Source organism: Ornithodoros turicata, chromosome 2 (assembly GCF_037126465.1).
Source record: "Ornithodoros turicata isolate Travis chromosome 2, ASM3712646v1, whole genome shotgun sequence".
NCBI lineage: Eukaryota > Metazoa > Arthropoda > Arachnida > Ixodida > Argasidae > Ornithodoros > Ornithodoros turicata.
In genome coordinates, this window is record NC_088202.1 from 66705169 (window position 1) to 66777257 (window position 72089).

Genomic DNA, 72089 nt, shown 5'->3' on the forward strand with positions numbered 1-72089 from the left:
CCATTTGATGACACGTGACGAAACGTAGCCCCGAAACACCGAAACAGAGGAGGAATAACCAGACAACCACAACAAACTGGTCGTCTGTGTGTTCCTCTGTCTCCGGGTTACTTTTCGCCGTGCTTCACCAGTTAGCCTGCACTTTAAGTCTTGTCCATTCGATGTAATTTTCTTGATGATGGCGATCAGAAACTAGGCAGACGCTCGTCCGTACTTTGTCGGCCCGTTTAGTATTCCGTACCCAATGTTCTCGTCGAAAATTGCCCTTAGGCAGACGGAAAAGTTAATGTCTATACGGCGCACGATCTGTATGCCCTCTTTTGTAGCCAAATACAAAGCACGTTTGACCTTGCGGTGTCCCTGTGGTCCTTGCGGTCTAGCTTGTAGAGGTTTACCCCACAACGCAGCAACCTGAAGTCACGCAAGAGACGCACGACACACCTCGAAGTACTTCTCATCTCCCAGATCTTCGCGGCGTCTGCTGACCCATGCACTTTCCGTCGTGAAGTGCAAGAGCGAACTGCACAGCACCTCAGATTTGGGTGTCCGCATGACTGACCTTGGCGTCGCCACAGCTTGTACGATGCCACGAAGTCGGTGTTCGGTACGTTTAAGGGCGACATCTGTCCCTTCACATTTCCCTTATTCACACGCACCTATATGACATCAGAAGCGTGGAACAGCCAAGATTTGTGCGGGAAAGGAGCAACCGGAAATCGGCAAACTCACGTGTGGCGTCGCTCCTACACCGCTCTACTTAAAAAATTGTATATTCCTAACAAGGAAAAACACCCTAGAGATATATTTTATTTTTGCTTTTTCGTCGCCTCTACTTGGGCATTTTTGCGAAAAAACTGAAATTGGGGTTTTTTCCTTAAAAAATGGCTACACCTAGGCGCTCGAAAATCTTTTGAGGTAACGCCCACATTGTGGGGATTAAACAAAAAAAATATCTCGATACATGATACGTAACGCGGCATAAAAAATCATCAATATTGCAGGTTTATTTCAACTTTGGCAGTCGTTCTTCTTTGCTGTTTTAGGTTCAAAATCGCTAGAAACCCACTCGCAAATAGACATACCCTTCTAGAAGCGGATCCCGTTAAAATTTTCCCAATCCGTTGAAGGGTTGGCACGCAAGAGCCGCGCAAAGGGAGCGATGTTTCGCGCATTGCGCCATGTAGCGGAGGAGCGGTTAGTTTTGAACCGAAATATTTTGCATATTTGCGTGTGCACGCGAAGTGGAATGCCACAAACAAATTTGGTCGAAATCCCTGATGGTCGAGCCACGGACCTCGGACGTTTGAGCTGGAATGAGCCAGTTCACCTTTTGCGTACGCATATGTCGCTTTCTTCTGTAAATAGATTTCAGTATATGCCGAGACTCGAGAACTGACTGCTGTCTTTTTCCTTTGTTCAAGTGAAAACACAGTGCAGTTTGAGTTCCTTCTTTTCCACCAAGTGGACAATTTTCGATTCCGCAACACGGCAGCAGTGCTCCCATGTATGCAAAGGCTTTGACCGCGAAATATCTTGTGATTAACGACGATTGGTCTCACCTTATCCAATCATCATTCATGTAGTAGTAGTTGTTGTTGTTGGTCTGCACCCGTATCTGCACTTTAACTTATCTAGATCGGTGTCCTAACTCTAAAAACAGAATTTCACCGCATAGCACGCTGTGCGCCAACCATTGCCACGGATGATAGGGTTATCGCTTCTCATTCGAAGAGAGAGGTGGACGTACGCCTTTTTGTGGCAATTTGGATACATGAAAATTGCAACAAAAAGGCGTACGCCCCCCTCTTTCTTCGGAAGCGATAACCCTATCATTCTCGGCAATGGTTGGCGCATACAGCGTGCTATGCAGTGAAGTTATGTTTTTAGAGTGCACTGTGTCGCAATGATACCAATTGGTTGTATTTCATTGGTGCAGCAGTTATTGTGGAATGTTCGAGATGAACGTAAAACAAAGCACATGGGGAATACCTGAAGGATCCAATGCGGATGACTGCTGTTCATTAAATGCATCGTTTCTTTCAGATTTCTTCTTTTTTTCTTCTTCCGAAGCAGAGCCTGACAAATGTGGGGATATGTTTAATAGAGTGAAAAAAAAGAAAACGGAAATGTGAGCCAGGCTATTGCCAGCTTGCTATTCCGAAAAAGAAACTGAAAAATAAACAAAAGGAAAGAACAAGAAAGGAACTGAAAAATAAACAAAAGAAATAAAGGAAAGGAAAAGATGAAAGAAAAACAGGCACGCAGTGCAGTGCAGTACAGGCACGAAGGAAAGTTCCAAGAATGTCCAGTCAGAGGGCAGACGCAAGGCCAGAGTCATTTAAGAAGCGGAGCAGGGCTGTGGTGATGGCCCAGTGAGTAGGCCGAGGGACGGGACCGAGGAGGGTGGCCATGGACAATGTGTTGCAGCCCAGCTGTACTAGACGGCGATGGAGGGCTTGCCGTTGGAGAATGTGCTGCTGGCAGTGCGGAAGACAATGAGGAATGTCGCCCACCTCGCCACAGCTGGAACACAAGGGGAGCTGGATTGGCCCATTTTGTACAGAAGCAATGGGGTGCGGGCAACGTTGAGACGGAGGCGGTGCAGCAATGATTCCTCCTGACGACTGCAGCGACACGCAATGAAAAAGGTAGCCGAGGGGTCGATGAACTGCACGTGACTGTTGTAGGCGACGGCCTGAGATCTAAATGCTTGGGCACGGGCTGGGCACGGGCTGCACACGGGCGGCGAATAGCTAAATGGCAAGCCGAAAGTGTAAGTGGTGGACGTGCAGTGGCAGGAGTAGCAGCTGCGGCGGCTCGTCTTGCAGCCGCGTCTGCGCGTGTGTTACCGGTCAGGCCCACACGACCGGGCGCCCACTGAAGGGACAAATCATGACCATTGGCACGGAGTCTGTTATACATCTGAATGATTATGCTGGGTATGTCCTGTATGAGGTTGGGGCGGGCCGACATCAAACGGAAGAGGGACGTCTTGCTGTCGGTGTGGATGACCCATTTCCCAGGTGGCAAGTCAGTAATGTATTCTAGGGCGGTAAGAATGGCGAACAGTTCAGCCTCGGTGGACGACATGGGTTAGGCAGTTTGTAGGCATGTTCATGGTCTGTATCGGCAACGTAAAAGGCCGCGCCCGATGCGTCAGACATTACTGAAGCATCGGTGAAGATTTGTCGGCAATGGGGACGGGTAGAGGCGAGATGGGCCAAAGCGAGTTGTTGGGCTACCACAGGGCTGATTGCCTGTTTTCGGGGAAAGTCTGGTATAGTGGCGTGAATGCGAAGCCGTTTTAAGGTCCACATTGCTGGCGCAAAGGTAGTGGCAGGTGTCAAGGACGGGAGACAGTCTCGTAAGCGGGCAACTGCTTTGGCAAAAGCGATTGCAGGGCAGCTCACAGCTATGCGGCGAAGGGGATGAGAGGGTTGCGTCAGACAGCGGGCGTAGACGCGAAGGGTGGCTGAGTCCCGCAGAATGGGTATAGGCTGCTCCCGAGCTTCGACGAGTCCGGAATATGTCTCCGTTGTTCGAGGGACACCAAGACAAACCCGGAGACTGCGGGCTTGGAGGTTCAGGACTCCTGCTCTCGGGTGCAGCTGAGGGCATGAAGGATCGGGAGGCTGTATCGCAGTGTGCCCAAAACAAGAGCCGTATGAACTCGGTGGAGGTCCTGGCAACACGGGCCCCAGGACGCACATGCGATACGCTTGATGACATTGACCTGGCTGGAGGCTTTCGTAGCAAGAGTCTTCACGTGAGATGACCATGTGAGGCCTTGGTCGATTGTAAAGCCCAGGTAACGGCAGGTTTTGACAAATTTTGTGGAAACCTAAGTTCCCACAACCTCGGGGCGTCAGCCCGTCCGTTCCGTGCGCGAAGGAACAAGCAGCACAACAGAGATTCAAACCAACATACCGGCTTTATTTGCAAACAAGAGCGACAGAGCTTGCGCTGCATCCAGCCAACCAACTCAAGAAAAAGGGAGACCTCACTTCCCAAGCACCTCGCTTATATATCTGATAAATGACCCACCCATCTGTTATCTTACGCCGGAAGTGCTGTGTAATGTGCCCTCTGACGGCGCTTCATACGTCAAAACAATGGCGTGGCCATACTCCCCCTCCCACCTAGAGTGCCATCAAGTCGTCCGTGAGGTCCAATATGGCATCCTCCGAGGTTGCTGGTGCTGGGGATTGGGTGGGTGCTGAGGCAGGGAGTGACTCTCTCAAGAGTTCAGGGCGGAGGCGACGCAGCGTGGCCAGGGCGGTGGTGACGTCCGAAGAGGTACGGGCCGCATCGAGGCGGGACTGGTGCAGGGATCCTTTACGGTGGGTGGCCCGGTGTATCTCTGGGACATGGCACACCGGGCACAGGATCCTGCGTTCTTCATTTGTCAAGGGTTGAAGGGGGTCTGCCGGGTGCCTGTCGCCTAGGGTAAGACCCTTGAAGGGGACTGGAGTACGGGACGGATCATCTCCGCGAAGAGGGCGCGGCTGACCGCTCCAGCGGGAACGAGAAGCCCACGCCACTGGCACACCGTTAGCAACCACCGTCCAGGTGGCCACCGAGTGTTGTGGACGGGGGGCAGCCCGACTTGAAGGGGTGAGGGTCCGAGGTTGGCCACCTCGAGAACGGGACCGGAAGTCCGTACGGCCGGAGGGACCACGGGGCTCACGACGCCTGGGGGTTGCGCTTGAGGGGCGCTGCATGATTCCTGCAATGATGGGAAAAAGGGAATACGGTAAGAAGGGAGCCTCAAACCGTGGGCGCCTGAGAAGGCGTCCCCCCAAAACAGATAGCGCAAAAATGTGGAACAGAAATCACACTAATAAAGCACTATATCACAAGCACTATGCTTAGCGATGGAGATAGTGGCAGCTACGTGCGCCGCCTGCGGGGACGCAAGTTGTAGCGGCTGGACGCAGGTCCGGGAACGGGATCCGGGTCCAGGTCCTGGAGGGAGGCAGGTTGCAAATCGGGCTCCTCTCCGTCAGGGTCTCGGAGGTGGTAAGACTTCAGGTCCGAGATATGAACTGGCCCAGTCTCTTCGCCGGTGTCGCAGCGACGAAGCCTGTAAGTGAGGCCGGGGGAGCACGCACTTACCTCGAAGGGGCCATCCCACCTATCTGCGAGTGAAGCTGCAAAGCCTCGAGACGCATCACTTAGCGGGTGAGTCCGTCGAAGGACGAGGTCACCGACGCTGTAGGTGAGGTTCCGACGTCCACGGTTGTACTGGCGAGCCTGGTCCAACCTTGCGACGTCCAGATTCTCCCGAGCCGTCCGGGCTGCATCGTCCTCTCGACTCTGGAGGTCCTCAGCAAACCTTGAATAAGGAGGCCGGGTAGCACCATCCCGAAGGCCCACAGCATTCTCCGCTGGAAAAGGGGCCTCTCGTCCCAAGTTCCGGAACGCCGGGGTGAATCCTGTAGATCTGTTGACCGTCGTCCGTGTAGCGAACGCCAGCTCAGCCAGGCGAAGATCCCAATCACGGTGGTGCTGGCTAGTAAAAGCAACCAACATCATTTTCAGGTTCCGATTAACACGTTCGGTAATGTTAGCCTGAGGGTGATACGGGGAAGTCTTCTTATGCTGAATGCCTAAGACAGCGCAAGAATCTGAGAACACCTTACTTGTAAAGTAGGTTGCGTTGTCGGTGATCAGCTGTGCGGGAAACCCGAACCGGCAAAAGGTGTCGAGTAACTTTTCCCTCACTCTCTGGCAAGTCAGTGTCCTGAGAGGAAACAGCTCAACCCATTTCGTGAAATGATCAGTAACCACGAACAAATACTGGTTACCTCTAGGACTACGGGGAAATGGTCCCATTACATCACAAGCAACTATCTGCCAGGGTCTACTGCTCTGAACAGGCTGTAAGCGCCCAGGAGGTAAACCACCACGAGGTTTTGCTCTCTGGCATACGGGACAAGTACGAACATACTTTGTTACATCCTGCCTCATTCCTGGCCATGTCGCAACACGACACAACTTTTCATAAGTTTTCCTGCCGCTGCTGTAACCTGCCAAGGCCGAGTCATGAAAGTAACGTATGAAAGACTTACGCAACTTCCGTGGCACCACGACTCTGAACGGGGATGAACCGTCGTCCTCATCCGCAAGGGGTATGTATCTGAACGGGATGCCATCCTCGCCCAGCAGATAGGAGTCGTGCCGTCCGTCAGTCGTTCTGGTGTCCGCCGAGGCTTGCTGAGCTATCCACTGCGACACCCGCTGACAAAGGCCGTTCGCTCTCTGAGCGTCTAGGAGCTGCTCTCTGCTCACGACCGTGCCCCAAGACGAAGATACGTCTCGTGCCACCTGTGCTGCTGCAAGAAGTTGAGAAGGCGCCTCGGTGCCTTCCGCTTCCCCCTCCGGTAGAGGCGCGCGGGACAGTGCGTCTGCTACCACGTTCGTTGAGCCCCGCCTGTACTCCACGTTGAAGGAGTAGCCTTGTAGCGTCAGGGCCCACCTGGCAAGTCGTCCAGACGGGTTATGGAGCCGCTGCAGCCAAGAAAGTGCCTGGTGGTCAGTCTGGACAGTGAAGGTACTGCCGTCCAGGTAAAGGTCTAACTTCCTGAAAGCGAAGATGATCGCCAAGCACTCCTTTTCCGTCACGGAGTAGTTCCGTTCTGCCGGATTCAGCGTGCGACTTGCAAAAGCCACTGGATAAAGAGTAGCGTCATGCTCCTGCAAGAGAACTGCGCCAACACCATAATCGCTTGCATCTGTTTGCACAACAAATGGTTTGTTGAGGTCGGGCAGATAAAGCCTAGCCGTATCAGCGATTGCTTGTGATAGAGCTCGAAATGATCGTTCCTGCTCTTCTCCCCAATTCCAGCGCGTTTCCTTGCGCAACAACTGGTTAAGCGGCTGCGCTAGCTCGGCACAATTAGGGATGAATTGTCTGTAAAAACCAACCATACCTAGGAAGCGCTGCAAGGCTTTGACGTTACCGGGAACCGGAAAGTCCGTGATCGCCTTTAGCTTGTCGTCGTTAGGACGGATGGTACCTCCGTCCACCACAAAGCCGAGGAGGCTGATCCTAGACGATGCCAGCTGCACCTTGCGGGGGTTGATTGTTATGCCCGCTTGATTCATCCTTGCAAGGACGATTGAGAGGTGTTCCAAGTGTTCCTGAAAATTTCTAGAAAACACTACGACATCACCCATGTATGCCATTGCGAAATTGTACTTCGCATCTTCCAACACAATGTATCCATCAACCGCTGGAAACTGGCGGGTGAATTAGACAGTCCGAAAGGCATTCGTACAAATTCGAACAAACCTCTATGACACGTAAAGGCTGTTTTTGGGACATCCTCCGGGGCAACTTGGATTTGCAAAAATCCTCTACTACAATCAAGCGTTGAAGACACAGTTGTGTTGCCCAGGGAATACAAGACTGACTCAACGGACGGAAAGGGATAAGAGTCCCTTACAGCTAGTGCGTTAAGCCGACGGTAGTCGACGCATAACCTAGCCGTACCATCACGTTTCGGAGCCAGAACAACAGGAAATGCCCAAGGACTCTGGGACCTTCGAACTGCACCGGTTTGGAGCATTTCGTTAAGAGCAGCGTCTAATAAAGTACGCTTATGCACACTCAATGGTCTGGGATTACAACGCGAGGGTCTAGCGTTACCGGTGTCTATGCTATGCTGTAACACAGACGACTTACCCGGTTTTTCGGTAAAGATTCCGTCAAACTGCCGCAGTACTTGTTCAAGCTGACGGCGTTGCTCCTCAGGACCATGGAATGACCCCAAGACAGTCGGCAGCCCAGACGTTTCAACGGACGCTGCCACAGCTTGCTGTGCTGTGCAGTGTTCCCGTGCTGCGACGAAGCGGAACGATCCCGACGAGCCGTTGTGGGAACGTAGGTTTCCACAACTGGCGCCCAACGTTTGGGGTTCGAGCTCGTCTGTTCCGTGGCGGGGAACACGCGGCACTGTTTGTAGTTTGTGCGTAGTTAGTAGTTGCTAGACTTTACTGCTGTTGTTTTTGTGCGTGTGTGTTTTTGTGTTTGTTTTTGAGTTTTTCAGCTCCCACCCGGTGGACGAACCCTCGGAGCTGATGGCTGACAAGGCGAAGGTGCCCACGCCGCAGTCAGACTCCATCGCAACGGCAGAACTCCTGTCACGCATGACGGAGTTGTGCTCGTTGGTGGTTCAACGCCTGGATGCCGGGTCGGTTTGGCCGCCGCAGGCACAGGCGCCTCTACGACTCAACTTACCGGTGCCTTCTCAGGTTACACCGATAAGACGTCTGTCGCCGATTTCCTGGATGACCTCACCGCCTATCAGACGGGTATGGGAATTTCGGATGAAGTCCTAATCCAACGCATCCTGCAGGTTGCTTTGGTCGGAGACGCCACCCGCTGGCTTCGGTTGCAATCGGAGTTTACGTCCTTGCAGGACTTCCAGGAGCGGTTCAAAAACGAATTTCTTCCCCCGGATTACGAATATCGCTTCCTAGAGGAATTGCATAAGCGTACTCAACATCCTGAGGAAAGCTTATCTGAATTCGTTCGGGCATTGCAGGATCTGTACAGCAGAGCGGATCCCACTGCTACGGAAGAGCAGCGCGTCGCACGGGCGATCCGTCAGTGCCACCCGCGCTTCCGGCCCTACTTAAGAGCGCATCGCTTTAAAACCCTTGAGGCGTTGGCCCAGGAGGCTCGTTCAATACAAGGCGACCTCCTGGCAGAGCTTGAATATCGGCCCCCTCCGCCCCCTGAGCTAGCGTTGGAACCGCGCTGCGCGTGGTCGGGAGGAGCCGCCTCGGTCGAACGCTTGCATGCAACAGGTTTGGGTGACAACCCCCGTAATTCATACAATACGGAGTCATCCCACCGAGCCCTAGATCCCTTCCTCTATGACAAGAGGACGATCCCCGCAGGAACGAGCCTTGACAGACCCGTCCCGCCCCGAAGTCGCGGTCAACCTGGCCTTTCAGCTAGCGAAACCCCACGGGAGCGGGAGCGGCATCATCTTGCGCCCCCGCAGCCACGAGCGCCCAACGGCTGTTGGAATTGCGGCAGCCCTGACCAATTTCGTCGGGAATGCCCGCGACAAAGACCGAACACCCGTAATGTGCCATCGGGAAACGGTCGCAGCCGGCGTCAATGAATGCTCGCTCAACGACGTCGGCAAGTTGCGAAAAAAGCGAGCAGACTGTTACTATCCATGGCCTCGATCACTCAAAAACTAGCTTTGCAAGCGGTAAGATAACGCAAAGAGATGCTTTGGCTCCTCTTGCTTTTTCTGTCCGAGATTACATCGAGGAGAAGGAACCAACCCAAGCAGCACAATGTACTGAAAGTCGAGTGCAATAGGGGTGGACGGTATGTGTCTTATCAATGTTCTTTAGCTTGACGAGTCTGTTCAAGGTCTCCCACCTACCCGTCCACCCCTATTGCACTCGACTTTCGGTACATTGTGCTGCTTGGGAAACATCGCCGTTCGAATTTTGGGTAAAGATTACATCGCCCTTATCGACACGGGAGCTACGCTTTCCCTTATCGGGGACTGTGTTTACGAACATTGCGTATCACGGCATGTGGAATTGCAATCCACAGATGTCACTCTACGTCTTGCTTCCAATGACGCCGTTCCAGCACAGGCTGCAGTTGTGCTCTGGGTACGTTTGGATGGGAGACGACGAAAGCAGCGCTTCGTGCACCTTCCTGGCCTGGCAGTTCCTGTTATCCTGTGCAGAGACTTCATCATCCGGCAGAAGTTGGTGCTGGACCTGCCAATGGAGGATACGTGTACCACGGCGTCGTCCATGGCTGAAGAGGGGGCAGGCGGCGGAGGAGGGGGAGGCCTGGTCTCCACCAGATTTCGTTGCGCGATTGTTTGCTGGATGCAAGCTGTTCTCTGTCAATAAACCTGGTATGTTTGCTTGAATCTGCTGTTGTGCTGCTTGTTGCTTCGCGCACGGAACGGACGGGCTGACGCCCCGAGGTTGTGGAGACTTAGGTTTCCACAAGGTTAAGGGCGAACCGTCGACGAAGAGTGGATATTTGTGGAATGATCTCCGCGAAAAGGCCATGGCGACAGTTTTGGCGGGTGAGATGGTGCTGGAGCGCCTTGTACGAGATCTGGTCTGCACCTGGGGAGGTATGTTGGGGCGAGGCACATAGGGCAGAGTCTAACTCCTCTAGCATAAAAGGTAAGTCCAGGACTGTGTTGCTGGTAGATGGCATCGGAGTAGTAGCAGTTTGAGTTGAAGCAGGCAAGGCGGTGAGGCGGGCACAAAAGTCCTCTGCAACGGGAATTTCGGTGCGCGATGTGGCCAGAGACAAAGAGCGGAGCGGCCTGACAAATGCGTTTGCTTATGTACGCCTTTAGCTAACACGATCTGTTTCTTCTTCCCTGTCGTCGTTGCATTATGTTTATCATGTAACGCATACATCAGAGTGAATGAATTGACTAAATTATGTCATAAGAGCAGCTGTCCAACATTTTTATCTCTTGCGGTATGTTTCTCTATTTACACGGCTCTTTTCACGACTTAGCCCGATATTCTCCCTCATTTTTTTTACAAAGTGGACTAAAGCGAGTTGAGAACTTTTTCAGTTTTGTAGAATAAACTGAGATAAGGTCTAGGGAAATTTCTAAGGACACAATTTCAGATGAGCGCGAAGATCACGAGGACATTTGCCAACCATTTCCTTCATCCTCGAGCATGGCAGACTTATCTACTCATTTAATTAGGCACGTTGTCCAGTGCCTCGGGGTCAGGTGATCGGACATGAAAACAAAATACTCCGCGGGTAGTATGTGCATCAACAGCTGCTGCTGTAATGAATGATGGATTGGGTGCTTGTTCAACTGTCAATATTCAGTCATTGTCTACGGCGCCCCAATAGAAATAACTGATGAATACACGGTTTTGATGTAATAATTAACTAAGAGCGCGTCAACGTACACAAAAAGCTCCTGAACTCTGCAGCAAAACTCTCTGAATGCACTAGAAAGACTCTCGACATACCATGCGTCTTCTGTGTTGCTGTCTGCGTGAAAGCAGCCAATGGGATCGACATTATAGAAATTCATAGTAACTAACGTAGGCAACGAAGAGACATGCGGTCAAGGCATTTTTTCTGCAAGGAACATTTGCCACATTGGTACCATTTTTCTTTCATTTCCATCGAAGGAAGTTTAGTTTATTGAATTGAACTCGGAGATTTCCCCAAGTCACCCTAACGTTTACTTTGCGGAAATGGGTTCCTCGTGGTCATTTTACTCAGTATAGCACCAGATAAGACACGTAATGCAACGACAACTGCTGAAATAAATTCGCCGAAACTCTGCGGAAATGAGTCCTTGGCTCCGCCTCTTTTTTGTCGGCTCTAGTTTGGTAGAAGGTGGAAGACGGTGAACGTTCCAGGCAAGGTCCAAACCCCGGCCACTGGTATGTCCGCCGAATGTCCCTAGGAGCTCTCTCCCATGGAGATCACAGTGTCCGTCAGCGGATGACCCATGGAAATCCCCAAGACATTTTGCTCTCTCTGGGTAAAAAGACTCCAATTCGGTTGTAGTACGCATCTTTATTTTCTTTCGGCTCCTTTATGGGTATGTGACACCCATCGACGCATACGACGATTCCAGGGGAACCTTTCCCTTCTTCAAACCGCGCAGCAGTTTATGCATTTTGCAAAAATATTTGCAGTCATAGTCAAGGCACCACTGTTAGTACTCAATTACCTTTCATATGTTAGTGTAGGCCAAATTATGAGTTCTGGAGCCATGTCTACGAGTCTTTGCACGTATTTCTCGTAGAAGTGGTGGGAGAGCCCCATACTCACGCCAAACCTATCGGCAACTGTGCGAAATGGTTCTTTTTCCCCAAGTGTCCATATAGCGAGCAAGAGGCAGTGCTCTGGCTTCACAGAGTAGCTTTGTGCCCTGCTCCCTTGACCTGCTGTAAGACATTCTGAAAATGATAATTAAAGTGGTATCCGACATGGTCAAAAACTGACGCCATCTTGTAAAGCAGTGTATGAAAGGCATTCCCATAGAATATTCTCGCCCAAAGTTTTTTAACTGCGACGCAATTTCATTTACAAAATCGCAGCCGCTTCGACAGGTTCGAGTGCCCGAACTGTAGACCACACCCGTCTAGTGTGACGTCTGTGATTGAGAGCCCTCTTATTCGTTGGCAGACAAAATCGTCTGCTACGAGGGGCTACGAGCTTGGCGAGCTGCTCCTTGTTGACTGCTATTCATTATGTCACGTTTTCTGGAAAAAAAAAAAGAACATATATGCGGTTTGAAAAAAATAGTATTACGATCGCGAGGTTAATTTTCGTGGCTTCTGTGCAATCCTTCGTTGCACACCTCCATTGGGGAGCGACGTGTACGCTTCAGTCGTCTGATGCAGCGTTCAAAGCGAGAGTACTTCCCGGCCGTTTGCTGTGGTGCGTCTTTCCGTCGTGTTCGCTAATTCCCAGTCGTGGCAAAATCTGTTTAATCTATCGCGTCCCCATATCAGCTGAGTGTGTGGCCGAACACCTCACCGGTGACGCAGGGCAGCGTTCGGGGCTCCGTGAATGGGAAAGGCAACGCCATTCTGCCGCTTGCACAAGGTTCGTCCGAATGGGCCAGGAAGAAGCAAGGCGTTCGCTTTATTCAACGTCAGGGTTGCCAAGTCTGATACAAACCTTCAAATATGCAGTGTGCACTTCAGCGAGAGTAATTATCAATCACCGCCGACTATTTTTATCGTACGTCATCGATGGTACAGCAGCAGATATTCTCCCCCTCAGTCACCATGGCGATACAGCTTCCGCACGTACACCTATCAAAGACATCCCCTTACAGTTAGACTCATATGTCGATGTCCACACCAGTTCTCACTTCCCGGTGGCGTTACCGAAGATCTTTCTGGTACGACAACTCCGGCTCCATAGAGCCACACACTGTCGGGAAGAACTGAACTGTGTCGCTATACAACGCACAGTCAGATTCGCGCTGCCCTACTCGTTCTTCCCATGGTGTCAGCGGTCCCAAAAAGTCGAGGTCGTTGGCGGCCTTCGAATCCTTCAATTCGGACATCAGGTAACCGAAGAACGTCTATTGTCCTGGAAGCGGTAGGAGTCGCTCCGTCCTGAGCGTCAGCAACCACCACCATCACCAGCAACCACCATTGGTCAGCAACACGTGTTGCTGACCGATGGTGGCCGACGTCACCTCGATTACGGTGGCCTAGAATAGTCGTAGCGACCGGACGGGTCTCCCTCCGCTTCCCCGTGAGCACGCCAATGTTGAATGTAGCGGTGGCGCTGCTGTAGACACCACCTGAAGTTGCTCTGTTTGTTGATACATGGTTAGCGCAACGTGCTCTGTTTCCCTGCATGTATGCCACCAAAACGATGACTGAATCAATGCTACGCCCCTGGGTGTAGAACAGGATACTCTAGAACACCGAACAACCACCGAAATGGCAAGATTTCGCTGTTCAAAGCCCCATAAGACGAGGGAAGACGGAAAGTGTGGCAGAGGAAATTGCGTCGGGATGATTGGACCCTGGACCCTGGTTTGCCAGCCCCATTTCAAACCACGGTTCATTGTTTAAGATTATGAGCACATAATCAATGGACAAGAGGTACACATACCACGCGGAGCCCCAAGTTTGACGCCAGATGCGTTGCCCACAATTTTGCCGAACCTGCCAGAGCGCTTTTCACGCCAGCACCCACCGCCAAGGCCGGCACGGAGAAGAAATTTGTGCGAACCACAGCAGCCGTAAAAGAGACGTCGCACTGCAGGAGGAGTCAACAGCGAGACGCCTGAAAACGTGTTAACGTTAGAAGCACCTGACGATTCGTGTTCGCCTAGCGTTGCATGCAGCAAGCCTTCCGTGACTGTTGCCGACCTCCACCAACAACAGCCTCCGTCGACAGAGTGGCCGCGACACGAATTTCCGAATCTCAACGGACTATAGCGTTCATATTCTGTGTTTAACGCCACGACTAAGGAAACAAACTTTGAGAGGGCAGTGTTCTTTATCTTCGAAGATGCTACGTCCTTGGAAGTGCACGTCATTTCAAAGCTTGTGTTTGACGTTGAGGTGAACACGCCGGAGTATGCGCAAAGGTTCCTTTCTGAGTCTTGTGGAAACCTAAGTTCCCAAAACCTCGGGGTGACAGCCCGTCCGTTCCGCGCGCAGAGACACAAGCAGTACAATAGCCAAATCAATGCAACATAAATCATTGTTTATTTTTACCTTAGACAGGTCAACTGTCCAACCAACAACCAGGCAAAAACATGACAGCTTTCCCTTCTGCACCGCATTTTACCCCCTGTCCACAAGGAAACGGCCCCCTAAACACAACCGGTTCCTACCGGTGCTGCCATCTAGGATTCTGCCTCAGAACCACGCCACAGGCTGACTGCTTGCCTGTCTGTTGTGTTGTGATGAACCTTGTGGAAACGAAGCAATATTCTCTTACAAAGGCCATACACGCGAGGATGACCACAAAAAGAGAAACCACATTTGCTGTGAACTTGTATGTAGTTGCATGTATATTGCATGGAACCATGTGCTATATGATTCCATGTACGTATACCGGTATTGTATGTGGTTCGACTTGTATATCCAATATACATGGATATACAAGTGGAACCATGGATATGCATGGAACCATATGGAATATACATGGATATACAAGTAATACGTCAATAATGTATTGCAATAATGCTTGCAATAACCATATGGTTACTGCATGGAGCCATATGGTTAGATGGTTCAATGTATATTGCAAGTAATACATTATTGACATTTTTTGTTTTTGTTTTTGCGTTTCTGCATAGTTTTTGTATTTATGTGTAGCAGCAATTTGCTCAATAAAGTGGGGTCGTTCCTTTCACTCCTTTCCGCGCCATGAATCTCGATGAGCCCCTCGTTCAGCCGCATCGATGCATAGCACAGCTCAGCTTTCCATGCTACCACTCTATATAACTCCATTCAGCGCGTCGCCGTAAACTGGCAATTCCTGCCGTACAACTGCAACGCGCGTCTTCAGTGGTGAGCTACGGCAGCGCCACCGCTGCCTTCAGCATTCTGTGAGCCACTCTGCTCTGCCGGTCGCTACACTAGGTTGTTCTAGGTCGCTATATACATCGATCTCAGAGGCCCATTAATTTATTATTAATTATTATTTAATTAATTAATTTATCATTAATCCCAGATTCAATTAGGAGCGTACCCTCCCTACACGTCACATTGCGGCGTGCGTTCCGTCTCTCATCACGTGTATATCGTGAAGGCAAATGAGTGTGTTTTACACACAGCAGATTCGGGGGGGGGGGGGGGCTGTTGTAAGCGTCGCAAGTTCGCCGCATTTGTACTAATTGTGGGAAAATTGTTTTCGGGCGCCTAACGCTCCATACCGACCAAAAACAGAAACAAATCTGTGTGCCTCTAGACTGCTCCTTTAAACTCCAGAGCGCTTTTCATATCCCCGCTTCGCCTAATCATATCCCCGCTCGCACGAAGGTATCCTATGATTCTGAACACATTCCTGTTCTTTGCGATACGTATACTTACTTCAAACGCTGTGCGGGTCATTCTGAAATCACCCTTGAACTGGCCGTCGATGAAGCGTTGATCCAGAACAAAGCTAGCTTGGACGTGATTTGCATACAGATCCTTAGGTGCGGCCCGCGTCATCTGACCTCAAAACGATCGCCTGCTATTATAAAAGCCGTCTCCCTTTACCATTTTAGTCACCCGTGAAGAAGAAGCCGAACGGGCTTCGAAACGTCGGTACCCTCCTTTTGGTGGACCTTGGTTGATGCAATTTCCAGTCTGAATTACTATGACCCAACCAGACACATTGGTGTCGAACATCTTTACGTTCAAAATCCTCAGCTTCTTGCTCATTGCCTGTTATACAGTGACTGCGGAAACCACACCATCAAGGCAAAGCTCTTCATATATTTTTATATTTTTGTTGCAGAATTGTGAATTCAATTTCTCCATATTTTTGAAATTTACTTGTCAACATATCAACTTACCTCTTCATCTTCATCGACAAATTCAGAAACTAAAAAGTTGAACAATCGTCTACGCGTCGTCTGTAGTCCAGCCGCCACCTTAACGAAGTCCGAAATCCGTCTACTAAACCAGCAGATGCTGCCGCTAACAGCGCCCTCTATACCTGGTATCAGCCCTCTTTTAGTAGACACAACCCCTGTCACCGGTGGAAGCATCCCTGCGGAAATCCTCCATTAAGGAAGACACAAGACACACGTTGGGCCGCACGCTGTAATTTATTTCACGAAAGTATGTATACCCAGTGATCTAACGTGTCTGTTACAGCTATAACGGCATCACAATTCCCTCTTTTGGTTCTGCAAACTGTTTATGTGCGACGGCAGGAGCAGACATCTTCGTAATCCAGCGCGATAAGTGGCTGGTCCAAAAATGTAATGACGCATGAATTCTGGAGGGCTATTGGCGTTCTGGCTGTTCTTGGTAGCCCGACATAAATCCTGAGACTTTCTCCCAGTAAGTTGTTAAGCTTTGTTTCTTATTCAGGAGTTATGCCTTGAAGTTGTGAGATGCTGAAGGCTAGTGTTTGTTTTATCACGGCCTGATGAACGTTTCGGATGGCCTTTCGGTTTCCTGGTTTCATGCCAGCCAGCATGCTCATGACATTTGAGAATGTCTCGGTATCCCTTTGTAGTTTATTTATTTCTGGGGTCCAAGAGGGGTTCTGATGTAGTACCATAGGTCTGATGGTGATTTAATTTCTTACGGGTGAAGGCAATGTAAACTGTCTTTTCTGGGCAGAGGTTCATTGCACGTTCTTCTAGAAACAAGCGATGGTTTCCAGAGCATATATATATACAGTATATATATATATATATATATATATATATATATATATATCATATAAAGCATATATGTGACATTATATATATGTCATTAGTACCCACGCCTAACCTGACCTTACATCCCATCACTACCACATAGATGTAATTACGTCCTTTTGTCCTGGCCAATCTCCCTTTGTGGCTCACGACCATCTTTTAATTGGAAGAGGAAGAAATATCATGAACGTAAAGTCAATAGACGAGGATGAAAAATAGGTCTCGTGCGTGGTGCCAACGTTTGCTAGGATTCCTTCGTGTAAATGCGCTGAAAAAAAATTTGCATAGGACAAGCCGAACAAGTAACAGGCGAAGACAACAATGCTCAAGCTCCTTCTAGCCCTTGCGGGCATTTTATACCTGTTTCTACTAATGGCGCTCGGTATCTGGGCAGCACGGAAGGTGCACGGTATTTATCGAAGAGGGGACAAACTCGGGTACGACAGTACTTATGCTAGAAAACTATTCCTGGCAGGTCCTAATATGAGCACTGAGTTCGTCGTCCTCTCCATGGCAGCAACCTGGATGAGCGCTGGATTCCTCAACGGTACGATCGAAGCTGTCTACAAGGACGGTATCTTGTGGTGCCAAACACATATGGGACACGCGATAAGCCTGGCTTTGGGCGGTGTATTTTTCGTCTCAAAAATTAAGGACACTGACGATTTGACGATGCTGGACCCGTTCCAGAGGCACTTCGGAAAATGGGTAGCGCTGTTTCTAGCTCTCCCATGCATCATTGGGGAGATTCTATGGTCAACCGTTATACTGCACGTCCTCGGATCATATGCTCAAATTATAATTGGGACAGACGGCAAACTCGGCGTCTCCGCCCTAGCAGCAACAACCGTGGTTATCTACACTGCTCTGGGAGGGATGTACTCCGTACTGTACACGGATGCCATCCAGTTCTTTACAACAGCTGTTGGAACCTGGTTCTGTGCTTCCTCCATTCTCAGCCAGGATGCCGTGGCAAAAATGAAAGTGAATTTGATCAGTGGTGCCGACTCGAATGATTTTTGGGAGTACGTGGACACTTTACTGATGGCAGCATTTGGAGGCATTCCTTGGCCAGTATACATACAGCGGGTGTTGAGCTGCGGAACCGTACCCCAAGCAAAGTTCATGTCGTACGCGTCAGCTTGTGGGTGCGTATTGCTGATCATTCCAACAGTCATTATCGGTGCCGCTGCAAGAACGACAAATTTCACTCTCGTGGGACACAAAACGGAAACGCTACAAGGTGAAGACGCCGAAAATGTCCTCGCGATTACCATCGAACTATTAACTCCCTATATTATTAAATTCATGGGTGTGATTGTTATCGTCGCAGTTGCAACCACCGCCGTTGATGCGTCGATGCTGAGTGCGTCTACGCTCCTCAGTCACAACCTCTACGTCATGCTTGCTCGTCCATCTGCAAGACCACAAGAAATAATCGCAGCCCTCCGAGTGTCCATCGTCATCTGTGCCGTCGCCTCCATCATTCTGTCTACGATTATATCATCTCCTCACTCGCTTTGGAGATTCTCCACGGATTTGACTTATGTGCTCTTCTTCCCACAGTTCGTTGGCATCTTTTACTTTCCCTCGCTGTCCAATTCATACGGCTCGTTTGCTTCATTCCTCATTGGTCTGTCAATACGCGTGCTGATTGGCGAAGAGGCCGTTGGAATTCCAGCATTCTTTTCTCACCTTTTCCGCAGTAAAGACGGCACGCAAAATTTTCCTCGCAGAACAATCTGCATGACGCTATGCTTCAGTTTTCTTCTGATCTGTTCTGCGCTAGCGAGGACGCTTTTCCACAACAAGATACTTCCCATACAGTGTGACTTTTGTCATTGCTTCTCCCAACCTAACAAGGTTGGAGAACGTTCCAAAACTGACGAAACCCAAGCGGAATCCAAGTCAAGTGTGAGCCCTGTCGATTCGAAGGGTCCTCAGTTAACCACAAGGACCACAGCCGCAATATTGATAAAGAAGTATTCCGCATCGACAAAGACAGCGTCTGACACTGCGCGCACGTCGTCTATAAGTTCATTACCTCCTGACAACATCGCCCAAAAAAATCGAAATAAATTGAAAAGTGATTCTGAGCACCACTCTCACGAATTAGTTCAGGATCAACCGGACCACACTACAGTATCTTCAACATACTGTGCCCCAGCAATTGTATCAACACCTGAGCCTCCAAACGAGGGTTATACTGCGCCATCTCTTAAAGTAGGGTTGCCTGCAAAATTGTCCAAAAACGAACCCTTTACGACATCCCCAATAGAGACGACACCTGTACCCACTCAGAAACTCGCACCTGCAGTAGCACCTAAAATGCCTTCATCTGTGACACCGAAAAGGGCGTCACCTGCAGCAACTCCGAAAGCGTCTCCAACAGCGAAAATGCCCCCAACGATGACCCCGATAAGAAAGTCGCCTGCAGAAAGTACAAAAGAGTCGCCAACTGAAACTCCGACAAAGACGTTACTTACAGCGACTCCGAACAAGGCATCACCCGCAGCGTCTCCGAAAAAGGCGTCTCCTACAGTGACTCCGAACAGGACAGCACCTGCGGCGACTCCGAAAAAGTCTTCACCTGCAGTAACTCCGAAGTCGTCGTCACGAATGGTGACACCGCAAATATTAGATAATCGTACTTTGGCGTCATCGGCGAAGTCGCCCACTCCCACAAGATCGTCGCCTTCTCCCTCACAGAAGGGACCGTCACAGCCAAAATCAGGAAAAGAATTGGACGGTGGGATGTATTATGCGACTGCCTCGCAGGAGCGTAGAAAGAAACAATTTACTCCCACACGGTACCCCGCTGAACTCGACACTAGCATACGAGAAAAGGGGACAAACGTACGCAACCAGCGTATCAGACGTCCCCCCAAGTAGCCACCTGTTGCTTTGATGGATATGGCTGTGCTATAAGCTCCGCACGACTAGTCGGTTGTTTGGTAAATGTTTTGAAGGTTATAAACTTCGTTATATGCTTATGCTGTGTTATTAAACGCTTCTGGTACAGCTGAGTCGCAGACTCTTTCCTAAAAACGCTTCATGTGCGTTGGTACCATAGCAAATCAGTTTGTGCCACAGTCCTACCATGGTTCATTCAGTCAGCCTTCCGTGCCAACGGGAAACATTCCGTGATGCGTAACGCATCTAGCCGATTCAACAAGTTATTGCTGTTTGGCACCTGATCAACTAGCCCATTACGCGCAGGAGTGGCCCTAGTGGGGCCAAGGCTTATAAGGTGGTGGTGAAGGATGTCATGAAGGCTGGTTTCACACTAACGGGTTTCTCGTCGGTGCTTTCCGCGGAACCAAAACTGATCCGTTGGGACACAGGCGCTCGATTGCCTTTAGGTTCTATTTTGGAAGCAAAAGAACGACAAAAACGTTAACGTGAAATGGGCCTAAGAAAAAGATTCCGTTTTGGGGAAACAAGCGTGGACCTCAAGCAGCTCAGCTATCATGGAATGGCATGCAGGAAATGCATACTAAGCTAGAAAATACGGCGCCAAAGAAGAGCTATTGTTTTAAGGCTATGTTGTATGCCCCACTCACGTGGATACACCTGGCAACAAATCTGTTGACCGAGCTACTGCTTCTGGCCTAAGAGCTACTGTCACTCAGTTAGACATTCTGTTTCACTTCCATCCACGAGTACAAAAGATACATCTCAATACGAAGTGGCTGTCATTCTGTGGAAAAGAGAGGCAGAGTAAACTGCATTTTGTCCAACCAATCACGGAAAGATGTGCATACACTCTCGAAAACTGGAGTAACCTTGAGAACGTACACAACTAATGGGCCCACAATGAATCCCTGCATGTTTGCTAAATTCTGATTGTCCACACTGCAGAAAGGTGGCTTTCTTTCACCATTTGAGCCTCACAGCCAGCAGCCATGTGCGTGCTAAGATGAACCACGGCATTGAGCTTGCCATGACAAAGAAATAGAGAAGCCTGACGACCACGGTGCAACCTGCCGACTGGCAGGAAACCTTAGGGTCTGCTTTATTGAAGAGTGACAAATTGTAGCGGGAAGTACATTCATTGGATGATAGATAACGTGTCTTCTCGCGGCCCGACGCCGTGAAAGTTCCGCCCACTCTTCGGCAGCGTTACTTGCCAGGCGTTATTATTCCACAGCGTTATTAGAACGCACAACAACTTATTGTGCATTCCTTCTGGTCGAGCACTTTCTTTGGGGCTATTGCACAAGTGTGCTTCAACACCGTATTCTGCATAGGAATCTTACGGAGAGAGGCTAGAAGGAAAGCTGAGAAGGAGGATCGGAGGAGAGCAAAGCACTTGAACGGGGCTCTTCCCTCTCTCAATGTATGCGCTCGGAGGCAGCCATATTGAATCAGCCGAGGAAACGTCGTGTATTTCCAACTCGTGAAAGCAGCCACAGTTCCAAAAACTGTTGCAACACTTGCTCGGTTGCGCCTCTGCTTCCGTCGGCTACATATTTTGTCAGTGTCCGCCCCTACCCAAGGCTTGTAGTCAAGTCTGGTTGCGGCAGCGGCGGAGACGGCGTCCCCATGTGGCGTCCGTGTCATGTCTGTTTCTTCGGGTATGTGTGTGTGTGTTTTCATATATCTTACGGTTTCATGGGTTCTGGCAGTGTGTTACTGTTCCAAAAGCATTTTTTGCGTTATGTTTGCTGTATGCTTACTGGATTCCTTTGTCTGCATGCGTCGCGGCAACAGTAGCTGATTCAATATAGCGCTCCCCTCGCCCGTACGTCCCAGTTTCGGAGGTTTCCTTCTAGCATACTCCTTAAGATTTCTATGGTATTCTGGAACAGCTGCCCAGCTGATGCGTTCGGGCCAAGGAAAGCTGATTGACGAGCTGTTGGTACGCATCCTGCACGATGCCGTGCCGCTGGCGCGCCCTGTTAGAGTGTATATAGCTCACTGCATGGTACTGTCAGCCTTTCGCCGGCTCTTGTCTCAAACCATGAAGGAAGGAAACCCAAGGAGCGGTCCCTCACATACTTGTCTCTCGGGAAATGGCGTGCAGGAAGGAGCGCAGGATTCTTCGATACTCGGGATATTCCTATGATCTCCGACTCGCGGGATGGTTCGTCCCGGGGGTTTTGTCCTCTGGGGGGTAACACCCATATCTGCAGCTCTTCTGGCTTTTTCTTTTGCCTTTCTGGCAGGCGATTGGGGCCGAAAAATATTTGGGGGTGTAGGGGTGCTGGGAAAACCCCTGGCAATACTCCTGTCTACCACGTGATTGCACACGTGACCCACGCAACAAGGCGATCACGTTCGGAAAAAGGAATCCACAAAAATGCGTGTCATCCATGATTCAATACGGAAGGTCCCGTGTTTATAATTTTCTATAAATTGTTGAACTGAATTCAGAGAAAGTATATCTCGCCTAATGGGCTCACAATTTCACTGGAAAGGAGGTTACGTGGTGGCCATGAAAGAATGGTAGTTTTGAGTCGGGGGCCCGCCAAAGGGTCCCCACGTAAGTCTGGGAGACGGACTCTACTTGGGCTTCCTTCCTGTATGGTGATGGTGGAGATGGAACTGCTTGCCGTAGTACGAGGGGTGTTCAAGTCAAGCCGGGACTTGTCATTTTTCGCAAAAGTAAAATGAACTTACAGGCGAGAAATTAGTTTTATTTTTCAACGTAATCTCCAGCTGCTATAATGCACTTGTCCCAGCGTTTCACGAGGGCTTGGATGCCAGCAGCGTAGAAATCCTAACCGGCGCGTAGCAGCCATGATCGGACCGCATTCTTGACCTCGTCGTCGCAGCTGAAGTAGCGGCCCCCAAGGAACGCCTTCAGTGGCCTGAAGAGATGGAAATCGCTGGAGGCGAGGTCCGGACTGTAAGGGGGATGTGGCAGCAACTCCCAGCCAAGTTCCTGTAAGGTGCGTGTCGTGAGATGCGCGGTATGCGGGCGTGCATTGTCCTGTAGGACGAGGACTGCTTTGGTGATAAGGCCCGGCCGCTTTTGCTTCAGCGCCTTATGCACATCCCTGAGAACCTGGCAGTACTATGCACTATCGATGGTGGTACCAATGGGCAGAAAATCTACATGGACAACGCTAGCCTTGTCCCAGAACCGCGGCCATGACCTTACCCGCAGACGGGGTGCTTCGGAACCTCTTGGGAGCTGGCGAGCCCCGATGCTTCCACTGTTTTGATGCGCGTTTAGACTTAGAAACGGCCCAAGGAACGGCTGTCCTTAAGTGTCGAAACGGTACCTTAGCTCTTGGAAGATTTCCAGTCTTCTCTGCCGGTCAAACACGGAGAGCTGCCTTGGGACCCAACGGGCACTAACTTTCCGAAACTGGAGGTGTTCATGAATGATGGTGTTCAAGGTTCCCACAAAAGGTCCGTCTTTCGGGCCAGTTCGAGACATGTTATCCGTCTGTCCTTGAGGATTAGGCGCTCCACAAGTTGGATGTTCTCAGAAACTCTGACACTGGGCTCTGAGCCGCCCCGGCCGGGATCGTCCTGCACTGATGTACGGCCGTCTCGGAACCGTTTGCATCACTCAAACGCGTTGCTGCGGCAAAGTGTATCGGGGCCATACTGAGCCTGAAGTCTTTCGTGAATTTCAGATGACTTTACGCCTTCATTCACGAGAAACTTCATGACAATTCGCTGTTCGATATGCGCGCTCACTTCGTTGTCGGCCATCTTGTCCAGCACGTATCTTCTGTTTTGCACAAACTTTGGACCACCACGTGGTGAAACGCGGAGGCCTGTCGCGTGTGAAAATGACGAAAAAGAAGTAGCGCGAGCCATTTGTACACTCAGGAGACAGAAAGTCCCGGTTTGACTTGAACACCCCTCGTAAAACCCACGGGAAACGGTTAAAATAGGTGGTGGTGGCGGTGGTGCTGGTGTTAGTGCTGGTGAAAGTGCTCGCCGTTGTCGGCCTCAGATAGGTGGGCAACGTCACGACTGACGCCCTGGGGGAATGTGCGTCCTGAGCCGACTTCCAAGGGAACTGTGCCGACATATGTCTGGAAGCAAATGGATAAAAGGGTGTAGTTTAGCTCTGGCCAATCATCTTGGTGAATGAAGGCCAGAGAAGGAGGAAAAAAGAAGAAGAGGAGGTAGTTGTTGCCGTGCGCGTCATTATGCAATTTAGTGTTTAGTGGTGGAAGAAGAAGATGATTATGCAGTTCCAGATTGATTGGACGGACTGACAAAACCATTCACGATGTACCTACAAAGAAGCGGAGACTCCATGCCCGTTGAGGATTCCTTTGTCAAGATTGAGTGAGTTAGCATCGTCGCTTCTGGTTTACACCGTTTCACTGGACAGACCGATGATAGGAGGCTGTCGTCTGTTAGGTCTAGGAAGACTATACGATTAGTACATACCGTCGTACTGCTGTAAGCAATACTTGGCAGAGCTATGAGACTGCTTCTGGGGACGATGAGGTCGCGGCGATATACATCAGGTTAGGTTATGGTAGGTTAGGTTAGGATAGAGGGTAGTACATTAGTTCAGGGTACGATTCCCTTGTACTCTGAAGGGGGTCCAGGAGGTCGACCCCCCCCCCCTTCCCTTGCGCACTCCAGGCGGTGCCGCCATTCGGCAGTGCCACCGTGTTTATATGAAACTGTGTATTTAAAAGACGTTGGTCTAGCTTGCGGAGGATGTTATTTTCGTAGTCAACTTAAAAACTGAAGGAAATATTGCTAATTTCCGCAGATTTGCCCCCATGATGTAGGTCCTGAGATCCTGACCTCTCAGACGTTCACTCTATTCACTGTACCTTTGAAGCTATAGTATTGTGACAATATATTTACCATATCCCAACAACTCGTCACCTACACTCTTAAAAATGAACTTGATGATTTTGAAATACAGGCTTTCAGTGGCTACAAGTGGCTGCCCAATGCGGCTTACGGTGTTTCATTTCCGTAGCTTTACGGCCGCTGAAAATACGGTAGTGATTGGCTGACTATTAATTGTTACGACAAGCGGTCTAGCCTTGACCATACACTCTTAAAAATTAACTTCACCGCATAGCACGCTCCTAGCCAACCATCATCTAGAATGATATCGTTGTCTGCTCTGATGTGTTGAAAGCGGGAGGCGTACGCCTTTTTTGTGACACTTATGCTGTTCATAATTGTCACAGAAAAGGCGTACGCGTCCTGTTTTCAACAAATCAGGGCAGATAACGATATAATTAAAGATGATGGTTGGCTGGGAGCGTGCTATGCGGTGAAGTTCAGTTTTAGGAGTGTAGGTGATGTTGTCAGTGCCCTCGAGAGTTGTGACGTCAATTAATAAGCTATATAAAGAGACCAGCCAGCTTTCCGGTGGAAATGACTGTGCAGAAGAGAGCAGTAAACTATAAAGTGATTCGATGTACTGTGCAACGAATGCTCGACACGCTTGCGACAGCCTACGTTGTTTATGCTAATTGTTCATTCCTACACTGTTAACAATGAACTTCACCGCATAGCACGCTCCTAGCCAACCATGATCTCGAATCATATCGTTATCTGCCCTGATTTGTTGAAAACTGGAGGCGTACGCCGTTTTTGACAATTATGAATAGCATAAGTGTCACAGAAAAGGCGTACGCCTCCCGTTTTCAACAAATCAGGGCAGATAACGATATCATTCGAGATCATGGTTGGCTAGGAGCGTGCTGTGCGGTGAAGTTCATTTTTAAGGGTGTAGGGAATTTGCTTTGATGGCACGTCAAGTTACAAAACTGATGCCGGTCGTATGGCGGCGATCTGTTTTGTGATATGCGCTTTCTATAGGAGGACAAAGTCGTAACTCTGTCCGTCTAATGGAAGAGACTGTCTTTTATTCACGAATATCAAATTTCTGTTCTTCATCAAGGCCCGAGTTTGAGCTGGTGTTTGGTGAAAATGAGCTCGAAGGCGGGAAGCGTATGAAAGTCGTTGACATAACCAACACGTCTTCTGGGCACGTTACGTTCAAGGTGCGAACAATGGCCACATATTTTCAGTTCCGTAATTCCGTAAGCTACATGTTCCTGTTCTTTCAGATCAAGACGAATAACATCGACGGGTACAAGGTGAAACCGTTTTTCGGTATAATTCATGCTGGCAACACAGTGCACGTCAATGTGGAACAAATTTATGGTGAGTCTGTGGTGTTTGCTGTAGTCGAATGGTCGAAGCTCTAAATATATAATAGAGAAATTGCGTTCCTTCACAGAGGTAGGAAAAGATAAACACGACTTGAACTGCTGACTCTCGCTGTAAATGTTCTTCTGTTATGGTGGAAAGCGTTGTTTAATGATATGCATACGATTGCGTTGACCAGCGGCATGGCCGAGCGGGTTAAGTCGTTCCGCTCGTTGGTGGTAACCAAGGTCGTGCTGAAGACTGGGAGGTGGTAGGTTCGAATCCTACCTCCGGCTGTGCTGTCTGAAGTTTTCCCTGGGTTTTCCAAGCACTTTCCAGACAAATGTCAGCACAGTTCCCCCTGAAGTCGGACCAGGACTCATACTAACCCCCCTGTCCCCCATTTCTTCCTGCTGTCCTATCTCCATCAGTCCACATCTGTACGCCGCTCATAGCCACAGTTGCTTCGCGGCGCTAACACGGAATTTAAAAAAAACGACTGCGTTGAAGCGGACAGTAGTTTGATTTGTTGATAACGGAAGGTGATGGAGCCTGTTATGTAGCCATTATATACTGCATAACTGATACAAAATAGGCCCCGTCTCCCGTTTTCAACAAATGAAGGACGAGAACGTTGTCATTTGGGATGATGGTTGGCTAGAAGTGTGCTATGTGGTGAAGTTCATTTTTAAGAGTGCGGAGCAGAATGTTATGTGTACCTCCGCGTTTGCGTCTGATTGGGTACTACAATTCTTCAAATGACGTAACAATGGATAGAGGTATCTGGATGGCGGTAATTCTACTTGCTCGTATCCGAAAAAAAGTGCGCTGAACACGTTATGAAGGAGAACTATTGAAGAATAAATTGTAAATAGAATTACGAAGCGTAGAAGAACAATATTACACCTATTACACCCGTAAATAAATGCCTGCCGATAGGAGTTCTAGCCTCCTTTAAGTACTCGTGTCAGTCAATGTGTTGTACTGTATCATCGTGGATACACCGTAGCTGCCAAGTTCAGGAGATATTCACAATTAAAATGGGCAATCACAACTGTTCCTTTCGAGCTCAAGCTTTGACTGCTGTGTATTTTCTATACTCTTAGAACAAAGTTTCACCGCATAGCACGCTGTACGCCAACCATTGCCGTGAGTGATAGGGTCATCGCTACCGATTCGGGGAGAGAGGGGCGTTTGTGGCAATTTGGATATATGGTAATTGCCACAAAAAGTCGTACGCCTCCTTCTTTCTTCGAATCAGATGCGATAATCTTCGCGGCAATGGTTGGCGCACAGCGTGCTATGCGATGATGCGTTCTTAGAGTAAACAGTTGTACATAGTGATAACTCTATCACTTTTGATTTGTGGAAAGCGCGGTGCGTACGCCTTTTGTGACAATTAACATTTCTGCATAAGTGTCACAAAAAGGCGTACGTCTCCCATTTTTAACAAATCACGTGAGAGAACGATGTCACTCGGGATGCTGGCTGGCTAGGAGTGCGCTATGCGGTGAAGTTCATTTTTAAGAGTGTAGGGTATTTAAACAAAACTCTTGGCGAATTCGCGTGGTCATTTCGTGACAACTGTTTTTCTGTTCTCTTTCTCTTTTTTTTCTTTTTTTGCCAGATCCCGAGCAGTCTTGTTCGCTTGGTGAAAGCGCATCAATCTTGCATGTTCGCGTGACGCTTTCCGAGCGCCATGAATTTGCCAGCTAGCACTTTTTTCTCGCCCGGCCCCGATACAACCAGGCAGCGGGTTGCCCAACTGTATCTGGTATTGCCAAACCCGCACTGCGAGGGTGGCAGGGCCCCACATTGGCCCGCACGTCGAGGTTAACGTGATTTAGCAGTCTACGAAACCCGAAGACAAGCGACCGCGATGCTCCTAGCCTGATCCAAGCGGCTAAGACCGCTAGATTCCTGGTGCTCTTGTTCGGGTGGCAAAGGTCACGTGATCTAGCGCGTGCGCAAACCTTGCAATTTCCGAGCGCTAGGCCGTGTTGCGATGAAATGACCACCCGAATTCACCATATGACTTTTCTAAACAGGGACAGTGCTGACTCCGTCGGACAAATTGCTCGTCATGACGGCATGTATAGACGCTATGGATATGAGCCCCAAGGAACTAGTCGAACACTGGAAGACAGTGACGAAAGACAACATGAAGGAACACAGGTAACTCACATGCGAGGGTTAAGTCAAGTAGTGAGCGCTGAAATTTCCTCCAGATCATTTAGGGCAGTGTTTCCCAAAGTGTGGTCCGCGGACCCCTGGGGGTCCGCGAGAGTGTTCGTGGGGGTCCGCGACCGTCTCTCACATTTCAGTGAGGATTTTCGTCCCCTCAAACACGCCTTCGTACATGCTGCCCGATTTCCAAACACCCAGAACTTCCAAAATTGGTACAAGCATGCTTCAACGGCTAGCTTCTAATTTCTGATAGAAAAGTCCTGCAATGCACGTTTGTCCGCACATACAAACAAGAAGAAGAAACCAGTTCGGAATCGTTTCTTAAGCTGTATCGAAAGCACTGAGCAGCTGACGAGGTTGCTGGTTATGCACTGGCTGTGACGGTTGTGTGTGTGTGGAGGGGGGGGGGGGGTCCGTGAATTGTTTCTCATCGCTCCCGGGGGTCCGTCACCGCCAAAAGTTTGGGAAACACCGATTTAGGGCTTCATATAGCACAAAGTTCATGCAGCATTTTTTAGCTTAGTAACACGTAACAGACGGCAGGATCGGTCAGCTCACTGAATATCGGCTTCTCTCCTTTCATTTGTGCTGAATTGAGTCCTACCACGTGTGCACTGAGGTGGCTCTTCCCTGCAGTCCACAATCCGTGTGCTAGGTCATAATATCCTCCCCGCAACAGAGAGTCGTGGAATGGATTTGACGGACTGTAGGAAGGTGGGTAGCTTGTTATAAATTGGCCACGGTGCTGGAGTGGGTGAACCTTGATGCAAGGTGTAAGGCAAGGGTTTGTGTGCTTCCATACCCACGGGGCACATCAAAGATCACTGAGCAGCCGGTCAGTGGGATCATTCTGTCTTTTATGGCTTCGCTTTCTGAATCCTAGGAGTTCAGGTACACCGCATTTCATCGCTTCTCTGCGTACGTAATGACGCAGGAAATGAGGAGCCCTGCCGTGGCACAGAAAAACATTACAACAGACAGCAGTGCTGTCGTTTTCCTGTGCCCAGACGTACATCCACTAGCTCACCTGCATGGGCAACATTTTGTGGTGCTTTCCGTGTATGCCATCAATGACCAACATTGAGAAATCGGGACACCAAAGGTCAGGAAATTTCCCAGTATCCCCTAACACCCCCCCCCCCTCTACGAAAGATTTTAACTGCCCCCAAATACTGCCAAAAAAGACCAAAAGCGTCGGAATACGCCCGAATAAAGCCAGCAGCATAACCATCTGTATATGCTGTAAGGAAAAAGAATTGATCGCTAAGAATTGCATAGGTTCATGTAATTCTGAACAGCATAAGAATTTCTACATTCCTAGACGCTTAGTTTATGGGCTCCAGGCGGATCATCTTGCGGGTTATGCGCACTGCAACTTCGAAATACGTGTTGAACGCATGGGAAGAGTTATGCTAACTATGCATTTCGCGAATCTCTTGGCTTTCTACGGAAGTTCAATGCGGTACACATACTCCGTGTGCGCACTATACATCCATGTGCATACTGTCTGAATGCTACTGTTCTTGCCCGTTCCTTGTTAGGCTGCGACTTACGAACCATACCGACTCCTTATCTAAGCACGAGGTGAACGAAAAAGAGCACATCAACTTCCGCTCTGTGGGATCGGTGCTTTCCAAGGGAAAGACAGCAAAGGACGAAGCAAAAGTGGAATCGTCCGTGTCATTTGCACCAATTAGGCAACAGCTGTCCATAAGCAAGTCGCAGCTGGACGAGATCGAAGAATCCCTTACGGAAATTCACAGTAAGGTAAGCCTTCACACGCTTACGTGTACATGAGTGCCTATACTGATATAGTCATGGGCCGGACACGAGGGCTGTCCACGAGAGTTTCTGACTGCAAGGCTAAGGTTTACTTGAAAAAGATAACCCTGCTCTGTTGAATTGCAGTCACAACTCTTGGTCATCTCACAACCTTCATTACAAAATTCTCCCATAAATAAAGGAGTATTGTCCCATTTATGTGTAAGTAAGTATGTATATGTATGTAAGTAAATACGGATAAGTGGTTAAATTCGCGAGCTTAATAATTTGCGAATTTGTGAGGAGCCGGGATCAGGAAATTGTTCGCGGTATAGGGGTGCGTCGACCTTGCACCAGGTCCTGGGTCAAATTTCGTTCGCGTATTTTTCTGTCATTGGTTCGAATGTTTCGCGGAACTTTAAATTTGCGAAGGGAAGAGCGCTCGCAGATTCCTTGGTATTTTTCTCATAATGAATTCACATGCATAACACTTTGGTGCTGCCTTCCCCGTCAGGACTGCTCGTCGTGGAGTTGACAACAGTGAGTTTTACTGCATCGTATGATATCGCTTCTTGCTTACGTAAGGGATAGCTTTGGTTGTCCTGCGCACGCGCAAAACATAAAGCGAGCTTCGCGTAGAACTACCACGCTATCGCTTACGTACGCAACAGCGATAGCGTACGATGCACTAACAGTTACTAATTACAGCACACTTACTGGGAGAAAGGGCGATGGCGCATCATTTCAGGCGACGGAAGTGCTTTCATGATATTTCTGTTCATATGATGTCGAACAACGCAACGCACAAGGTGAATACTCGTATGGGACACAAAAGCTTGACTTTTTCCTTCCGTATTTGCTTCCAAGTCATTTTCGGTACCGCGGTCTTCATTTTCTGATGCAGTATTTTGTTTCTGTTTTTGTTTCTGGGTTAGATCGGATACCGGTTTCCATTTTCGCGATGCGTCTGTTCTAGGCATCACATTATTTTTAATATCTCGCCCCGGATTTCACGTCAGCACGCAGGAAACTGAATGCAGAACACAGACACTAAAAATTTCGGTACGAAGTTCGTGTAGATTTTAGTACAATATCCCCAGATACCAACTTGAAACACGTGAAACAGTTGTTAAATCATTTAAAAATCACCTCCTTGCGCAAGAACATTATATCGTCCAACATTTTCGCTCCCATTTTCCTGCGCACTGGCCTGAGAACAAAAGAAAGCCAAGAAAAGAAAAAAAAATCGCTGGGCTGACACATATGTGACTGGCAGGAGCAACACCAAGAAAAACTGTGTCGATCTGCCGCTCTATTGAGAGTTACCTTCTATCGTTCCCGGCCTTCGACTTTGTCACTGACTGTCACTGCAGCTAGCACTTTCTCTTGCCCTGCGGTCATATTTTGACAAACCTGCAGCACGGTCCTTAATATTTTCCAGGGCGGAGGATAAAGCAAATTTCCAGCAGGCGAACCTGTCGAGCGGTCCGTGACTCCTTAGAATTTAAAAGGTTGCCTGCCGAGTCCCCCAAGTCTCTATTCAAGGCTCCTTTCTGTTGCGATGGGCCACAGTTCTTCCAAGAACTTGAGTTGGGTCGGCTATATGTTATTGTTACTTTTCGCACATCTCATATATATATACAGGGTGTTTCAAAAAACGTGTCATTCGGACTTTATAAAAAAACGGGGCGACGGAAAAATACGAGGTAAACGGCATTTGTGTGGCAACTGAATTTGCCATCTTTCAAAAATATTTTCATTTGATTTTAATTAAAAAAATTGAATTTCTTTAATTGAACTCCAAGATTTCCCAAGTCAACCTAGCGTTTTTTTTGTTTTTTTTTTACAGAGTTAGAGAGCCCGTAGCGAACTTAGTCAGATCAACTAAGAAATGCGCTCAATATTGCAAATAGAACTGCTCAAAAAAAGTCCCGAAATTGCGGCTTCAGAGTTTCGGGTATTCAACGGCGCACAAAATCTGTCGCAAAGACGCGCGGAGAGCCTGACATGCTCCTGCCCCCACGAAGCTAGTACAATTTATCGCCGAACCGGCGTGCAGTACAAGACGTGCCGATAACAAGGCGGTTGACATTGCACCATACGTTCATAAGCGGCAAACAAAAATGATTCCGCCTCTTTTTTCCCGCCCTAGCTCTTTCCTTTCGACCTTCTATCTTTAAGGGGGCAGGAGCAAAAAAAGTATTTTATTGCAAACATTTCTATGGGCCAGGAGCTCAAGTTATTTCTCGTTGGGTTGCTCGTCTCGTCCACCGTGCAGAACATAGAATTTGGGGAACTCCATGCATTTTACTCTCGGCTTAGTTTCACTCAGCCCTACGAAGGCGTGCTCGAGAAATGTGAGCATCTTGTGGGATCCCAGTGGGTACTCATATGGAACACCCAAAATGCTGCAAATATGCAGCACGCACCGCTGAGAAGTGAGGACGCTACAAATAGTTCCTGTTTGTCCACGAAGATCTTCACCTCCTCGACTTCCATAACGACGCAAGGCGTCAGTGATGGAACGTCCTGCACGAACCAGAAAGAACAAATAGACAGACATTAGTTTTCCTCATATCAGATTTGTCAATCATTATCATTGCAAGAGGGCAGACGGAGCAAACACTGCCAGAAGGTCTTAGCAGTAAGCTTGTGGGGAAAAGTAGTGGTTGCAAGGTTTGCTCCTTTCTTCCTATGCTATCGACAACAAGCAGGACCGGTAGACTTAAAAATCAAGTAGTTGGCAGTGGGTGTGCCTACCCTGGAAACGATGTTGCTCAGCTTTTCCTTGCACCTCTGGACAATGACATCAAGTGCCCCCAGTGCTGCATTACCTTGTAGCAAATTAAAGAACACACATCTCATTTGTAAAAAAAAAATGGAAATACGAGGAAAAAGCTGTGCATGTTATCTCATTCAATGTAATAGCGAGATTAAGACTACGTCTGAATACATGAACTGCATACCAGTAGAGCTTGCAGACAGTGTAACCACCTCACTTGCCTCTCCATGCTGCAAGATTATGTTTGTCAGGCTCAGGAACCCATTCTCGAATGCTGTTGCAAGGTGCACCTTCCACAGAAGGCTGAATTCCAGAGCAGCTGCGGACGAATGCAAGTATTAACAAAGCATGTCAGCCCTGGAGACATGAGAGCAACAATGAAGCCCTTATATAACCAAAAGTGCAGTCACAGTTTCAAATTGGCCTAATTGCAACAGTAAAGGTCAATACCCTGTTTGAAAATGTGAGCCACGGCCAATACAAATCATCTGCCTGACTGAAAGCAACCCAGGACACAGAGATTCCAAGTGAAATCAGATAAGTGTGCTCAAGTAGCAGGGCTCCAAATGTACTGACCCCCTCAGTCTTCACTTCACGAGTATAACATAGAATTCAACTGGGCATCTAGACTAAGCACATTTCACTTATCTACAGTGACCCCCCCCCCCCTAACCCCCAATTTGTGTACACCCTGCCATAGATCCCAATGATTCCGGAACACGCATCTAACCTATATCAAATGAGCACTGACACACATGGTCAAAATCTATAGCATACAGCTGATTCTGTCGCAAGGAATGGGAATTCTGACAACGCAGCTGCCAGGGTCACAGTCATCATTTTTTCATGCCGCTCCCTTTGCTGTAAGAAGAAACCTCTCCTTTGTGACTTGGCTTTCCTCTTCCTCTGAATGGCAAATCTGCCACTGCCTACGGTTCTCCAATGACTGCTCTCTCTCTCCAAGGACGATCAAATGCCCATGACCCTACACGTAGCAAAATGACACAACCATTCAGAAACGATCAATGCTTCCTTGCATGCACGAAAAAACTGTCCCAAAGAATGTGATGCATGACGTACTCAACAATGCAAAGAGCATGACTCACTTGAAGCAGTGTTGTGCCCGCTACTCAATTTAGGTAGCAAAATACCGCTACCCGCTACCCTATTTAAAAGTAGCGCGATACTAGCGGCGCTACAAATATACGAATGTAGCGCGATACCGCTACCGCTACCAAAAAAAAAATGTAGCACAATTACCCTTCCGCTACTTTCTCGCCGAAGGCCTATGAATATGTGATTCGATACATTCAAAGATATGTGCTCATGCTGATACTTTATTTCTTGCGATCAGTACATTCTGAAAAAATCATTACACTCTTGCATTCACCTTCAAGAGCAGTTGCCGCTCAAAGTTCCCGTCACTGAGCCTAACACGTTTCTTGGTGAACGTATCGGCGAAAAGTCGTTCGGCAGACGCACTTGACGGAACGGCGGTACTCAGCTTGAGGAACGCCTCGTGTACTCTTGGATAACCTTGCTTTAGCGATGTCAAATTAAAGTTATCTGGCACAAAGAGGTACTGAGCAAGCTCAGGATCAGCTGGATCTGCTGTAGAAGTTGACTCTCCAAAAGAAAAGAAATCATCTGCATGGAGCTCGCTCGTGGATTCCTCGGCGCGCTCACTTGAGGCGACCGAACACCTTAACATTTCGTTTACGGTCAAGCTGGTTACTTCCTTTCGTTGGTTTTCATCCGTGAGCCTTGAGAGCCTGAACCTCGGAATTAAGACAGCAGCGATTTGAAGGCTCTGGTCTGACATGAATCGGTCGAACCTAAAGTGAATACCATGTATCGTTACCTGTTTCGCAGTTAAATACGATACGGAAGATGTAGTAAAATCACCTTTAGACGCTAGAGTCTAGCGTCTAGTTTATTTTATGTTCTCCCTAAAAAGTAGCGGTAGCGGAGGCGGTTCCGCTACTCAAAATTGTAGCGTGAATTACTTACCCGCTACAAATAACAAATGTAGCGGAATTACACCTCCGCTACTGAAAAAAGTAGCGATTACAGTAGCGCCGCTACGCACAACACTGACATGAAGACGGGAGACCCGTTTCGTTGCATTGGGGCATGCTTCCTCGGGTGGTTTCACTCGCTTTTTGCCATGTTTCTCACGCATCGCCAGCACTGCAGGGTTGTCATCCAATTTCTTCCTCATGTTTTTAAATTTGCACTTCAGTGCCCCGACACCCAAGAGATAGGTCTTCTGTCGTGCCATCAAGAGCTGCCGTGTTTTCTAGACTCACGCTCAAGGCCGAAGTTTTAGACGACAGGTGCCCACGTGACCCGGGAGAAAAGAAAATACCATAAAAAATTGTCTTGCTTTTTTTTGGCGCGTACGCCGTGTAGAAGACACTTTTATCACGTGACCAGGAATCGGACGTCGTAACAGGGGCGCGAAGCTGTAGTAGAAATCTACTGTAGCTGAAAACTCACGTGACCTCCGGAGCTGGACCAATGACTGAGGACTAGCCACCCTATTTTTTTTCTGTTTTGATTATGTCGCGAATGACGTCAATGACGTGACATCCGTTTCTCTCTCACTACTTTCCTCCTCTCTGCTCTGCTTCCCGTCCTCTTTTGTTGTTCCTTTTTTTTTTTTTTTTCATACACTTTTTTTGGGGGGTTCGCGTGGGAGTTACAGGTATACGACGGTGCCTTGGTTGTTATTGTCACATGAAGTATTTTATTGTGCGACATACGGATATGCAAGCAAGACGTACACAGCATGACTGCGGTAATTTGCTTGAAGAAGCCTGATAATGTCGGACTGCCTCTGGAAAAGGACTGCTACTGGCCCAAGAACACACATGGTCCTCAGGATGTCCCCACAGTGTCACCGTGTCCTCGTCCTTCGAGGTCTATCCCCAGAACGTCCTGAGGATAACACTCGCGGACTGTCCGTAAAGAGTCATCCAGGTACATCCTGTGCCCGTCCCTGTGGGTAGCTAGGGGGGACGAGAAATATTATTTTGTTTAGTTTACCTGCTCAGACTCCCTAAACACATTTGTTTTGTTTTTGGGCCGATCCTGGGACCTGACTGACATTTTTCTTAAATAAACGGTGGCCCATCGTAAAATTCCCTGCCGCCAAAAGGAATGACTGTCTATGATACATGAAGGATTTCTCGTGGAAAGAACAGAAACGCGCGATTCTGTCGCACTGCTTTTGACTTTCAAAGGTCCTACCTGAATGTCTCAAACCAAAGGGAGTAAGAAACATACACTTTGGAATGAGACAGAGCTAATACTTCAATCAATTCCTCGCTTTGAGTATTTTTTCTTTGCGTAATCGAAAGAAACATGGACAGATCACCCTTCGTTTTGCGTAGCAGGCGAGCAGGACTCTCGAATTTACGGAGGATCGCGTTATAAGCAAATGGTATCTGTTTTGGCTTCGGAAGAGAATTCTAGTACCTTTCGGAGTGGGTTTCGGACCCTACAGTTGGCAATATGAGGATTTCTCAGACTTTATGTCCTTGACAAGATTCTGTTTCTCACTGGAACAATGAAAATGCTCCTATAACTTTGGTGTCATTGCAATTTGATGTAACTTCTGTAAGTACTTGGCGGATGTGCGTGCCAGAAGTAGCAAAATAAAACAAATCAAAGCAGGGAATTGAGGGAAAGCATTGTCCTCCATGTGTACTTAAACTGTCCTAAATTGGCCCCTAAGGATGGGCGAGGGACAGCCTCGGGGACGTCATCTCATATGCCAAAGTGGCAGTATTATGACATTCTGAGGATCAGATTTTGACATCCTAGGGATGCCATACCTGCCCCCATCTGACAACCTTAGGATAGCCCTGGGATGACAGTGTGTTCTTGGCTGGAGCTCAGTGGCTGCAAGATGAAAATTAGTATCAGATATACCGCTATGCATGTGAAAGTTGCAATGTAAATAGAAAGAATAAAGGTGCTATTGAACGCGAAAAATAAGAACGGTGGTAGGGTTGTGAGAAGCTTGCAGCCATGGGGTGTGATGAGCGACCTTTGTACAAAAAATACCTTTTATTGAGCTACTTCACAATGATATATTCAGACCGAATAGCCTGACAAACTTGGTTTTGGCGCTACGTACAGAACAGCTACTAAGTTAACGTCGGACGAAACTTGTCGAGCGAAATCACTGAGAATCAGATTTACAGTAGCGTCATACCTTTATACGGTACGACGTGAGCGGGTGTTTAATCATAACATTTAGATGATATTGTTCCGCGAACAGAAATATAGTCTACCATCGTATCTGCAAAGCTACGCTGTCTGTCTCGGTCACGGCGTATTCCGGTCCCGATTTATGGTAACTGTTAAGCAACTTGGTCACAATACACGAAGTGAATGCGGTGTTGTAAGGCAACAAGCAATGACAAATGACTTACCTGTCGGCTGTCGTTGACCGGGTATCGGGTACGAGGCGTTCGGACTCTCGAATCGTTTCTACACCAAGTATCAGAGCAGAAATGTTGCGCAGGAATCTTCCCTGGCAGCTGTGACTGTTCGAGGACACTCACATGATACAGCTTGCGTTTTTAAATAGGAAAGACCAGAACACATACTCCAACCCAACCGCTACACAACACAAGCCGTCCGAAACGGACGCAGGCGACTCCTTGGACGCCGGTCCCAACCGGCACAGCCGCCGCGCTGTCGCCTGTTTGAGCACTCGCGAACAAATTCGAAAACTGCCAATCATCGCTCAGAAAACGAATTCATACTCATGGGAACCAATCAGTAATCACTAGCCACCAGATGTCTCCATGACGTTCAATTTATGACGTTTTCTGACGTCCATTGACACTGAAACGCATGAAGCGCCTCACTTTATCCCGCAAAGGAACTGGCGAGTTTCGGGCCCTTGGTCGTAACGTCTATTTCGTATTGTCTAAATTTTTGCCGTGGTTTCTATGCGCTCGGAGTGATCACCTGACCGGCGTCGAGGACCGGAGTCACATGAACTATGCGACGGGGCCAGACATGCTGGTGACGCGGCACTGGTCACACCTCTTCTTCGAAGCCTTGCCGCCAGCGTTTCCTCGCTTTGCTGATTCTGGGATTCTTTGACAGGTAAGACACCTCCGTTTAATAAATTTTATTGTGATAACTATGCTAGCAGCACTGCTATTGTAGTGGCTACCTGCTTCTTCCCCACGCTTCTAACGAGCATTTGGAAGGTGCAGGTGCGAATGGAAGTGTCATGGCGGTCGTGACAGAGCGTCAACGAAAGTTATGTGGTGACGCTTGAGAAGTTGAGTAGTGAATGTATTCGAGAGACGCTAATGTGTTATCAGCTGTATCCGGTTTGTAGCTCTGTTAGAATTGCCTCTAAACGTGGACTTCACGAGCGCTAACGTTTGTGTATGGCGCAGGATGTTTTTGTCTTTCGGGGGCTGGTTTCGACGGTGATTCGAGTAACCATTCTCTGTCTCAGCTGGCCGCAGTGGGTATGGACTTCACCAACGAAGACTTCACTGGTGTTCAACGTGCCGCCTGGAGGAAATGTGCGTGCGATTCATACCGAAGACTGACAGATATTAGCCGGTACACGGCACAAGTGTTACCCGGAACATGCGTCCAATGCTGACACTCACCTGTCGAAGGTAATACATGTGCAAGGTAATACAAGTGGCCGCTTCGTTCGCCTTGCATGCGAGACGAGTTGGTTTTAGTTATTCGTTCGACGTGGATAGCTCGGCCTGTCTGGCGTGTTGATATCAGCCGCATTCAGTAAGAAACCTCTTTGATCTCTCCTCTTACATACTTGGTACTGCTGTGGTACCAATGTACCATTTTTCTCTCCTCGCTGCCTCACCTATCATCGTTTTAGTATAAGCTATAGTTCGTACCCTTTCACTGTTGTCGATAGTGACTTTTATAACACTTAATGTTGTTCCTATCCACTTTGTAATGCGTCTTTGTCGTCGTTTACTTTGTCACAGTTATGCCTTGAAGCAGAATTCCGATTCGAGGCCAGGATGGGAAGCATGGATTAAACGCTGCACAACGGGTGACAACTGCCATATCAACAGCCCCCACAAAGAGATGTAGAGCCGCTAAAATATGGTGATCATATGCCCTGAGCAACAAACAGGTCTGCATCCCAGCGAAACTTGTTTCGTAGCGAGTTTCAAGCTTGCAAATAGTTTCGCAGCAGCGGCGTCGAGCCGCGCCGTTTGGTGCAATCTGTGATATTTTGACTATGTGTGGTTCTTATTCATTTTTATTTTCTCTGAGTCATTTCTCTGTGAACAGGGTATTTTGCATAGTTTGCAAGTCTAGTGAATATTCACTGTATCACTGCCGCAATTTCACAAATTTGCCGAAATAAAGTCTTCAATCCCCTTTGAAACAAATTCTGTTGACTGCAAGCCTGCCCTCCACGCCTGCCTTCCAAGCATGCGCCGGGGGAGAGGGGAAGCAGGAGCACGCGGGGAGGTGGAAACGACCGGGAAAGGAGGAAACTGCGAAGCATAAAACCATGGAGGAAGGAAACACAGGAGCGGCCGTTTCGAGCAGATTTCCGTGGGACCCCTCTGGCGGTCGCTCCAGTCAAAACCGCCATTACTTCCTGTCCACCACGTGATCCTCTCTAAAGTTTCGGTTTGGCAACGCTTTGTTGCTCGCGCTGCTTTTCGTGCTTTTATGCTTTTCCAAAGTCACACTCGTAAAATGTGAACACCACTGCAAAAACAAGGTAGTGTTAAAGTGTTCTTACCGCGGTTGCGGCTGTGGTTCAACAGAAAACAGCTGCCACGGGAATACGTTTCATTCGTAAGCACGTACTTGACCGGTTGCTTCGTACTCCTGTCTGTGAGAGAGTCATCTTGAATCGTTCCTTTGCAAGCTGTGGCTGTGCTACAGCTGCAGATTCAATTGATTTGCTCCATCGTTGTACAAATTTGATTACTGGCATGCTTTACCACTTCAGCAACAAACACACAAAACGTGGCCACGTCGCCACCCAAACATCGCTGCCACGAATGATGTTTCTAGTCCTACGTTTTTGTCCTGCAGACCCTGACCGATCTTGTAGTAGAAGGGTAAACCAAGAGTAAACCTCCTAACACACACAAAGAAAGCTGGACGCGCGGCGTTCATCGCAATGCACATATCTGAACTGCAAGACAATCACGACTCCCGTCGTCTGCTGTGAGAGCGGGCCTGCGCATGCTCTTGGGGTCACGTGAGCGGTCACATGGTAGACAGGAGCATCCCAGAATGCATTGCGAAGCTGGCACGCTCGTCCCGATGGCAAAAAGTTGGAAGGGCCGCTCCGTTGTTTCCTTCCTCCATGCATAAAACAAACGCCACTTTTGTGGCTTCTACGAAGGAAACCACGTGATACGACGTCACCGCGCTTTCGCGTGGTCTCTACGTAGAAACCCCAAAATTACCGTTTTTCGGGTGTCTGTAGAAGACACGATAGAAGATCCATTTCTAAGAGTGATACTGTAAATGTGAAGAGGTTATCCATGTTGACCACAAACTATAAATTTAATCACGAAGCTCTTGCACTTGATCACTTCGGAAAAGATGGCTGCATGGGAAAGACGAGTAAGACAGATATCCCACATCGGACACGCTCCGATCTAACCCTGGGAACGAGGCTTAGACGGAAGTGAGCACAGTCTCGAACAACTGCGGGGGGGGGGGGATACCCCTCCGGACCCCCCCCCTCCCGCGTGTAATATGTACTGACCTAACCTAACCTCACTAGGGAATTTGCAAATTACAGCGCAATTTATTACTATCGTACGCGCGACTTCCGGTAAGCCTTGTTCCCAAGAGGGAGTTCCGATATGGGAATTTTGCAATTTCGTGGGAAAGACACCAAGGGAAAAAGTGTCCTGCCCTTAATTATATTCAAGAACAGATTTCCTCACATGTCCGCCCATCTTCCCATCCACGCTGAAGTTATCTCTCAAGTGCGGAAACTTAAGTACAAGCAGCTCTGCAGAACGCCGATATAGACGGTGTGAAGGGTACCTGGAACAGCATTTCTTTAGTTGGATTGACAGGAACCACAGTGACCAACAAAATGAAACGACAGTTTCCCTATAACGCCAATTTCATGCATTCTTGAAAGAGGATATCCACGATGGCACGGCGAACGTCGCCGCCAATGGGTGCCTTCCGATTGAGCACTGCTTCCCAAGGGCCAAAGGTCGGGAGTTTAAACTTCAAGTGGTCACACTTGTCGACAACAGGTACATCCTCTTTCGAAATTGATGGTTCTGGTAAAGCGTGCCTATATAGAATGAAAAGCAATGGCGTCCAGTCTACCATTCCGAATCGCCCTTATGTTTTGTAAAATCCAGCATGGCTTAGTAAGCTAAATGTGCTCAAGAGCACTTTGAATGCGAAACCCCAAATGAGACCCGCATTGGTCACTCGGAAATATTACATACGTTTCGTCATCATCGGACACCACATGGCATGCAAGCGGAGAGCAACGGCCCATTGGTACAGTAATATTGGTCACGTCCTTCAGCACCTGTTAATATACATCACAACTCAAATCAAAATGTCTACAAAAACCCTGGCAGCCGGATTGGTGTAATATAGCTTACATTGGTGTGAGCGACAAGCCTGCGTCCCACCTTTCTCTTAGATTTGTTGCTTATCGCGTCACCCTTTTCGATATCCGTGAAGTCGTCGACGTCGGGGTCATAAACATGAATCTGGATAAATGCAAAGCTACCTTTTATTCATGCACGAGAACCCACGTAGAAGAAAAAGAAACAGAAGGCAGCTACGCACCAGGCGTTCGGTTGCGACGTTAATGGCTCCCATAAGCTCATCGTATGTACCTTCCTTGAGACGCCCTTTTTTTTCTCGCCACTATCGAATACCAGCAAACAGAAGCGGTCGCCCATTGCCTGCCGACAGAACAGAAGAACTGACAATAATGATCATAAAGTTATAGAGCAACTCGAGCCGCCGGCTCTAAAGCGAAACGCACCGCCTCGAAAATATTGTCGCCACCGGCGTGCGAGCTCGGAAGATCTCTGATTGGCTGCGCAATATATGTATAAATATTTGGATGCTCATTGGTCTAAAAAACTGGCATCAGTTTCCTTCGCGCTGATTGGGCGAGAGTCATTTGATTGAGGCGCGAGCAGAGGAGGCACAGTAAGCGAGTTTCGCCGCCGCGACAATAGTGTCGCCGTTGGCATTTCCCGCCAAATTCCGGCTATTTACTTTCCATTGGCTCCGGTCCCCCACGTGACCTTTCTCGATCATGATTGGCTGAGGCTCATTTAACCGGTGGATTCGCCCTCGTTCGTTTCTCCGAGGTGCCGACCCGTCTGACCGTTGTGTAGCTGGCGTCTATGTAGGCAGACGGTGATTTCGTTTCGTGGATTTCGAAGATGTTCGAGCTATGGACGAACGCCTGAATGAAAGGTAAGCAGACAAACGTATGATGCATGTCAGTGATCAGACGTTTAATACTGTCGCCTAACTGTGTACATGGAGGTACGCCTTGTCCCGTATTACATCACTTTCTGCCGGTTAACAGTCATGATCTGGTTTATGATTCTGCGTGGCGTTACTTGTCGCGTTTTGTTCCGCTATTTGAATGTGTCCGATGTTTAATACACTGGTGTGCATGTAAAGGAAAACAGCGTGCATCGCGTACGCACGGCTCTTCGAATTTTGTCATTAGTCGACATTAGGCGCGTAACGATTGCATGTCTTACATAGCGTATACAGAATACTAACGTTGCCTGTGCTCGGGTTTACCATATCATTAAGAGGTTCTTTTTCTTTTCATTCGGACACCGACACCTGTTCGTGGCCCTGCGATCCGCGAACATGTGGCCCCTGTCACCTGAAGATTCTACAGTTGTGCTGGGATAAAGCGGATGGCTTCTGCGACTCATCACGTGCTATTATATGTGTATAGTAATATCTACTTTCTCCAAACAGAATAGGTTCCCTTAATGATTGTATAATATGATAGTCACGCTTTCTGTTGCTCGTCACTATTTATTCTTTATTTATTCTGTAATAATCGTGTAGGTTTACTTGCATTCAAACGTTGCTTCTTGTTTATATGTTTACCGTGTCAATAAATTTGTACACGTGAATTCCTTCGTCTTCTGGATTTTCATTTTCTGCTTCCCGATAATATTAGCAGATGGGCTGCGAAGCGCTCGGAACCGGGTGGGGGTGGGGGGAGAGAATTCGAGTGAGAGGGTACGGAGAGGGCACGCAGTGCACATGCGCAGTTCGATCAGCCAGCGCGCGCTTTTTGGCGCCGTTTTCCGGCTATTTTGTCGTGATTCGTTACGGATGATCACGTTGTTAAGAGGGGCGGTGGTTTTCGTGGCGAAACTGTGGAAGCTACAGCTGCACTCCACTGGCGCGAGTATCCAGACGGTCGGTCGAACGGAGGAGAAAGAAAAACGACGGAGGAGGACATCACGTCTGTCCGGCCACGCGTGTTCTCTCGGACTGCAACCGTTGTGCACGCAGACGCTAGCGGGTAGTTTGAGGGTTTTGAATGCCTTAGATTTAGATTGTTGCGAACTGCTAATGTGAGAACGGAATGGCACATCCACGTGATCATCACAACAGCGGGAAGACGAACATGACAGCGAATCCCTGCACCTCCAAAGGACGAAGAAATCGTCAGAGAGAAAGTCTGCACTCTTTCCGACGTACCGCAGGTGTCACGGAAACCTGGTGCGTTCCCGGGATGCTATACAACTGGGACCTACTCGCGATCGCACCGGGTGAAATATCCTCCGTCCTTAACCTCTGGATAAAGGTGAGACGAATTCACCGGCGAAAGTTTTCCGGCCGCACAGCGGACACTTAGCAACACCGTTCCGGGCAAATAAATGAAGAAGAGTGGTCGGGCTGCCCTATGTCAATCGACACACGTCCCCATGCGCCACACAGTGAGACAAAGGAGAGATGCTAGTAACGTTAACAGCAACTAATTTAATTAATGCAACAATTTCTATCTAGAATTACGAGTACAGTATCAACAGCATGGTTAACATTTGTTCAAATGGAGAACAGGCAACGGTAACATCGAAATCACAGGTCGGTTAGAGTTCTAGTACGTATAGGGAAGGAAATAGAATCAAAGTCTTAGCTGATTGATGATTGATGCTGGCAGTCTTCAGATGATCCTCTTGGTGTGGCTGGTAGACAAAGTCCAAATCGATGATCGCTGCACACACTTCACTTCACCAAACGATATTGACAAACCATTGCAGAGGGAATAACTGTTTTGAAATTGAATTTTGGGGAGCTGGTGCTGAGACGTCTGACTTCTGGTCACATGTTTACCGACTGCCCCGAAACAGAGGTCCTCAAGAGTTTTATTCGGTGTCGCATGGCTTTGACGTCTTTGTCAGTCGCCGACGTCGCATACCTCTGGCGCCTAACACACACTTGCTACAATGCACTTTAATTGATCACAGAAGTGGAGGGACACAACTGGTAAACAACGGAGGAGGAGGAAACCCCTAAGGTCCACCGCAGACATTGACTCTTAACTATTTGCGGGTGTCCAAAGGGACGCCGCTACATGTGTTTTTCATACAGCTACGAGACTTCCGCAATCTCTTGTTACACAGGTAGAAGCCCATCAAAACTCTGTAATAGGTGGCGACGACATAAGCCGTCAGTAACGGCTGGTACCAATTTACACCGTCTACGTGCCTGCCTAAGTGCTTGTCCCGTCAAGACTGAGAATAAGACTTCTATTGTACACAACCCTTCTCCGAGCAGACGGACCCATGTGTAGGCGACAATTTTAGCCACTTTGGCTCTGGCCACGCGGGTCCGGCTCCTCGGGCGTCGTTCGAACATGACAGAAATGCCGCCGAAAAAGGACAAAATTGCCCGATTCCGCGACACCACCCCCTCTTTAAGAATATTGGTAATCTCCAATATTCAAGAACATAGGAAGAAGGGCATGTTTTGTCTGGCGTACGAGATACAGTTAACTCTGATAACTCAACTACAGCACACTACAATATGCAGAATATATGTGGTTAATATACAGGAATATCGAAAGGTGCGCAGCACTCCACACAGATAACACCAATGACGTAGGTTACAACATATCGTACCTACACTGTGATACATTTACATACATCGTTACATGGGTTCTAACAGTACATATAACAGTAACATAACACAACCACCTAACATGAATACATTTTTTTTTCTTTGACCATTTAGTCGAGTCGGCTCATGTAGTCCGCTCCTACATTTTCCTGGCCCCTGATATGCTCGACCCGGAAGTCATACTCCTGAAGGGTCAGGGCCCAACGAAGAACTCTCATGTTGATAAACTTAGCCTCATTTAGGTATCTCAGAGGTTGATGGTCCGTTTGGAGTACAAAGTGAGTACCGTATAGGAACACATGAAATCTTTTTATTGCCCACACAATTGCAAGGCATTCCTTTTCGATAGCGGAATATGCTTGTTCTCGTGGGCATAATTTTCGGCTGGCGTACTCAATGGGGTGCAGTCCAGTTTCCCCTTCTTGCAAAAGCACAGCACCTAGTCCAACATCAGAGGCATCTGTTCTAAGTACGAAGGGCTTAGAGAAGTCGGGAGCCCGCAGGATGGGGGGTTCGGACAATGCGCGCTTAAGAGCGTCGAAGGCCGTTTGATGAGTCTCCGTCCACACGACTACATTAGCTGCTCTCTTCTTGGTAAGGTCGGTCAATGGTGCGGCGACCGCTGCGTAATTCGCCATGAAGTCACGGTAGTAACCTGCGAGACCCAAAAAGGAGCGCACCTGCTTTTTAGTCTTTGGTCTCGGCGCGTCCTGGATCCTCTGTAGGATGGAGTGTTGTGGCGTCAGGATTCCTATTCCTATGTTGTGACCCAGGAAAGGAAGCTGGCGAAATCCAATCTCGCATTTTGTGGGTCTTATTGTCAGACCTGCTTTCTCGATTCGATGCAGTACCGTCTGCAAGATGGCAACGTGTTCTTCCCACGTCGTCGTAGCTATGAGCAAATCGTCATAGTAATGGTACACATTCGGGATGTCTTGCAGGATGTGGCGCATCAGCTTCGCAAATACTGCGGGAGCAGTCTTTATCCCGAACGGCATGTTCTTGAAATGATAGTGGCCATTCGCAGTCGAGAATGCGGTGAATTCCTTCGATTCCTCACTCAGAGGCACCTGCCAATAGCCTTTGGTCATGTCCATTTTGGAGAAGTACGTTTGTCTTCCTACTTCCGACAGCAAGGAGTCGGCTCTTGGGATGGGTTCAGCATCGGCTACTAACTGTCGATTAAGTTGTCTGAAGTCGATGCAGAGTCTGTTGGATCCATCCGGTTTCTTGACTATGATGGTAGGGGAGTTGTATGGAGACTTCGATTTTTCGATGATACCAAGTCGTAGCATCTCCTTTACTTCGTCTTCAATGGTCTGACGCAGCGCGAATGGCAGGGGGTATTGTTTTACGTTAATGGGCCGGTTCGTGTTCAATTGGAGATGACATTCGATTTCCGTCGTTTTCCCCGGAACATCAGAAAACACCTTTTCATACCTATGTATCACGTCATGCAACGACTTTTTCTGCTCCTGACTTAGGGTCTGTGCAACTTGAATATCCTGGTGGGTTTCCTTGGGCTTGCAGTTGAACTCCGGAATGTCGACGTCGCCGCTGGATTCGTCGTGTTCCAGTACAGTCATGGCTACCGGCGTTGATGTCGATTCGGGAGCCGTCCTTCTCTCTTCGTACTTCTTGAGCAGGTTTATGTGGAAAAGTTTCTTCCTGTGGCCCAAATCGACGAGGTAGTCAACCGCTCCTCGCTTTTCAGCGATGGGAAAAGGCCCTTTCCATTGCATCGTGAGCTTGTTTGCCTCTGTCGGTAGTAAGAGGAGTACCTTATCTCCCTGTTTAAGCTGTCGATTCTGCGACCGTGCATTGAAGTATCGAGAGTATCGCTCGGAGGCTCGCTCGAGTTCTTCGTGCGCAATCTTGCACGTGTCTTCTAGGCGGTTTCGCAGATCGAAAACGTACTGATATGTACTCTTTAGTTCAGGCTCAATTTATTTTTCGACCCATAATTCTCGCAGGATAGCTAGGGGTCCTCTGACGTTGCGTCCATAGAGAAGCTCAAAAGGGGAGAAGCCTAAGCTCTCCTGTGGAACCTCCCTGTATGCAAAAAGTAAAGGGGAAAGATACCGATCCCAATCACGGGGTCTTTCGGCACACATTCTTTTCAGCATCGTTTTTAGTGTCCCGTTGAATTTTTCCACTAATCCGTTTGTCATCGGATGGTACGGTGTCGTCGTTAGCTGCCGTATTGACAATAGCCTGGCTACTTCTTTCATCAAGCCGGAGGTGAAATTAGTTCCGCGGTCGCTGAGGACTTCTTCGGGAATCCCTACTCGACTAAAGATGTTCACCAGCGCTTCGGCGACCCGTTCTGTTTCAATACTCGGCAATGCTACCGCCTCGGGAAATCGCGTTGCGTAGTCCATGAGGGTTAGGATGAATTTATTCCCTCGTGACGACGGTGGTTGCAATGGACCGATTATATCGATGGCTACCCGTTTGAATGGCGTGTCTATCACGGGCATCTTCTGCAGTGGGGCCCTAGCTGTTTTACCCCTTGGTGTAGTGCGCTGACAAATATCACAGCTGGCTACGAAACGCCTGGTGTCGGCTTGAAGTCCTGGCCAGTAGAATTCGCTGAGAATTCGGTCCGCCGTCTTTCCGCTTCCGAGGTGTCCGGCCATCATTCCGCTATGAGCCAGTTCGAGCACTACCTGTCGGTGCTTTTTAGGTACCACGAGCTGCAGGATTTCTTCTCTGCCTTCATTACTCGTACATTTGCGGTAGAGTTTTTCGTCAACCAGCACGTAGCACGCGCTTCCGCTCCCCTTCTTTCTTCCTTTCTTCATTACGCCAACTTCCGCGAAACATTTTTGCAGGGTTGCGTCCTCTCTTTGATCTCGGACAAAATCTTCCGGATTGAATCCCTCTGCTAATTCGGGGACCTTCAGTCTGCGAAAAACCGCGTCCCTTTCCCTCGCTTGCTGTCTTGTGACGACAGCATGAGTTTCAAAACTACCATTTTCTTCCATCGAGCATTGCGAGTCGTTTGCGTCGGCCTTTAGATCGGTGCGCTCGTCGTCATTGGTATGGCTAAGTTCGGCGGAAATGGGTGCAGCCCTGGGAATGGTTTCGATTTTCGCTATCGGCTCCGTCACAACCGTGTCCCAATCGGGATCTGGATTTTCGGCGCTCCGTACCCCTTCAACATTGCCTAGGACCAAGTCGTACATGGGGTTATCCATGCACCGGGCTTTAATTCGACCCGTGAAATAGGGAGTTCGCACGAAAATGTCCGCTTCGGGGAGAATTTTCACGGTTTGATCAATGAGGAATACCGGATGTACGGCTCCTGTTAGCTCTTCGCTGCTCACCAAATCTTTTCTTACGATCACCGTATTGCAGCCAGTGTCTCTGAGAACTTGGATAGTTCGTTCGCCGATTTTGCCTTTCGAGACTGGCAACTTGTTTACCCCATATGGGCCCTTACTTCCTGACACGGCCGTCTGTACCACGGGAATCTTCGTGCCGCCTTTTAATTCTACAAAACCTTTTTGTATGCACAAGGATACTGACTCCTGAGACAACCCCTTATCGGCTGATTTTGCCTCTTCATCGGCCCGAGCTCTGCAGTTCCAGGCGCTGTGTCCCATCCTACCGCATCGTTTGCACTTCGGTGGTGGTGGTGGTCTCGCCGCGGCGCTTCTGCAATCTTGTGGTCGGTGTCCGATCCTGTTACAAATGTAGCGTCGCGGTCGATCCCTTTCACTGACGTCGCTTCGTTTATGACTGGGCTCATTCCTTCTCTCGACATTGTTCCTGCCTTCCTCTTTTCCTCCTCTTGATTTCTTTCCGAAATTCCTTAGGTTGTGAGCTTCTACGTACTGCTCTGCTCGCGTTACGAGTTCCTTCAATTCTTCTCCCTTTCGTTCGCGCATATAGAGGGTTAACTTCTCTTCGCTGTGGGCGAGCAACTGCTCCTTTAGAAGTAATCGCTTCACTTCGTTGTAGTCCTTTTTAGTGCCGGAGAGTTCCATCCATCTCTCCCAATAATTTTCTAGGCGGGCGATATATTGGGATACTGTCTCGCCATCTTTCGGCGTAGCGTCACGGAATTTCTCGCGGAATCCGTCTTCGGTTAATCTAAACCGGTGCAGGAGGGCCTGTTTTATTTTGTCGTAGTCAATGCAGTCTGCCGGAGACATCCTACCGTAGACCCCCAATGCCTCGCCTGTCAAACAGATACTAAGGGCACTTGCCCACTGGTCTCGGGCCCATTTTTGACCCTCGGCTACCTTTTCAAACCTAACAAGGTAAGCGTCTAAATCGTCTTTACGATCATCGAAGGGTGGCAACAATTTATGGGGACTCAGCCCATGAAACTTTATGGAATCCATGTGGGGGTTTTCCGTTCCTCCCCGATTACCATTTTCTGCCTTTAGTAGGAGTAGCTCCTTTTCCTTCTCAAGCTGCATCATTTTCCTCTCGAAATCTTCCTTCGCGGCTTCGAGCTCTAATCGTCTCAACCTCTCTGTGGCTTCGGCTTCCTCCTTTCTTCTTTCGCGCTCGGCAGCTCGGTCCTCACGCGCTCTGTCGCGTTCTACTTTGACCCATTCCTGAAGCTCCTTTCCCTCAAAGCCTAGGTTTTTGCCCATAGCAATTAACTTTTCTGTTAGTTCCGTTTCCATTTTGAAACCCTATTCGTCTCGGACGTCAGCACCAACAAGTATACTAAGCACCTTTCCTCTCCGTCTCAATGTGTGTGTACAGCCCGTCCTGTCGCGGACGCCAGAAATTTTTATATGTCACGGAAACCTGGTGCGTTCCCGGGATGCTATACCACTGGGACCTACTCGCGATCGCACCGGGTGAAATATCCTCCGTCCTTAACCTCTGGATAAAGGTGAGACGAATTCACCGGCGAAAGTTTTCCGGCCGCACAGCGGACACTTAGCAACACCGTTCCGGGCAAATAAATGAAGAAGAGTGGTCGGGCTGCCCTATGTCAATCGACACACGTCCCCATGCGCCACACAGTGAGACAAAGGAGAGATGCTAGTAACGTTAACAGCAACTAATTTAATTAATGCAACAATTTCTATCTAGAATTACGAGTACAGTATCAACAGCATGGTTAACATTTGTTCAAATGGAGAACAGGCAACGGTAACATCGAAATCACAGGTCGGTTAGAGTTCTAGTACGTATAGGGAAGGAAATAGAATCAAAGTCTTAGCTGATTGATGATTGATGCTGGCAGTCTTCAGATGATCCTCTTGGTGTGGCTGGTAGACAAAGTCCAAATCGATGATCGCTGCACACACTTCACTTCACCAAACGATATTGACAAACCATTGCAGAGGGAATAACTGTTTTGAAATTGAATTTTGGGGAGCTGGTGCTGAGACGTCTGACTTCTGGTCACATGTTTACCGACTGCCCCGAAACAGAGGTCCTCAAGAGTTTTATTCGGTGTCGCATGGCTTTGACGTCTTTGTCAGTCGCCGACGTCGCATACCTCTGGCGCCTAACACACACTTGCTACAATGCACTTTAATTGATCACAGAAGTGGAGGGACACAACTGGTAAACAACGGAGGAGGAGGAAACCCCTAAGGTCCACCGCAGACATTGACTCTTAACTATTTGCGGGTGTCCAAAGGGACGCCGCTACATGTGTTTTTCATACAGCTACGAGACTTCCGCAATCTCTTGTTACACAGGTAGAAGCCCATCAAAACTCTGTAATAGGTGGCGACGACATAAGCCGTCAGTAACGGCTGGTACCAATTTACACCGTCTACGTGCCTGCCTAAGTGCTTGTCCCGTCAAGACTGAGAATAAGACTTCTATTGTACACAACCCTTCTCCGAGCAGACGGACCCATGTGTAGGCGACAATTTTAGCCACTTTGGCTCTGGCCACGCGGGTCCGGCTCCTCGGGCGTCGTTCGAACATGACAGAAATGCCGCCGAAAAAGGACAAAATTGCCCGATTCCGCGACAGCAGGTGAACGGTAAGACAAGTTTGATTACTTTTTGTGACCGGTACGTTAGCGGCGTTTCATTGTGCAGTGCATTGCGGTAACTTGTCCGTTTCTGATATGCCGCTAATCGAATTATGTGTGGTTATGCTAACGATGAAAGATGAAAGTCACTGAAAAGGTTAGCCAGCTGTAGGACTCGAACCCACATCTTCTGGATTGTTTATGCTTCGTTGCTTATGATTCGTTATGCTAGTTGCCCCTCATGCACGTCGCAGTCGTTCATTCACTGTGATCTACGAACATTTGTGACAAGTGCGCTTTTTGTGTTCAAATACGAAATCAAGATCGATTGCCTATCATAGCAGTGATTTTCGTGCAGAGTTACGGATCATCAATAGATTTTTTTTTTGTTTTAGTTCTCCCACAGCCATGGGCAACAACGACACACATAGCTCAGCATTGGCTTCTGAACTGCCCTTCGATGTCGAAGCACCTCAAGCTCCAGTGAAGCCTGCTACAAGACGTAAAAAGATATGTACTGTAGCTTTTTCGAGACAGTTCCCGAGGACAAATAAACTTGATTTGTCATACACCATCGGCTTTTTGATTGTCTGCTTTGGGACAGCATGATCGTTGCTCTACAGCAATCGCCGAAGACAAACGGACGAGGCGGGGGGGGGGGGATGAGAGGAGAGACGAAAAACCAGGGGAGAGAAGGGGGAGGAGGTTGAGAAAGGAGGTCGGTCTGCGCATGCGCACTGGGCCCCAGCTTTTTTCCCGCGCTGCAGCTCGGGGACGCTGTGAGTGGCTCCTGGAGATCACGTGGTTTGGGCGCCCGCCATTTTCCCTGGACCATTGCGTAAGCGGGAGCTTCCGGCGGATGGCAACTCACCGCAGGCCATAGAAATCTTACGGAGAGAGGCTAGAAGGAAAGCCGGGGAGGAGGGTCGAACGAGAGCCATAGAGTTAATATAGGAAGACGCTAGAGAACGTACTTTCTACTCGCGCTCGCGCCGTCAATGGGATTCTCCTATCCCCGAGCGTGACCGCCCGGGCGCAGCCATCCGTTGGTCATGGACAGTGTTAGTGGACGAATTTCAGCCCCCTAACTACAGCAAAGCTGCTCCGCTTGTTGCCAACCCTGTGCAGTCACGTGGGATGACAAACGGGGGAATGAGCCGATGGAGGCAACGGCGTCCACCGCAGGAAGCGAGGCCAGCCGTGTAATTAGCGAGTTTTAGTAATTCGTACGATATCGCCTTTGCGTACGTAAGGGATAGCGTTGATGGTTCTGCGCACGCCCATAACAGAAAGAGAGCTTCGCGCAGTGCGCAGAACCACCAACGCTATCTGTAACGTACGCTATCGCCTTTGCGTACGATGTACTAAAACTCTCTATTGTGTTGAGTACGCACGAACCTTCGGGATATGTGTAGAATTGAGTATAGTGCATATCGGAATCACAAGGTAAACGTTGCCATATCTTATCTATGACATTGCCTGCGACACTGCCAACCCTTTGGTTTCCACCGACACGGATGAAGATGTTTACCGACGTTGAAGTGGCGTTTGTATGCTTTGCGAGCGATATCAATAAATTGTTACCCATCGTAACAGATGTAGGCATGTATTTCGGAAGGCAACAGAATTCCAAAGATGAATACACACAGTAAACCGCTATTGTGCCGTATTTCATGATAGGCAGTAGAGAGACGATCACGTTTAGCCGAAGAACTTACTGCGAAGTCGTCATTGTTCGTACTCCGCAGTGTCCGTATGCATAGAACACAATAGGCAACTAGTTAGTATAGCTGTCGAATTAGTAGTGAAGGAATGTTCAGTATGTACTTTTTCTGTGGCCAGTATAACTTTGTCCGCGCAATATTCCTTGCGTCGGAACACGTGGTTTTATGCTACACCCTGGTTCAAAATGTTCGAGCAACGCTTCAATGCTCCATTGGTTCCTTTCTTCTACGAATGATTCGTTGACAAACAACACTGCTGACATTACGTCTTTGTGAGTATCGGCATTGTCTGTTCCAGTTCGACGAGCTTTCTACTGAAATCCAGGCGATTAGAACTATGGTGAGCGAAATCTGGATACTCAGCGGGATCTCGACCGCCTTGCTTCTAGCCAGCACCGCCTACCTGTACGTCGTCAAGACTTGTCTATCCACCAATGAATGGTTCTGCTGATAAAAATGCACAGTTATTCTGTGGGCGACGTACACAGATCTACAGACGACGTCTTCTCCTCTGGCTACATATTCAATGATTGTTCTTTTACTCAGACATGTAAAATATACTATAAAAACTAATTAAAACACTACATTAAATACCGAAGGCAGAATGTATTCAGTTTAAAAACTACTCAAGGATATGCAGTCGTACAGTTTGCATTCGAACATCTTGACGTTGCTGAGTCATTTTTTTCCCAGCCACGAGTTTTTTTGCTTTTTTTTTTGTAAATGTACTAATTTCTGGAGAATTCAAACAAATTCATTCACTATTTGTGGTCTGCCTTGGCCAATTATCGTTGATTACGTAATTTCTGGAGCAACGAATCATCCCTTCAGGCAGTACGTTTTCGCAAACAAAACTTGCTCGCTCCTAGCCAACCATCATCTCATCTCGCAAACTGGAGGCGTGCACCATTTTTGTGACAGTTATGAACTTTATAAGTGTCACAAAAAAGGCGTACGCCTCCCGTTTTCAACAAATCAGAGAAAGAACGATGTCATTCGAGATGGTGGTTGGCTAGGAACGAGCTCTGCGGTGGAGTTCATTTTTAAGAACACTGTTCCCTTAGAAGTCGGCCCAGGACGCACATTCCCCAGGGCGTCAGTCGTGACCAAAGCCGTAGCGATGGTGGTGCGAGAGGGGAGCCGCCCCGGGCGCCCTCGCCAGAGAGGGCGCCGAACAGCAGGCCCTGGCAGGTTAGTTGGACCGTATAAAGCGGGAATGAGGATAATTTGAATTTACGATCTCGGCAGTACAAATAAGCGTTTTCTTTGTTTACAATGGTTCTGGCGGCAACGGGAGAGGAGGTGGGGCGCTTCAGATTTGCCCTGCCCCGGGCGCAAACTCACCTCGCGACGTCTTTGGTCGTGACGTTGCCCACATCTTTGAGGCCGACAACGGCGAGCCCTTTCACCATCACCACCATTACCTCATTCTTAAGAGTGCATTATACATATCTCAATACCATTGGCGGATTGGCGCACCGAGAGGGGAGTTAGGGCGCCGTGCCAATCCTCTTAAGCCTGAAATGCATGGGACGTTTTCCCAGCGTCAAAAATGTCGCGCGCACGCCATAGCCTTGCACACGCGGCGAAGAAACGCCCGCGAGGCGACCACCCGAAACGCATGTGACGCGTACGGAGCGAATGACGCGCGATACTGCTGCTGCTATATTGACCGACCAAAAATGTCTTGCAGAACGTGTCGATGCTCTTCTTTCCCGTGGTTCCTGCGTTCGTTCATTCCAGATATCATTAAAATGTGCAAGTAAATTAAATGTGGCGGGTAATGTCCCCAAAATTTATGCAAGCTACTCATACGCAACCTTGTCTCCCGCACGGCGGCCATCGTTCTGTCTACTTCTCGGAAAACGCGCCCAGACGCGCGCGAATATCTGTAGCCGACAGATTCCGGCGTACACCTTCCGCACGCGTTGAAAAACTGCTTTTTCCGAGGTCACACGCACGCCGAGCGCGCGCACGTACTGAAAACATCGGAAAAATGCTCCATGCGTTTAGGCCTATAAGCCTCAAGGCCCTCAAGGTCGCTTGTGGAAACTGTGCACTCTTTATTCATAGGTCGTCCTGATTTTTCTCAGATATCTTAACAATATATGCCTCTGAACACCCGCACAGCCCGCAGTGTCCGTCACCAAGAAAGGAGGTGAGGGGGTTGCACGCTCTGCCCCCGGAAGCACTGTTGTACCCCTTGGAAAGAATCATGGGAACGCCTGCAAAAGCAAGCCAGCCATACAGCAGCCAGGAAGATGACTGTATACGAGACACCACAGAAGTTGAGGCTAGGACTTCTGTTCTCAGGTTGTAAAAAAAAGTGACTGAATTACAAAAGAGAGAAAGAAGGAAACGTAGAGACGGGGCGGGGGAGGGGGAGTGTCATTCAACCAGCGGCGAACAACTTTAGTTGAATAATAATGAGGGGGAGTTTCATCGCCAGGGACGATACTCTACCCCATTGCTGGTGATGTGGTGAAATGGAATGGTGAGTCGCCTCGCAGTGAGGACAGAAGTCGTACGGTGTAAAAGAAAACCGTAATAATGCAAACGTCCGTTTAGGGCTGGCAGAGCTCTGGTGGGCTGGATTTGACCCAGGACCAATCAATTTTGACAATTATTCCTTTTAAAAATCAAAGTTACGTACGTTACTGCAAATGTGTCAGCGCTGAAGAAAAATTGAAGCAATTGACGCAAGAACGACATTGGCAGGAGTCTAACCATGCAAAGTTTCGGTCAAGTGCGCCAACCACTACGCTACACTGACAGTTCTTACCGACAACACGCCAAGCAAAACAACTTGCTAAGGAAAATATTGCATTTACTCATTGTTTAGTTACTGATTACATTACATTTCTTGTTTCTAAGAGCGTTGCAAGTATAGGCCAAATGGTGAAATGAACATATCCACGAATTCGTTTATCAGTTGCAATGTGTGCAACAAATGAAGATGGAGACAGGGGCAAATAAAGCAATAAGAACGTGTTATTCCGTACGAGCATGGTAGCTTACAATAAATAATATTCGAACATTGGGGCCAATATTACACGTTACGTTTATCACGTCGAAGACTTGTCCGTCGTCACAGTATCGGTAGTGGCTTCCCCGGTCTCGTTGCCTATCGGCGCTGCGAAATATTCTGCTTCCGAAAGAACAACGCCCAGCCAGTTTCCGTCATTCGCTGCGAGAGACGTTGTCTCCAGCTCTTGCGAAACATTCGTCGTCGTCACGTTCTCGCCTTCATGAGGATGAGGTAGCTGCAGGATGAAGAAGTACACGGGAAAGAATACCATGAGAGGGACCAGAACCGTCCCACACAGTATGCCGATGCACATTGCCACGGCTTCCGTCAAGTCTTCGTCCAGCTCCTCTTCGCTTTCCGCGTCGATGAGTGCAGGTTGGTTTTGGCCGGCGGGAAGCTTCTGTGCTGTAGAAGCCGTTGGTAATGGCCTATTTGGTTGAAGCGGCGCATTTGGTCTCTGCTGCGCCATGTACATTGTGCTACAAGAAGGACGGACGAATTGCAGTACCCGATACCAGCTAACCTTTTAAGTGACACTGCTGTATGCCTTCATCTTCCTCCTTCTCTCACCCCATATACATACCCACAGCGGGCGTTTATGTTTTTATACTCGTTTATGTTTATGTACAAAACGAATAAAAATAATAAATGTATATAAACCAATATAAATATATTTATTTACAATAAATACAATATATGTATATATAATAAATGCATATAATAAATGTATTCACGATGAGTCCGAGCGTCTCCGAGCGAATAAACATAAACGCCCAACGTAGATTGCTTGGTACGCCCACTTCATCTTTCATGGTATCGTCGCCCCAGGATGAATTCTATAATTAACATATAGAGGGTCGTTCAAGTCAAACCGTGACTTTTCATTTTTTCGCAAAAGTAAAATGAACTTACAGGCGAGAAATTAGTTTTATTTTTCAACGTAATCTCCAGCTGCACTAATGCGCTTGTCCCAGCGTTTCACGAGGGCTTGGATGCCAGCAGCGTAGAAATTCTTACCGGCACGTAGCAGCCATGATCGGACCGCATTCTTGACCTCGTCGTCGCAGCTGAAGCCCCAAGGAACGCCTTCAGTGGCCCGAAGAGATGGAAATCGCTGGGGACGAGGTCTGGACTGTAAGGGGGATGTGGCAGCAACTCCCAGCCAAGTTCCTGTAAGGTGCGTGTCGTGAAATGCGCGGTATGCGGGCGTGCATTGTCCTGTAGGAGAAGGACTCCTTTGGTGATGAGGCACGGCTTTCCGAAATTGGAGGTGTTCATGAATGATAGTGTTCAACGTTCCCACAGAAAGGTCCGTCTTTCGAGTCAGTTCGAGACATGTTATCCGTCGGTCCTTGAGGATCAGTCTCTCCACAAGTTGAATGTTCTCAGGAACTCTGACACTGGGCTCTGAGCCGCCCCGGCCGGGATCGTCCTGCACTGATGTACGGCCGTCTCCGAACCGTTTGCACCACTCAAACGCTTTGCTGCGGCTAAGTGTATCGTGGCCATACTGAGCCTAAAGTCTTCTATGAATTTCAGATGACGTTACGCCTTCATTCACGAGAAACATCATGACAATTCGCTGTTCGATGTGCGCGCTCACCTCGTTGTCGGCCATCTTGTCTAGCACGTGTCTTCTGTTTTGCACAAACTTTGGACCGGCGTGTACTACGTGGTGAACGCGGAGGCCTGTCGCGTGTGAAAATGATGAAAAAGAAGTAGCGCGAGCCATTTGTACACCCAGGAGACAGAAAGTCCCGGTTTGACTTGAACGCCCCTCGTAGTAGGATTCCGACATGAAAATAAGTATGTGCGTTGTCACTTGCGGGAATGAACACTGAGTGGTGGTGTCCTTTCTTCAGTGAAAAATTCAATTACTGCACAATAGGATTATGCTGTTGTGTGTCTCGGGCATTCCCACTTTGTGCAGTTGAATGCGGTGCGGAACATAGTCTAAGAATGAAGCAATACTTACCTGGCACTGTAATGCTGTCGCAACACTGGTTCACAACTAGGCTTACAACTCGTCGAACATCGCTCGTTTATAAGTTTAAGTAAACGCAACATAGTATCAAGTTTACATAATTTTAATACAAAATTTGCCACTGTGTGTCAAAAATATCAATATTCATCTGCAATACGCCACTGGAATTCCATGCCTTTACGTGGGATTCCAATTTGCAATATACGAGGGAGTTCAAGTCAAACCGGGACTTTCTGTCTCCTGAGTGTACAAATGGCTCGCGCTACCTCTTCTTCATCATTTTTCACACGCGACAGGCCTCCGCGTTCACCACGTAGCGGTCCAAAGTTTGTGCAAAACAGAAGACACGTGCTAGAAAGATGGCCGACAACGAGGTGAGCGCGTACATCGAACAGCGAATTGTCATGAAGTTTCTTGTGAATGAAGGCTTAAAGTCATGTGAAATTCACAGAAGACTTCAGGCCCAGTATGGCCACGATACACTTAGCCGCAGCAAAGCGTTTGAGTGGTGGAAACGGTTCGGAGACGGCCGTACATCAGTGCAGGACGATCCCGGCCGGGGCGGCTCAGAGCCCAGTGTCAGAGTTCCAGAGAACATCCAACTTGTGGAGCGCCTGATCCTCAAGGACCGACGGATAACGTGTCTCGAACTGGCTCGAAAGACGGACCTTTCTGTGGGAACGCTGAACACTATCATTCATGGACACCTCCAGTTTCGGAAAGCCGGACCTCATCACCAAAGGAGTCCTCCTCCTACAGGACAATGCACGCCCGCATACCGCGCATCTCACGACACGCACCTTACAGGAACTTGGCTGGGAGTTGCTGCCACATCCCCCTTACAGTCCGGACCTCGCCCCCAGCGATTTCCATCTCTTCGGGCCATGAAGGCGTTCTTTGGGGGACGCCACTTCAGCTGCGACGACGAGGTCGATCGGTTGCGATCATGGGTCGATCAATGCGGTCCGATCATGGCTGCTACGCGTCGGTAAGGATTTCTACGGTGCTGGCATCCAAGCCCTCGTGAAACGCTGGGACAAGTGCAGTAGTGCAGCTGGAGATTACGTTGAAAAATAAAACTACTTTCTCGCCTGTAAGTTCATTTTACTTTTGCGAAAAATGAAAAGTTTCGGTTTGACTTGAACGCCCCTCGTAGCACAAAATTAAAACATAGGATGCTATAGAGAACGCGACGATATGAAATGCCCAGTCGAACCAACTTCCCGACTGTCGGCGTGTACTTCGAACACACGATGGGCTTTCTATACATGCTTTCCCGATACTTTCGATACAGACTTTCCCGAAATGCTGGCAATGACCAACTTCTATCACGCAAAAGCGAATATCGGCAGAACTTTCGCGGACGAATTTCATCGACTGCAAAAGCAACGCCTACGCACCATCAGTGCGCAGTGTGTGGAACAACAAGACAAGCCCCACTCGTTGACACTCGCAGCCCTAAATGTACGCTCCGTACAGCTCCACACAGAAGACGTTGCACACGACTATGTCCTCCGCAAGACATCACTTTTGTGCCTTTCCGAGACGTTGATGAAGACGGAAAGACAGATACAAGTCGACGACTTCAAGTGCTGCTGCTGGGCGCGTCGCAGTTGCAAGGGCAACCGAGCGGCCGGAGTTGCCATTTACCTGCGTGCCGGACTATTGGCTATGTAGAGGGGGTGGTGTTCCTCAACATGAGTCCTGACCGGCGATGATGGAATGTCCCAGCGGGCAGATGTGCGTGCTCTCACGCTAGGACGACGCCGGTAAAACTGGCTGCCAGGCGCAGTGGCACGCGGCAGCAGAGGCGTGTCGTCGTCGTCGTCGTCCACGGGCCGCCACAGCTACACCGCTCGAAGTCACCTTTCCTGGAGACGACGTCGGAGAAATTTGTGCCGTGCCGCTTCGCACAGGGCTCGTGGTGGTTGTGTGCTACTTCTCGCCTCGCCCCGCGCCGGAACGCATCCGCGCCTTTATCGTGTATGTACAGTGCTGGACAAAAGTTTGCGGAACGTGCGAGCAGTGTATTTTCTCCTCTGTGCGACACCCTAGCGGTAGGCGGAAGCGGGCTCGTTCACTCGGACAGATGGGGGAGACGAGAGCGCGGGTAGCGACACCAATTCAAACCACTTCGCGGGCACATTCAAGCAATCCCGGAACTGCCGCAGTGTGCCGCAACCAGCGCACTTGCCCATTCCACTTAACGAGTGAACTGGCCCGCTTCCGCCCGCCGCTAGGGTGTCACACCGAGGAGAGAATACAGCGCTCGCACGTTCCGTAAACTTTTGTCCAGCATTGTCCTCGCGCCTTACCGTACGCACAAGCTTCTCGTCGTCGGAGACTTCAACGTGGACGTTTCACTGGCCAAGAACACGGCTTTCCTAAGTGATATTTGTCTGAACAACTAGCTGTCCCTTACTCTGTGCGCAGACATCCGTCAAACCAACAACAAAACATGGCTCATGCATAGACTTGGTGTTCCAGAAAAACCCCCTCGTTCAGGACACCATTCACATCGCCGATCATTTCAGCAACCACAAATCAATACTCATCACTCTTAAATAAATTTGTCCACACACTTTCATCCGGCCTCACTTCACCACACGTACAGCTGACGCTGAATTTCGCGTTACACGAATCGTAACCGCCCTGTAATTATTTTATATATATACCGAATGTTTCAGATATATCCCCGGGCTAAATAGTTCGCGAACGGGTGAACCAATCGAAAAACTTTCTTTTTTACAAGTCCGATACAGCCTTCTAAAAACTGAACTTCACCTCACAGCACGCTTTGCGCCAACCATTGCCACGAATGATAGGGTTATCGATTTTGATTCGAGGAGAGGGGGAGGCGTACGCCTTTTTGTGTCAATTATCATGTACCCAAACTGACACAAAAAGGCGTACGCCCCCCTCTCTCTTCGAATCAGAATCGATAACCTATCATTCGTGGCAATGGTTGGCGCAGAGCGTGCCATGCGGAGAAGCTCAGTTTTTAGAGTGTACAAGGTGCGCACCGTGTGAATGATTGGGAGGCGCTCATTATTTAAATAAAAATTCAAATGAGTTTCGTGAAAAAACATAACTTCTAAAGCAAGGCGCTGTCAGCATTAAAATGATTAGTACCCCTTTTGGAAACTTCAGAGGACACCTTTTAGAGAAAAATCTGCCACCGAAGTTGGTCATTTGTTGCAGTAATTAATTGGTTTCGGTTTACATAATTTTGTCGCGGCTGGTCGCGGTGAAGCGGAAAGGGACGCTCTTTCACTCCTTTATCCACCAATGAATTACGCAATGAATTACAACCTTTTGCGCTTCGCCGCGACCAGCCGCGACAAAAATACGTAAACCGAAACCAATTAATTACTGCAACAAATGACCCGCTTCGGTGGCAGATTTTTCTCCAAAAGGTGTCCACTGAAGGCCCCAAAAGGGGTAGTACCCATTTTAATGTCTACGGCGCCCTGCTTTAGAAGTAACGTTTTTCACGAAACTCATTTGAATTTTTATTAAATAATGAGCGCCTCCCATGCATTCACACGGTGCGCAGTTTGTAGATGATATCGGAGGTACTTGTAAAAAAGAAAGTTATTCGATTGGTACACCCGTTCTTAAATTATTCAGCCTGGGGATTTAACTGAAACACGCCCTGTATACGTTTCGTTTATCATTTACACACTGTTTATAGAAAAGCCATGAGAACAGCATAGGGAGTATCCACATACGTCATCGTACACTCTTAAAAATGAACTTCACCGCATAGCACGCTCATAGTCAACCATGATCTTGAATGATATCGTTATCTGCCCTGATTAGTTGAAAACGGGAGGCGTACGCCTTTTTTGTGACACTTATGCTGTTCATAATTGTCACAAAAAAGGCGTACGCCTCCCGTTTTCAACAAATCAGTGCCGCTAACGGTATCATTCGAGATGATGGTTGGCTAGGAGCGTGCTATGCTGTGAAGTTCATCTCTAAGAGTGTACATCACGTCACAGGTGCATGTCGGGATAGTCGGCCATTTTGTTGTACAGCGAGTCTCCATCTTCCGTGTTCGCTGCTGCTGCGGTGAGCTTGTTGACAGCGCGACCATGGGGTTCTGTTGCATCGTTGGCTGCACCAATCGTTTACAAACTAAAGTTCAGAAGCTGAAAAGTAAGAAGAAAGACTGTAGGTTCTACAGGATTCCCACGATACGACTACGGGAATGCGAGAAAACACGCTTGTTGTCGGAAGAACGGCAGCGGCTGTGGTTAGCTCGAATAAAACGAAGCGATCTCGACCTGGTGAAAGTCGAAAAGTATCAAGTCTGTGAACGTCCAAACGTGCTTCAAAAGTTTGTTAGTTGATTTCCGGCATGCTCTTGTTATAGTGCGTCAGCAAGATCATATGGAATGGTCAGACGCCGTCACGCCCAACTGTTCAAAACAGGATCCTGCTGGAGAACTAACTGGGCAAACGCTTGAAAGCACTAGCCCAGTGGAATGCATTTTGTCACAAGGTAAGCAGCGGGTTGTGTTGTCTCGTTCCTATTGCCCGTGCTTCTTGCTGCTTTTAAGTCCAAAGCCAAGAGGTAACTCTTATTCTCACCTACCCCAAAGCAGTCTTCGTAATTAGAGGGTTAATGAAACTTTAGGAGCAAAATGGTATAGTCAGCTTTCTGCCCTGGCTTCCACCGTTGATGAAACGAAGACGAGAAACAAAGAAAATATTACACCCAAGCTGAAATATGTGCTGTGATAGAATGTGAGGTGATGATCTTCGTGTGTTAATGGTGATAGATTCCATGGCTGAGGCATAGTACTCTCCTTCATGGGAGCACCAACTACATCCACAGTACCCGTGAAACCCTGACATTGTTTTGCATGGGGGGCAGAGATACGGAGTCGACACAGCAGCATAATCCAATAAATCTGCTTTGAACAATGCTTCCTGACTTCCATGACTTTCATGACTTCAGTGTCACATCACTGAAAATATCCTTTGCATCGTCTCCAGAAACGAGGAAGGTGTTCATGTCCAGCTTTCCTTTACCACAATCTGCCTCACAGTTTGCGGCAGCTCATTTATCATCACGTGAATTGACCAAGCTGATTTTTGCGGATTTAACTTGTGCTGCTTGTGCCCCATCGGTATAAATGTATAAGAGAAGTTGGCAATTGATGACAGGACCTAACCGGACTGGGATAATGCTTCATACTTTGCTCCGTCTAAGATACCTTCAAATTTGTTTATCTTAATTCTGCACAGTGACTGCTGGCAACCTCTTCTCTTGTGTTCGGCTTACACTGCATTGTTGCGCTTTATGATGTGCTCCCTGGAAAAGAAGCAGGAGTGAAGGAGGCTGCGCCTTCAGCTACTGCTAAATGTTAATTACATCTTTTAGATTTTCTATTTCCTACTATCTGATGCACGACAGTATTACTAGCCAAATATTTCGCATCTGTGAAGGCACAGTGCGACTAAGAATATTAAACCCAAGCTGAAATATGTGCTGTGATAGAATACAATATGTAGTGCATTGATCCAGTAAATTATCCAAATCACATTGAGTCTAATTCATTTTTGCGGGAATTCATTTATACTCATTGGAAAGCTCTACACATCTAACACACTATACCACAACAAACCCACTGGCGAATCGAAATGGAGAACCATTCCAATGAGAAATATCCTGCTGGGGCTCATTGGTTCAATGAGACATGACGGGGACATTCAATGAGCCTGAAGCCACCACTTCTCATTACATCTCATTAACACTTTCTGTGACTTCTCATTATATCTCATTAACACTTGCTGTGATTTCTCATTACATCTCATTAACACATACTGTGATCTCTCATTAAGACTCATTGAATATGGCACCATTTTCAATGTAATATTTGTCCCAAATCATCTATTGGGAATGAGAATTTTCGCAGTCACTGAATGACATTTGTGTACATGATATCCAATAGGTTCCATGAGATTTTCATAGGATTTTGAATGAGACGGTTTCCAGCAGGGGTAATGACACATCCATGAAGCCTAATCGTCAAAACTACGCGCACTGTGATTTGCTATTGCCGCGTCATCGGAATTTAGGTTACCGGCCAGTCTCAAGGTAGAGGCTCAAAGTTATGGCGACCACACCCACACGTGCCCTTACCGAGCGCCAATGTTGCGCCATCTCTTACGGGAGAGCGGAGGCTTCAAGGTCGTAGCTCTACCGGAAGAAGCAGACGACAGCGGCTCACATATCCCGAGCCGAGCGCTATACCGATGCGCCATCTATTCGGCAAGAGCAGAGGCCGCATCGTTCCTCCTCCCGAGTCCTCCTATTGGCGCGCCATTTGGAGGCGGAGCCTCCCTCGCTCTTGGTCAGCAAAGTCAAGGATAGTCACAGCCAATCCCTTGGTACTTTGTTACTTGTTCAGAGTGTAGAGGCTATTCTTCTGTCGCCCTTGCCCCATTCGCCCGAAAAATACGAGAGGGAGTGAAAAATAGAGGTGATAAACAATGGTGACATCTCAACCAGTGTAGGTCAATAATCCTTCTTTTGCGTTCTTCCTGGGTTCCGATGTGACCTTCTTGTCGTTGTTGAAGGTGAGTAGAAAAAAGTCAGGGATTTTCCCGGATTCTGCAGGCACGGTCCTCGCTCAAGCTTTCAAGTTTGACGATGGAGCAATGTTCCCGAACACGCAGTACACTCTTAAAAATGAACTTCACCGCATAGCACGCTCCTAGCCAACCCTGATCTCAAATGATGTCGTTATCTGCCCTGATTTGTTGAAAACGGGAGGCGTACACCTTTTTGTGACACTTATGCTGTTCATAATTGTCACAAAAAGGGCGTACTCCTCCCGTTTACAACAAATCAGGGCAGATAACGATATCATTCGAGATGATGGTTGGCTAAGAGCGTGCTATGCGGTGAAGTTCATGTTTAAGAGTGTAACGCATAACGCCGTTACGCGTTAGTTAGTAAAAATGTAATGACGTTACGTTACTCATTACTTTTCTCCCAAATGTAATGCGTTAGCATATTTCACTACTCGAATGTAACGCGTTACCGGTAACGCGCTACTTTGTAACGCGTTACTCCCCACCTATGGTCGACAGCCCCAGTGACAGGGGACTCCCAGAACAAGAGATAAACTGATGTGCTGAGGCTTGTTCAACAGGTGCCGCTTGCGTCGATTTCCGTCGTATGAATGTGTGTATGAGTGAGCAAAAATGTAAGAGTGAAAGGAGGGTGAGTGAGAGTGAGTGGCTGGTTTGTCGTCCCTTCAGCTGACGCAACCCGAAAGTCGCTGGAGAGGCGTGTTAGCTTAGCTCAATTGGTAGAGCCCTGGACCGGCAATCCAGAAGATGTGGGTTCGATCCCTACAGCTGGCTAACCTTTTCAGTGACTTTCATCTTTCATCGTAGGGGACTCCCTTTCTTCTGGTGTGCCAGTTTGCAAAACCGTACAAAGGAGGTGAAGGGCGATAAAGGCTTTGGGTCGACACACAGAAACTAATTAAAGAAGATATGTAAGGTCTAGCGGCAAGGCCTCGCAGCGGGAGTCGCGATATTCCCAACACAGTCTTTTTTTTTTTTTTCTGGACGCCAAGAGGAACGATTCGACAAAAAATAGAAGGACACAGAGTAGAAAAATAAGAACAATTGTCACCTGACAACATAACAGGTTCCCGTTTGAGTGTTGCAAAAAAGTGCATTTCGACCTCCTTATTATGTGGGACAGGATAATATATGCCTTCTTTTCTTTTTTTAGAAGAACTTCTGAAGCGTTAATGTTTACTCCAGATTTCGTTGTGTTGGGTGCTGAGGTCTCAGCTAATTCAATCCAAACTTGAAAACGTGAAATCCGGTCGTGGAAAAGCTGAACAACTGGACACCATGTGTGCCAAATTTATGCGTATTTTAGGAAAATCACTATTCTTGAAGGGCAACACAGATGCAATTACAAAATTTGGGTTTCCAGAGATTAATATGAGCGCTAGTTGCCAAATGAAGGAATGATCACGGAGAAGTCGTTTCATATAATCAAAGCTCGCCCGAGATGCCGGAATTTCCTCCCCGGAAAAGATTTCCCCAGGAAGAACCGTCCCCAGGGAAAAATGTCCCCCGGAGAAATCGTCTCCGCAAGAACGAAAGCCGTTTGATCGAACCCGGGACATTTGGTCGAAAGCCATTTGATCGAACACCGTTTGATCGAAACGGCAGCGGTCGTTTGATTGCTTTTTTTATTGCTTCGTTTGGAGCAGATGCATACTCTAAACAAGATTGAACTAAAGTTTTATACTATGGCGAAATTTCCTTCTTAGCATTCAGACTTCGAGTGCCTTTCGTGCACATATCACTATCCCATTTCGGATCCCAGCAATGAAAAGGGTGCCCAGAAGAAGCACAGACTATTGGCTGCTCCCAACTTGAATACATTTTCTTCGGTATGTGTCCTACTGCTACGCGGGGTACTTCCGCGTTGTTCTATTCAATTTAGTTAAATTCTATTCAATTTTATTTCATTTCGGATGGGAGAGAGTAAAAAGCCAGAAGGCTGTGCTGTTCGTGAATGACAAAGGTTTGCAAATAACCAGTGGTCTCCCCTCTTAAGCTGAAAAAAAAAAGAAAAAAAAGCAAGAAAAAAAACGAACGAAAAAGGAGAGGACACTGATCGCCTCATGCTTCATATGTTCGAGTCAAAAGTTACAGAAAAAGGGTGCTGAGGACACGCTGCGAGCTTCTAACTCCCTTTGAAAAAAACGTCTTTCGAACAAACGGCGTCGATCAACCGGCTTTCGATCGAACGGCTTTCGACCAAGCGGTCTTCGATCAGACGCCTTCTCCAAACAGCTTAATATTTCGGAATATCCAGTTATAATGTGATGACGACGGTGCGATGGACTGTGGACGGTGAACTGTCAAAAACAAGCCTAAACTAATCTAACCCTGAAAACTAACCTAGGACCCGGCTCTAACCTAGGTTACCACCGGGGACGATTTTTCCGTATCCCGGAAATTACAGGAGCGCCGTTGTGAACAGCTGAGGAAACGGATCATAGCCGATCAAGTGCTATCACATTATTTGTTTAAATTGGGTGACGGGATTTTTTAAATTAACATGCATGCTAACGCACAGTAAAACCATTGAACAAGGAACATAAATGTGGTTACACCCACTGCGCCGCTTGCATTGTGCCGATTACATCTTTTCTTTCTGTTCCTCTCTCGGCTGGGTGCAGACAACGCGGTAAGATTAGGAAGCGATTCTCCAACAACCAATAAATCTTGACTATAACACGAGGTGATTCGTCACTGATGGTTTTCCAAGGTCCTACTATCTACTTATTTCGGGCAGATATGTTAGCCGCGTTTTTTTATAAAGGGGAGTACTACAGAATACTGAGCGCAATGACGCATTACCTTCTGTATTCGTATCAGTGAAATGAAACGCAAGTGCCCACTATCCTGAGGCTCTGACTTCACGCTCGTTGAACGTGGATATCGTCGGACGTAGTTCCCAGCTCAACCGGAATACTAGTGTTTTCATATATAGTTCTGTTTTGTTGTTGGTGGCGGTCACACGGTGATGTTGTAGTTGTTGTCTAATACTTTCTATGTTGATGAACCGTATTTTCAATGCAATGAAACCGCAATGAAACACCTGAATAAGTGGGTGTAGAGCTTTTATAACCCATGAACATCGGCCCAGTAAAAGATGCAAGGACAACTGTAACACCTGTGTCTGACAGACAGTGGAGAAATACTATCATCCAGCGAACGATATCGCTAGCGAACTAATGCAGCGAACTATATCTATTTTATGTTGCTTGTTGAATGGAATGTTGATTTAACTATTCATTATAAATACATAAAAAAAAAGAAGAAAGAACCCTATGTCTCCCAATTTCGACAAATCCGCAAAGCGAACGATAACACTCGGTCGGCTGTGATGTGGTTCATCGGATGTCTAGATTTCAGTTCTTACTTGCATCTATATTTCAGGGGCTTTTAATGCACAATTATCCTCACTTTACCCACCACACACTTTCTTTTTGTAATAAACATGTTGTAGATTATTGTTTTTCATCTTCGCTGGCTAGTCTATTTGCGAGAACCAAATGCTATGCATTCCAGTTATTTGATTTCTAATACAATAGCACAAAACTTTTTCATAATCTACACCATCCCATTCAATGGTCATTCACTGGAGTGCTCACCCTGTGTCTCTTTGGCCTTTCCATTTTCAGCCTTCTGACAGTTCGGCGTTATGATTTTCGGCCTTTTGATAGGCTCAATCAGTCTAAATAAATGCAATGCATTCAGCAACAGCTATGCAAAAAAAAAAAAAAAAGAAAAAGAAAAAAAAGAGAGGGAGGAAGCTCCTAAATCTCCTTGAACTCCATCTTTATGTATAAATGAACAAGATAAAATGAAAGGAACTTGACGCGCGACGAGGTCTCGGATCACGATTTCCGTCTCATAATTGCGCTGATTATTACCCAGAAACTTCAGTTTTAGACACTCCTTGGTTTTCACAGGGTACTTCACATTACACCAGACCTTTCGTGCAGTGTAGACACTAGTTCAGCGGAGAGGTAACATCTCATTACGGCCGAAGTCTCATTACGGCCGAAAATCCTTTAATCCCCAAGTGTCTCGTTACGGCCAAATCTCATTACGGCCGAAGATGTTTCATCACGGCCAAAACGAAAAAAGAAGCAACCACCATATTAGCAATCGCTGTGTTTTATGCTTCCCAAAATGTGTCCAAGGCGGTATGCCCCCACGGATTGTGTCACACACAATGGTTCATGCACACAATATTGCTAGTGCTTCATGCATCCATCGTGAAAAATGTTTTTATTGTCATATGTGTCACACGATATTTGTATGTGTTACGCCATTTTCTCTCAGTATTCAAGCAACATCCTACTCATTGGTTCTGTGAGCAGACTGTGTGTGTGTGTGTCCTGAAAAGTTACTCCAAAAGGGAGCCCACTGGGAGCTCCAGGAGCCACATGACCTATGACCATTATCTTCTCCCCCACTAGCTGCCTTCTACAATTTACATCCACCTGAAATTTAAAAAAAGTACATAAGGCGCTGAACAAAATGACATATGGTCTTGTTTGATGATGACCATAAGGCATATGCTGTCAAGCAGACTTTTTTTTTTTTCATATATTCAAAACATATTCAAGAATTATGGACAACAATGACAATTACGCCATAATGATGCAGCTGCATAGCCAGGAAAATATTTCAGGAGGTGTTTTATGAGGCTTTACATGGGGTGGAGGAGTCCCCCTCTTCAGTGTTTTATCCAGACCCCCCTACACCCCTCTAACTTTTTTGCCTGTGCACCCCCTACAGGGGGTGCCCTTGCGATTTAAGCTTCAGACACGTCTGTAATGATATGTTAAGCTGTAATGACGTAACTATAATGATGACCTCCCCAACAGTTTTTTCCAACACCGCTCTCGTGCTTGGGATTCTGGATAAACCACTGCCCCTTGTTCATTTTCGTGGGGCACTACATTAGAGCTTATGCCACTTCACTGATGTCACAATGTTATCAGTGTGTGTCACTCTGGGCATTCGGAATTCTTCTAAGTTACAATATGTAAATTCAGAATATCCGAAGGGTTAGCATCAGATGTTACCTGCAGGCTTCATGCTGAAACGCGTGTACGCAAAACACTTCCGCGGTGGTGGGCGACGTCGTTAGTGTAATCATACACGCAAGACAATTGCGGGCACATGGAGTAGTGGCAGCAACCTGAAAACGATACATTTTCTTGCTTTATATGAGTAATCAAAAATATACATTCCCACATGTTTCGTTTTGTCGTTTGCAGGAAGCGCTAATAAGGGAACAGCACTTGGTTGGTCACATGCAAGCCACAACGCGAGACGTGCCGATATTCCGATTACGCGATCAAAAATTAAAAGTCTAGAACCATGCACACTTCCCCATGCAACTACTTCCACAGCATAGTGACACAGCCACATGACACCCATGACATGACACCATGTATTCACGTATAGTGTATTGTGAAATGATATGCAGGAATGAAAAAGATGGCAACATACCTTTAATCCAGTGTCTCATAAGTTTGCTTCGTTTCCTGCATCTACCATGAAGTGCAATGCACGATTTAAAAGTTTCATTTCGCCATGATGCTCACCGCACATTGCTGCACATTTCGCAAGCGTCACGCAATCCCACGTGACCTCTTTTTGATCAGTGAAAATAACTCGCGTCATGGACATGCATGTTCATCTCAGCGCTAATCACGTTTTGCATGCTATAGAAGGAGGGGCGATCAATACTCTTCCTTTCGTGTTTTGATATCTGTTGCTGCCGGACGTGTTGCCTCTCCGGCTTGCGCCTTTACGGAATAAAGCTTTTCCGTTTGTCACTTGCTCTGGGTTAAGTTCCTGAAGACACAACATATATCTGGCGACGAGGATGGGATGTCCGACCAGGACCAGCTATGCAAGGTGCAAGCAAAGCAGAAGACAGCCTCTCAGACGGTAAGCCTGAGCATCGTCCTCAAGTTAGAAAGATGGCAACTATCGGTCAAGTGGAGCCCTTCGATGAGTCCGTATCGGACTGGGAGTCCTATCAGGAAAGACTCACTGCTTTCATTCGCGCAAACCAAATTCCCGAATCTAATCAAGTTGATGCTTTTCTGAGTATAATCGGGCCGAAGACCTACAAGCTACTGAAGAGTTTGTTAGCGCCAGACCCGCCAACAAGTAAAACCTTGGAAGAGCTCAAGAAAATTTTGCGCGACCACCTTTCACCGCGACCATCGGTTATTGCCGAAAGGGCGAAATTTCACAAGAGAGTGCAGCAGGAAAATGAGGGCATAGCGGAATTTGTCGCAGAGTTGAAACGTTTAGCGGAATACTGCAATTTTGGAGCAAATCTTCAGGAAGCTCTACGAGATAGGCTCGTTTGCGGATTGTTACGGTTAGACATCCAGAAAGCTCTCTTTACGGAAGATGAATCCCTGACTTTCAAGAAAGCAACAGAGAAAGCACTGTCACTAGAGATGGCAACCAAAAACGCGACAGAATGCCATTCCAACAACGCCGCTCAACCCATCATCCAAGCGATATCAGTGAATGAAAAGACCGGGAAGCAGAGGTGTTATCGCTGTGGTTCAGATAAACACGGCAGCGGAATGTGTCCTTTTAAAACTGCTGTCTGCTTCCATTGCAGAAAAACGGGTCATATCAAGGATGTTTGTAAAAGCAGAAGCAAGGGTTCACACCCGAAATTTCAGCGGCAAGTCAACAAGAGACAAGGGCACCGGCTGAAGAAAGAATTCAAGTCGATGGGTGAACTCGACGAACCTGAGCCAGCGTTGCGGCGACTTGACTCAGCGGGGAGGAACGACCCTATCTGTTTCACACTGAATCTGCAGGGCGTCCCACTTCGCATGGAGCTGGATACCGGTGCGGCTGTATCGGTGATTTCTCAACAGCAGTACCACTCGTGTTTTTCAGGCCTTCCGCTCAAGCCTACGACTGTGACGCTTCGGACTTACACGGGGCAGTGCGTCTATCCAAAAGGGGTGTTGGACGTCGAGGTTGAACACAACGGGCAGACCAGTCATCTACCCTTGTACGTCTTGGCGCAGCGGGGACCGCCGTTAATTGGAAGAAATTGGCTTCGCAATCTACGTTTGGATTGGAACAGTTTGAATTACATCCGCCCACACACAAAAAAGGACATGACACGTGTAGCAGGCGTTTACCTGCTACGAGATAAGAAGACAGTCATGGACGTGATAAGATAGCTTCTACATTCCTCCACACTTAGTGCAAAGTTCATAATTGTTTGCGAAACATAAAAACAGCGAAACAGGACGGAAAGAAGAGTCCGGCAATCTTACACTCGGAAAACAAAGGAAAACACTCGAGAAAAAGTTTCAAGTTTCAAGGCACTACACAGTCACGGTTGATATCGGTCCGGGGGTCTCCTCTGACGTTGTGGATACCGAGGCAACGCTGGGGAGAGTTCTCTTGCTCTTTCAGGCGAAGGTCGTTCGCTTTCCAGTGCTTGGTCCCTCAGAGAAGCTGTTGGGCCTTGCCTGGGACTGAGCGAAGGCTCCGTAGTTTCTTCGACAGAAGTCTGGCCCACGATGTCTCTCAGCTGAGTACCGTCAGCTATGTTGTCAGGTGGGAGAGAGACTTGGGCGCTATTTGAGCTATCCAGAGCATCGTCGATTTCCAGCGTAGCTGCACCCCTTATACGGACTTGGTCGACGTGGCGCTTCCAGACCTGATTTCCTCTTGGTGTATTTACCTGCAACACGTAGGACACTGGTCCAGAACGGGATAATATTACTGCTGTTAACCACTTCGGCCCCTCTCTGAAGTTCTTCACAAAAACTTCTGCCCCAATCCTGAACTGTTTCGACTTGCCAGGCCTCCGATGGGTCCCCTTGTACTGTCTATACCGGACGGTGGCTTCTGTGTCTGGTCTCAGCAGGTCCAACCTGGTTCGTAGCG

The 72089-nt window shown here is 48.1% G+C and overlaps 1 protein-coding gene across 2 annotated transcripts; it reads left to right on the forward strand.

Annotated features, from left to right (window-relative positions):
* The first annotated feature begins 24049 nt into the window (after positions 1-24049).
* LOC135383659 (motile sperm domain-containing protein 2-like) lies at positions 24050-53151 on the forward strand. 2 transcript variants are annotated; one of them, XM_064613036.1, is made up of 6 exons: positions 24050-24149; positions 25741-25843; positions 25910-26006; positions 28040-28166; positions 29720-29945; positions 52856-53151. In XM_064613036.1, exons 1-6 carry the CDS (start codon positions 24091-24093, stop codon positions 53006-53008), a joined length of 765 nt encoding a protein of 254 aa, XP_064469106.1. In that variant the 5' UTR covers positions 24050-24090; the 3' UTR covers positions 53009-53151. The 2 variants fall into 2 exon arrangements, with proteins under 2 accessions (XP_064469106.1, XP_064469107.1); XM_064613037.1 differs by having other exon boundaries at positions 29720-29940; positions 52856-52960.
* Positions 53152-72089: the final 18938 nt, after the last annotated feature.

Bases quoted from the DNA above. Each gene is read 5' to 3' on its own strand.
- LOC135383659 (XM_064613036.1), top strand. From the start codon at position 24,091: ATGTACCTACAAAGAAGCGGAGACTCCATGCCCGTTGAGGATTCCTTT. The intron at 25,844-25,909 runs GTGCGAACAATG...CTGTTCTTTCAG, and splicing joins CTGGGCACGTTACGTTCAAG to ATCAAGACGAATAACATCGA. The intron at 26,007-28,039 runs GTGAGTCTGTGG...TTTTCTAAACAG, and splicing joins CAATGTGGAACAAATTTATG to GGACAGTGCTGACTCCGTCG.